This window comes from Daucus carota, chromosome 3, assembly GCF_001625215.2.
Source record: "Daucus carota subsp. sativus chromosome 3, DH1 v3.0, whole genome shotgun sequence".
NCBI lineage: Eukaryota > Viridiplantae > Streptophyta > Magnoliopsida > Apiales > Apiaceae > Daucus > Daucus carota.
Genome location: NC_030383.2, coordinates 42,101,574 through 42,173,662, shown reverse-complemented (window position 1 = coordinate 42,173,662; position 72,089 = coordinate 42,101,574). Strand labels below are relative to the sequence as shown.

General features: G+C 33.9%; 5 protein-coding genes and 1 long non-coding RNA gene across 6 annotated transcripts; 5 read left to right on the top strand and 1 right to left on the bottom strand.

The window, feature by feature from the left end:
- The first annotated feature begins 21,538 nt into the window (after nt 1–21,538).
- On the top strand, nt 21,539–23,409 carry LOC108213263 (cationic peroxidase 1). The gene is made up of 4 exons (XM_017385039.2): nt 21,539–21,817; nt 21,908–22,099; nt 22,456–22,621; nt 22,726–23,409. Exons 1-4 carry the CDS (start codon nt 21,608–21,610, stop codon nt 23,109–23,111), a joined length of 954 nt encoding a protein of 317 aa, XP_017240528.1. The 5' UTR covers nt 21,539–21,607; the 3' UTR covers nt 23,112–23,409.
- Nucleotides 23,410–25,662: 2,253 nt separating this feature from the next.
- LOC108211621 (glucan endo-1,3-beta-glucosidase 13) lies at nt 25,663–29,246 on the top strand. The gene is made up of 4 exons (XM_017383267.2): nt 25,663–25,978; nt 27,089–28,363; nt 28,740–28,770; nt 28,869–29,246. The coding sequence occupies exons 1-4, from the start codon at nt 25,924–25,926 to the stop codon at nt 28,978–28,980; spliced, it is 1,473 nt and encodes a 490-aa protein (XP_017238756.1). The 5' UTR covers nt 25,663–25,923; the 3' UTR covers nt 28,981–29,246.
- Nucleotides 29,247–32,989: 3,743 nt separating this feature from the next.
- On the top strand, nt 32,990–33,901 carry LOC135151183 (uncharacterized). The gene is made up of 2 exons (XR_010289749.1): nt 32,990–33,396; nt 33,667–33,901. It is a non-coding gene; the product is annotated as an uncharacterized LOC135151183 (long non-coding RNA).
- Nucleotides 33,902–37,803: 3,902 nt separating this feature from the next.
- Nucleotides 37,804–44,627, top strand: LOC108214810 (asparagine--tRNA ligase, cytoplasmic 1). Its single transcript, XM_017387013.2, has 6 exons — nt 37,804–38,345; nt 40,615–41,205; nt 43,442–43,695; nt 43,775–43,904; nt 44,120–44,178; nt 44,257–44,627. The coding sequence occupies exons 1-6, from the start codon at nt 37,893–37,895 to the stop codon at nt 44,438–44,440; spliced, it is 1,671 nt and encodes a 556-aa protein (XP_017242502.1). The 5' UTR covers nt 37,804–37,892; the 3' UTR covers nt 44,441–44,627.
- A 6,225-nt stretch (nt 44,628–50,852) lies between these two features.
- LOC108210487 (large ribosomal subunit protein eL31) lies at nt 50,853–51,795 on the bottom strand. Its single transcript, XM_017381802.2, has 3 exons — nt 51,643–51,795; nt 51,439–51,539; nt 50,853–51,266 (listed from the first exon to the last, which is right to left on the bottom strand). Exons 2-3 carry the CDS (start codon nt 51,519–51,521, stop codon nt 50,987–50,989), a joined length of 363 nt encoding a protein of 120 aa, XP_017237291.1. The 5' UTR covers nt 51,522–51,539; nt 51,643–51,795; the 3' UTR covers nt 50,853–50,986.
- An 8,969-nt stretch (nt 51,796–60,764) lies between these two features.
- LOC108210385 (probable protein arginine N-methyltransferase 1) lies at nt 60,765–65,409 on the top strand. The gene is made up of 9 exons (XM_017381642.2): nt 60,765–61,092; nt 61,178–61,188; nt 62,035–62,190; nt 62,714–62,777; nt 62,893–63,035; nt 63,920–64,007; nt 64,126–64,241; nt 64,380–64,530; nt 64,922–65,409. Exons 1-9 carry the CDS (start codon nt 60,909–60,911, stop codon nt 65,125–65,127), a joined length of 1,119 nt encoding a protein of 372 aa, XP_017237131.1. The 5' UTR covers nt 60,765–60,908; the 3' UTR covers nt 65,128–65,409.
- Nucleotides 65,410–72,089: the final 6,680 nt, after the last annotated feature.

The following is a 72,089-nucleotide window of genomic DNA, read 5'->3' as shown; positions in this document are numbered from 1 at the left end:
TCAAAGCCTTGCTATAACATTCCCGGGAGTCAGCCTGGCATCCCCGTACACATCCTACCCCATTGGGGGTTGGGAACTTCATTGATAAATGGTATATTGAGGTTACAATCCGCATGTCCCTTAAGATGGGTCTACCCAGGATCCGTTATAGGAGATGTCTTCGTTTACTATCATGAACTCTGCAACCTGAGTGGTAGCCCGGGGTTCTACTCCAAGGGTGATTGGGAGTCTTACCCTTCCAACAATCTGGACGGCATTCCCTGTGAAACCATATAATTTATTGTAGCAGGCCATCATATCTCTATCTGTCATTTTCATTCTCTGGTATGCACTATAGGCCAAGATATTGACAGAGCTTCCGTTGTCGACAAGAAGCCTGTGTACATTGACATTTCCGATCACGGTTGTTACCACCAGGGCATCGCTATGAGGATGGTGTACCATGCATGCATCCCCCTCAGTGAAGGTAATGTCCATGGTTTCCCCTTTGAACATTTTGGGAGGCCTTTCAGACAGATGGCACACATTGGTTAAGGGCGGCCCTCGGGCCTCCCGTACATATCTTTTCATAGCACTGCGTCCCTGGACTCCCACGAAGGGTCCTCCGATGATCATTCGTACACTGCCAGCCCGAGTGTTACGGTTGGCTTCCTGGTTATTCGTCCTTTCAGCTTTCTTTTCCTTGTACTTCTTAGCTTCTTGGGCTACAAATTCCGTCAGGTATCCTGTTCTGATAAGATCCTCTATGTGGTCTTTAAGATGAACACATTCCGTCATGTCGTGCCCGTTCAAGTCGTGGAAAGCACAATATTTTCCCTGGTCTTTCTTCCCTGGAGGTCCATTTCGGAAGGGCTTCCGGAAGAGTCTCGCCTTATCTCTGACCTCGAAAATATGATCTATGGAGGCCGTTAGAGGCGTGTATTCATGATACCTTGTTTCTCTTGCCTTCCTCATCGTTAGTCTTGTCTTGTCGAAGCCCTGCGTGCTGGTTGTGTTCACAGTAATAGGTGAAGTCTTGCCATCTCGGCTTGAAGGCTTCTCACCAGCAGGTCTTACGTAGGGATTCCTCTTATAGGTGTTCCTTCTTTCTGGGCTGTAAGACCTATCCCTCTTATTCTTCCAGCTGCTACGGCTTTCAGACTTCGACTCCTTCTTTAACTTAGCTAGCGATTCCTCAATCACCTTGTGGGATTCAGCCTTAGCGAAGAAATCAGCCAGGGTTTCAGGCTCCCGTCCTTGTAACTCCTTCCAGAAGTCTGTTCCAGGCCTTACCCCTGCTATCAAGAAGTTCTTCAGGGTTTCAGTGATGTTGGCCTAACACGGGGTACCTCCGAGTTGAAGCGTTTGAAATACTCCCTTAATGTCTCGTGTTCCTTTTGCTTAATATTAGCCAGAGTGTTGGCAGGTGGGGCATAAGTGACGGAAGCCCTGAATTGTCCCACAAACAGTTCACACATTTTCCTCCAAGAGCTGATAGAATCAGCGGGAAGCCTCTTGAACCAGTGGTGAGCGTCATCCCTGAGTGTTGCAGCCAACAAGCGACATTTTGTGAGGTCGGGAATCTGGTAGACCTCCATCTCAGTGTCAAACCGGCTAAGATACTCCACGGGATCCGTGGTTCCGTTAAATCGCAGGTCGTCAACCCACCTGTAGATACGCGGTAGGGGTGACTCCCTGACCCTCTTAGTAAAGTGTTAGGTCCTGAAACGATTGTAGAAGGGGGGGTTGAATACAATCGTCACTAAAAATCGCGGCGGAATAATCTGATTTGAATTAAACTTGTTAATCAGATTTTAATTAATTAATATAACAATGTTTTAAGTCGTTATATAATTAATAAGGTTCGTTTTAATGTCCACTAAAGTTCGTAGAATAAATTCGACAGGATGTATTCTAACTTAGTGATTAAAACAATCGAGTGATCAAAGCACAGAAAACTGTGGATATAACAATTGCAAGTTACAAACAACTTGAAAGCTTTTACAATGCAATGAACACTTGGAAATGAAGAAGTGAAGCCATATTTATAGGCAAGCACATTGAACTAGGTATGACATTGAAAGGAATGACTTTTAAGCTTAGGAATGACATTACAAAGGAAGATATGACATTGTTACACAAAGCCATGCCCTAAAACAAGAAAGGAATGACTTAACTAAGCAATGTCATACTGCATAGGCACGGTATGACATTTTAAACTTGGTCATTAAGTCATTCGGTATGACTTACACCTCCAAAGCCATGTAGAACACTTCGGTATGACTTATTTAAGTCATAATCATGCAAGTCATACACACAACTGCCAAAGCCTGAATGGATGACACGGTATGACTTAATTAAGTCATACCAGTGACTTGTCTGAACACAGCACACGGTATGACATTCCATGTCATGCCAGGTTATGTCTGTTGAGAGCAAACGGTATGACTTATCAAGATAAAGTCATACCGAATGATCTACTCACACAAACAGCCACGGTATGGCTTTTTCAGACAAATCAGAGGAAGCCTTGTAGCAGAGCACGGTATGACATTCTTTTATAATGTCATACCGAGCTATTTGATGTATTAAAACAGTTTTAATAATTAAACAAATATTAGATAATTACCCACTTAATTATATTAATTATATAAATTCATAAATTAAATTAATTCGAAGATGAATCAATTTAATAAATAAATTATACAACTAATTTAATTATTTTGATTAGTGAGATAATTAAATAAATACTTATAAAATGTATATCTTCATCAGCAGAGACTTCAGGCTTGATTAAACTTTGTAGATCTTTGTCTTGATTGAACTGCCACTTGTAGTTGATGCAGAATACTTAATTGAAGTAGCTGACACACAAATGTACTGTCTGGTTCATCTGTATCTAGCTGAATTAAATATTCTTTATCAAATAAACATTTGAGATGTGGCTTGTTCGTCGATTCTTTGTCTTCGTAGTTCTTCTTCATTGGTAACAATAGTATGGAATCTTCTGAATAAATAAAGTATTAAAACTTTATACCTTCTGGACTTCTGGACGTGCTACAAAAGATTATTTGTACACTGAGGCTTGAACATATTAATGAACTTCTTCCAGTGGTGTGCAGCATCATCCTGAAATTCTTCAGACATATAATTTCAATAAATCACTTGACGTTCTTCGTACGGATTCCTTCAACAGTACTTGCTATTTACCTTGCTTTCTTATCAGAGTTGAGTTGGTACCTCTTTAATTACAAATAGGCTGAACATATGCCTTTCAATCTCCCCCTATTTGTTTGTTAACATAACATGCAAATTATCGAGAGGATAACTCAACTAACTGATAAGACAAAGGATTGAACATGAATTGTAAATAGCAAAAAGTTTCTGGTATTTCATTAAACATTGACCAGAATTCAAAAGATTACATTAGATTACAAAAGGATGTTCTTACTGAACATATATTACAAATCCCTAATGAATCTAAAGATCAACTTCTCCTTCTTCGATATCAGAAGTGTGAAGGATAGGAGTTGATGGTTCTTCCCTGGTTGGCACTTCAGATGTAGTGGATTCACCACGCTTCATTCGTTCCTTTGCCAGAGCCAGTTGATGTAGCACTTCCAAATCCACAGGGTCTTCGCGGAAGTCTGATGGCTGAGATTTTGTAACATGTTTCATCCTTCGAAAATACTGAGCAACATTATTTCGAGTGCAGTGAGCAAAAATCACATCATCAGCATCAGACTTAGCTTTAGAAGCAAAGCCCTTGGTTCTTAACAGAGTGGAGACAAGAGCAAGTTGTTTAGCTGGATACTTTGGCAAGGCTTCTTCGTTGAGATAGACAGTGCTGAAGATCTCCTTGTGAACGAACTTAATACAGTAAGGATTCCTGACAACCTGAGGACTGTTGAGTACAGTTTGTTCCAGCAGTTTGTCACGAAGAAGTTCATTCAGGTTGGAGCTGCGCTTTACCTTATTCCGAAGCACCCAGAGCTCAGATACAGAGAATGATTTCAGAGATTCGACAGATAGTCTGAAAGAACCATTCCTCTGTGTATAGACAATTAGCTCCCATTGCTCAAGCAAATTGTTGACCCCCACTGTCACATAGTTCAATTCTAAAGCAAAGGCATGCATAAAGACATCCTCGTCAGGGTTTACCTCTCTAAGATCATAGATCAGAGATAAGAACTTGTTGTCGTCGAAAGGCTCCCTTTGAGGTCCATTAAAGATTCTTCTTGCAATGTCCCAGCTTTTTCCTTCTTTCCTCCTTATATCAAGATTCTTCTGCTTGATTGCAGCATCATAGATTTTCTGTTTCTCGATCTTGATTTGTTCTTCTGTGATCAACTTGTCTTCTAGAAGTTTTTGGAAATCACGAAGCTTACGCTTCCTAGCTTCATTTTCAGCTTTGAACTTCCGGACATTCTCCTCATGTTCTAGGTCAACAGGTTCTTCTTCCTGAAACAAATAACCCTCATCAAATTTACCTTCTTCTTCTTCTGCTTGACGATATGTAGCATCGAAGATGTCATCATCATCCATATCCGGTGGATAGTCATCATAACTATCAGAATTGAAAACATTATCGGACTGATGTAACGGTTCTTTGCCTTTAGACTTATGAGTTTCTTTGTCAGGGGCAGATCCAGAAGTGGTATTTCCCTTGTTGCTTTGATTTGAGCTATTGCCTCTATCATCCCTGTCACCTTTGTCTCTATTCTCCCCCTTAGTTGAGGGATCCTCTCCAGAGGGTTGATCATCAGACTTGTTGGAGTTTCTGAGGAGTTGATCTAACTTGCTGTCGATGGTCTCAAATTTGGACATGTAAAGTTCATGATTAGACCTCATTTCAACAGCCAAGTCATGGATTTCTTCTTTAAGCTCATCCCTATACGAACTGGATGGCCTCTCCTCAGTTTTCTGTTGTAGGGTCACCAACTGTGCACCCTTGAGCTTTTCATTCTCAGCAATCATTCTGGCTAATTCAGCTCTTAACTTAGCCATTTGTTCCTCAAACAGAGCCGGGTCAGTGTGTGCACTCACCTCACGTACACTCAAAGCTGTTTCACTAGCCTCACGTGCATGTGTATCGCTCGGTGTTTGCCTTACATCACTCTGTTCATTCACTCTTCCCGCTGTACCTGTATATACTACCAATGTCCCCTGAGATGGGTTCAAAGGTAGTGGAGGAACAAATTGTCCTCCGGAAGCCTGTGAGGGCAGATTAACTTGCACGCTGCCAAGTTCCGCCTGATCAGAAAAGAAAGGGAGATCAGCAAAGTTTTCATAAATAAGACATTGATTTTGAAAATCTGTGCACTCAGTAAACATAGTAACCTGTGTATCTGTTTGGGTTGGCACTAGCGTGAGTGCTAGCGCAGTGCTTGACTCTGTACAAGTTACCGCGGCCGGACGGTCAATTTCAATGGCCACATCCTGTAGAGAGAATGGGTCCAGAGACTGCTTATCTGCCATATCAAAATCTGAGCCTTGTTGGGAAGGTACAGATGAGGCTACAGGTGTCTCCAAGGTTTCCACCCTTTGCTTCTTTGAGGGAGACAGAGCTGTGGGTTTATTCATCAAACTACTCGAACTCCGTTTCCTCGCAACTTTACGAACAGGTTGCATTGAAGTGTTGGTTGATGTGTTTGGAGAAACGAATATTTGTTGAAGAGAATCTTCAGCTAGGTTATGAACCTGTGTGTTTTCAGGTTCATTGCTGGTAGGCTGGAAAACAAAATCCATGTCACAAACAAGATCACAACGATAATCTGACGTATCAACATTAAAATTAGATGATAAGTTAGAAAGTACCTGAGCTACCTGTAGGTCCTGACGGAAGGACTGCAGCTCTGGGTTGATAGGAGAGTCAGAGGGTAGGGGTTGTGAGGTAGATTGTGTTTGTGGGATGATTTGGGATTGTGTTTGGTGTGGGAGAGGTTCAGATGAAGATGGTTGATGCTCGAAGAGATCATAATCCAAAGTTTGATCTTCAAATGAAGGGTTAGATTGTTCTGTTTGAAGGATGGGGGAGTGATATGATGATTGGTTGGATGAGTGGTGTGAAGATTGTGCTTCTTGAGATTGTTGAGGTGAATGCTGCTGTTGTTGTTGTTGTAGAAGTTGTTGTTGATGGTGTTGTGTAGGTTGTTGAGTCTGCAGGGGTTGAGGTTCTTGAAGCTGTTGCTGCTGCTGCTGTTGTTGTTGAGGTTGAGGTGGATGAGCCACTTGCATTTGATATGGTTGAAGAGGAGCATTGAACATTTGGAGCAAGTGAGGAGTGGTGATTAGTGGAACATTAGCAAATTTATTCTTGTTATCCAACTGAGTCATAAGTTTGGTGCAGGCACGAGGAACTTGTGCCACAGGAGAGTTGGAGTAGTGTTCCTTCTCAGCGTCAGTCATCTTGTCATTCAGAAACAACATGATGAAGCGAGGATAAAAGCATGCAACCTTCGCGTTCTGTTCAACAGATCTGTTCCTTAGGGGCCCTAACTTGGAAAGAATGGCTTGAAGAATAAGCTTTCCAAAGTTAATCCGACGATTATAAACAATGCTGAACCCAATCTTCTGAAGCAGCGAGGTTATTACATTAAAGTTCTTGCGAGTGGTAGGAGCAAACACTTTAGCCAAAGTGTCGAAGAAAAGATCCCACTCAGGCTTCAGATTGCCTTTCAACATTCTAGGCAAATTGATTTCTCCCTGATATAAGATTGTCTCGAAGAAATTGGAGAGTTCAGCTTCGGTAGGGAGTTCAACAAAATTATCCCTGGGAAACCCCAAAATCCTATTAACATCATCAGTGCTGACAGTAATCGTACGTCCTCTGTGTACATCTCCAGAAATCCGATGATTATCCAACAAAGTAGTGTTCAGGGCTGTCGTGTAGAAGTCCTGAATAGGCTGTATCTGGAGATCTGCATGAGCTGTAATAGCAGTGCTGACGAGCGACTGGCTATTCAGAAATCGGACCCACGGTCTAAAACGAGCCAAACTGGCCTCGGGGTCGAAAAATCCATTTAAATTAGTCTCCTCGATAACAAAACGACCGGCCATTTTTAAAATTACAAATTGAATTAAGTGAGAATTTTTTCAAATAAAACAATAATTTTCAAATTTCTCACAAATTTCAATTAATAATTAAATATCAATTAATTAAATTAATTAATAATTCGAATTAAAGGGTTAAATTCGAATTAAAACTTAATTTAATTTAAAATGGCTAAGTAAGGTCCCCAAACAAAGTCTTAAGCTCCACTTAGTACAAAAATCCCCAAATTAAGCTATGGAAACCCTAAATTCGAATTCCAAGAAAAGGGGTTTCAAAATCAGTGCACCCAATCCACTACAACTTGATCAGTATTGATAATCCACGGCCAAATAGTTACAAACCCGGTCACAAATCGTTAAGAATCGGTCAGAAACGCCTTGACTCGGTCGAACTCGGTTCGAAACTCAGCGAAAAATGGGCAGCGATTCGACTTGTTTCCTTGATTAATCAGTAACCAGCAAGCTCTTTAGGCTTGAAATAAGTAACCAGCAAGTTATTTGAAGCAAAAACTTGAAAAACTCGAAGCTTGGAACAATGTCGTGTGTATATGCGTGTAACAGGTGTGAAGAAGATGAAGTTAGAGTAAGGTATGACTTACATGAGTTAAGTCATATGGGTTTTGTAAAGTCGGTATGACTTTCTAAGGTAATGTCATACCGAGTTTCCTAGAATGCCATTCTGGGATGTTCGGTATGGCATTTCCGAAAAGTCATACCGCATAACCACATAAGGCCGAATGTTAATTCGGTATGACATATTCAAAATGTCATACCGTTTGAGAGGTGTATGCAGTAAGCCAGCCGGTATGACATTATCTAAAAATGTCATACCGAGCTACAAAACAGATTATATATATATAAAAACGAAATACAAAATATGATTTTTGATTATTTTTGAAACAATAAAACCTTTTGCACATTAATCAAAAATCTAATACACATAATATATAAAATATTACACATATATTTTGTAAAATTCAACTTTAATTAAATATAAATACTTATGAATTTAACTTTAATTCAGTAAAATGAATTAACTTAAAAACAAATATTTATGCTTAATTAATTTTGAAAAATACAAAATAAATACATATAATTATCTAAATGCATGGAGAATATTACAGGGGAGAATGCAGCACTTAGAAAATTATAGAGACAGATATGAACATGCATAATTACACATAAAATTATCAGATAATTTACAAACAATTATATAAAATCTAATAAAATAGATATAATTACACAGAAAATTCACAAAAATATATAATAATATGTAAAATACATATAAAATATATACAAAGAGAATCATGGCATATTTAACATCCCTAGCTCACAAACCAACTTAGAGAAAGTGGATTCATCAAGTGGTTTCGTGAAGATGTCTGCAATCTGATCAGCTGTGGGTACGAAATGTAACACCACAGTACCATTCATGACATGTTCTCGAATGAAATGATACCTGATATCTATGTGCTTGGTCCTGGAGTGTTGCACTGGATTGTTTGAAATGGCTATGGCACTGGTGTTGTCACAAAATATTGGAATTTTGTCGACAGAAATACCATAATCATTTAATTGGTTTCTGATCCAGAGAATCTGAGCACAGCAACTGCCAGCAGCTATGTACTCAGCTTCAGCAGTAGAAGTAGACACTGAGTGTTGCTTCTTGCTGTACCAGGAAACCAATCGACGTCCTAGAAATTGACAACTTCCAGACGTACTCTTTCTGTCAATCCTGCAACCTGCATAATCAGAATCTGTATAGCCGGTTAAGTCAAAACCAGTATTCTTAGGGTACCAAATACCTAAACCAGGTGTACCCTTAAGATATCTAAAGATTCTTTTGACGGCTATAAGATGTGATTCCTTAGGATCAGCTTGAAACCTAGCACATAAACATGTTGCAAACATGATATCTGGTCTGCTTGCAGTAAGATAAAGTAAGGAGCCAATCATACCTCGATAGCTTGTGATATCAACTTTCTTACCAGATTTATCCTGGTCAAGCTTTGTGGCAGTGGCCATGGGTGTCTTTGCCGGAGAAGAGTCTTCTAGATTGTACTTTCTTAGAAGATCTCTGACATACTTTGATTGGCAAATGAATATTCCATCTTCCTTTTGGCTTACTTGAAGACCAAGGAAGTAAGACAGTTCACCCATCATACTCATCTCATAGTTACTCTGCATTAACTTAGCAAATCTCTTGCACAAGTTGTCGTTAGTAGAACCAAATATAATATCATCAACATATATTTGAACAAATATCATATCATTATCATGCAATTTGTAAAAGAGAGTTTTGTCTATGACACCTCTAGTAAATTTATTTTCAATCAAAAATTCAGAGAGGGTGTCATACCATGTCCTTGGTGATTGCTTAAGCCCATAGACAGCTTTGAATAGGAAGTACACAAAATCAGCAAATTCTGGATTTTCAAAGCCAGGGGGCTGTTCCAGATATACTTCTTCTTCCAGCTTTCCATTCAGAAATGCACTTTTCACATCCATTTGATAAACTCTGAAGTTGGAATGTGCAGCAAATGCAAGAAATATTCTGATGGCTTCAAGACGAGCAACTGGAGCATAGGTTTCATCGTAGTCAATTCCTTCTTCCTGAGAATAACCTTTTGCAACCAGTCTGGCTTTGTTTCTTACAACAATGCCATCACCATCTAACTTGTTACGGAAGACCCATCTAGCTCCAATGGTAGATTTTCCTTTTGGTCTTGGAACCAGGGCCCAGACTTCTTGTCTCTCAAATTGATTGAGTTCTTCTTGCATGGCAAGAACCCAATCAGGATCAGCAAGTGCTTCTTCTATTTTCTTTGGTTCTAGTTGAGATAGAAATCCAGAAAATAAACATTCATTTGTCGTAGCACTTCTAGTCCTTACACCAACATCAGGATCACCAATAATCAGATCAAAGGGATGATCTCTGCTCCAAATCCTTTCCCTTGGAAGTTGTGTCCTTGATGATTCAGCAGTATCATCATTAGGCTGATGTGTATGACTAGTTGATCCACCAGCTCCCCCTGAGCTGTTGCCAGGTTGACTTGATGATCCACCACTAGCATTAGTGGAATCTCCAGCATTATTGCCATTTCCTCCACCATTGCCTGGATCATTATCATTGTTGTCATCACCTGTTGCAACCTCAGGTGGCACATCATCATCTGAATCAGAATCTGGATAGTTGTCAAACCTCAGAGATTCAGATGGATCAGCAGATTGTAAACTTGGTAGTTTAGTGTCATCAAATGTTACATTGACACTAACTTTCACTGACAGAGTATCAATTACAAAAACTCTATAAGCATTATTTGTATAACCAACAAAAATTGCTTCAGATGCCTTTGGCTCAAACTTGTTCAAGTTCTCTTCACCATCCTTGAGAACAAAACACTTGGCTCCAAAGACATGAAGATGTTTGACGTATGGTTTCTTGTCTTTATACAAATGAAATGGAGTTTTCATATGATCCTTGTTGATCAAAGTTCTATTCTGGGTATAGCAGGCAGTAGACACAGCTTCAGCCCAAAAGTACAGTGGAAGCTTTGATTCAGCAATCATAGTCCTTGCAGCTTCAATCAGTGTACGATTCTTTCTCTCGACGACTCCATTCTGCTGTGGAGTCCTTGGTGCTGAATACTGCCTTCTAATTCCCTTTTCAGAGTAAAAGTTGATTAGAGTTTGATTCTTGAATTCAGTGCCATTATCTGACCTTACAGCTTTTACTGGCACACCCTTTTCTAATTCAACTGACTTTATATGATCAATCACTGTCAACGGGGTTTCATCCTTAGAAACCAGAAAGTAAACCCAAGTAAATTTTGAGAAGTCATCCACAATAACTAAGGCATATCTTCCTCCATCAATGGATGCAACATTCACAGGGCCAAACAGATCCATATGCAACAAATGAAGTGGATCTGTAATGGTATTGATGGTTTTGCCTTTGTGGGATGCTCTCTTCGCTTTTCCTTTCTGACAAGCTTCACAAAGATCATCAGATGAGAATTCCAGGGAAGGCAAACCTCTCACTAGATCTCTCTTGACTAGAGAGTTCATGGTTTTGAAGTTGAGGTGTGAGAGCTTCTTATGCCATAACCAACTATCTTCAGCAGACGCTTTGGCGTAGAAACAATGAACTTCGTTTCCTGGTCCTGAAGATAAATCAGCTACGAATATATTGCCTTTCCTTATGCCACATAGTGAAGGACGCTTATCCTTGATATGTTTAATGATACATATCTCCTTTTCAAAATGAACATAATATCCTTTGTCACAGAATTGACTGACACTCAGGAGATTATGTTGAAGTCCTTCAACTATTGCAATATCTTCTATGATGATCCTTCCAATTTTGTACTTGCCATATCCCACAGTACGACCTTTGCTATTATCAGCAAAACTGACTGTAGGGCCAGCTCCTTCTCTTATGTCCTCCAGCAGGGATTTATTGCCAGTCATGTGCATTGACGCTCCACTGTCAAGCACCCAGGTAACACGAACAATTCCACTGGCACCCTACAAAAGACATACTTGATTAAACATTCTTTGGGACCCACACTTGATTGGGTCCAGCAAACTTAAAGAACTGATTTCTATCAGGTGTAACAACAGAGCCTTTTGGACTGATACTTGGTTCAGATTTGACTGAACTTACTTCCTTAACAACAGCCTTATAAACCTTGGTTTTAGGCTTTGGAACATAAGTCTCCTTTCTCTTGTGAGAAGGACTAGCAGTCTTTGATCTAGCATGCTTGTTGTTTGTGTGTTGTCTAGGTGATGTGTTTTCATTTTTAGCATGCAAATTTTTAAAATATGCAGACATCAAATTGAAAGCACAAGTCATACAATTATCAACACCACAGTATTTATGACATGCATCAAAAGTAGGAGCAACAGGAATATCAGTCATCACAGTAGGAACGTCAACAGATTCTACTCTAACTTTGTTAACAGTTTTAAAGTTCTCAGTAGAATGACATCTGTTATCTCTGTTCTTACTGTTCACAAAACTATTAGGCTTGTTGAATTTGGTTCTTTCAGAGTTGACACCTAAACCAGCTTTAGGCAACCTAACATTGCCTTTCACTTTGATTGGTTTCAGTGATGTCGGGATCTCATCTTTCTTCTCATTACTCTCTTTCATTTTAAGGTCTTCCTGTTTGAGTTCATAGTTAATGACAACAGGAGTTTCTAACAGAGGTTCAGCTTCTGAGGCCTTAAACAAAGGTTGAGGGGAATCTTTCAAAACAAAAGGAATTCCTCTCTCCTTTGCACTCTTCTTAAAGGGAGTAATGTTACTAGCCTTACCTACAGATTTGTTATAGTCAAAGCCTATTCCAACAGTTCTCTTGATCTCTTGTTTATCATTAAGTTCTTTGACTATCATGGAGGCATCCTTAAAGGCTTTACATTTCACTTTCTCTTCGTCTAGCTGAAGTCTTAACGCAATCTCACCTTTCTCTAGAACTTTGACTTTAGCACATTGAAATCCTAAATCCATAGTCAATTGTTCTATTTTAGGTTTTAATACTTTCATCTCATTCATTTTATAAGCATGAATATCTAAGACTAAAGTATCAATTTTAAGATTGGCAGCTTTCAACCTTTTAATAGCATCATCTCTTTCAAGTCCTAATTGCATAAAAAGTTTAGGGCATTTAGGATCTACCTGAAAGCTTCCAGCAGGAGGAGGTGAAGATGATCCAGTAGTAGCCATGAAAGCAACATTCCCTAGCTGCTCCTCTTCATCACTATCTGTATCATCCCAGCTTTTGCCTTCTGCCAGATATGATTTGCTCTTGAAGCTTTGACTTCCAGAAGTACCATGATGCTTTCTAACCAGTGCATCATACTTCTGCTTCAGCTCATCATACGAATCCTTTCTCTTTCCTTGAACCTTGGGCTGCTTGCACTCAGTTGCAAAGTGTCCAGGTTCACCACAGTTGAAACATTTAAATTTACTTCTGTCCACCATCCCAGTCTTGTATCCTCCTTTGCTTGTTGAAGATGAATAGCCTCCCTTCTGAAACTTACTAACAGTAGGTTTGTATTTATAGGAAGGGTTCTTCCGGAATCTCATGTTTCCAAACTTCTTGGCAAACAGGGATAGAGATTGATCTTCTAACAGTTCCAGCTCTTCCATTGTATAGAACTCTTCGTCACCACTGGAAGAAGCAGTCTGACCCATCTCAGGTACAACAAACTCCTGAGTGGTTTTAGAAGGAACAACAACATCCTTCTTTTCTTCCGGTATAGGTGACTCAACAACTAGAGCTCTCGATTGGTTCTGTGTTTTACCCCAGCCATATCTCTGTTTACTTTGAACTTGCTCCAGTTCATAAGTTTTCAAAACTCCGTAGAGTCTTTCCAGAGAAATCTCATTCAGATCTCGGCTTTCCCTGATGGCAGTGATTCTGTGTTCCAGATGTTCAGGAAGGGTTAAGAGAAACTTCATGTTGACCTCTTTCTTGTCGTAGAATTTCCCATTTAGATTTAAATTATTTATCAAATTATTAAGTCTGATAAATACTTCTGAAATCCCTTCACCGGGATGAGAACCAAACTGTTCATACTGAGCCATCAGTATCTCTTTCTTGTTTTCCCTAACTTCCTCTGAGCCTTCATTGATAATCTCTAATGTATCCCAGATTTGTTTGGCGTTCGTACAATTTACAACAGCATTGTACATCACTGGATTTAGAGATTCAACCAAGATTAGTTGAAGAGCATCATCTAAGTTCATCTGATCACTCTCTTCATCTGTGTACTCAGAGAGTTCTTTTGGAATGACCTGATGAGGTATCAACACACCATCCTCTTCGTGTGCTAATATGACCTTCATCGGAGTAGTAACACCCTTGTCTAAAATCCCAATGTATTTTCTGTTCGCGGTGCGGAGGAATAGGAACATGTGCCTCTTCCATAGGCCAAAGTGTTCCTGGCTGAACGGTGGGATTTTGATGCTACTGATCTTTTGTGTACTCATATTTAAGGATTTGAAGTGAATAGTGTTTGGATGAGATTTGGATTTTTGAAAGAGAAATATTTTAAATCAGAATTAATTTTTGGAATAAAATTAATTCGAATAAAAAATATTTGGACGTTACAGAGTGTGTATAGGATCTGATACGGAAAAATGGTATCAACCGCTCTGATACCAATTGTTAGGTCCTGAAACGATTGTAGAAGGGGGGGTTGAATACAATCGTCACTAAAAATCGCGGCGGAATAATCTGATTTGAATTAAACTTGTTAATCAGATTTTAATTAATTAATATAACAATGTTTTAAGTCGTTATATAATTAATAAGGTTCGTTTTAATGTCCACTAAAGTTCGTAGAATAAATTCGACAGGATGTATTCTAACTTAGTGATTAAAACAATCGAGTGATCAAAGCACAGAAAACTGTGGATATAACAATTGCAAGTTACAAACAACTTGAAAGCTTTTACAATGCAATGAACACTTGGAAATGAAGAAGTGAAGCCATATTTATAGGCAAGCACATTGAACTAGGTATGACATTGAAAGGAATGACTTTTAAGCTTAGGAATGACATTACAAAGGAAGATATGACATTGTTACACAAAGCCATGCCCTAAAACAAGAAAGGAATGACTTAACTAAGCAATGTCATACTGCATAGGCACGGTATGACATTTTAAACTTGGTCATTAAGTCATTCGGTATGACTTACACCTCCAAAGCCATGTAGAACACTTCGGTATGACTTATTTAAGTCATAATCATGCAAGTCATACACACAACTGCCAAAGCCTGAATGGATGACACGGTATGACTTAATTAAGTCATACCAGTGACTTGTCTGAACACAGCACACGGTATGACATTCCATGTCATGCCAGGTTATGTCTGTTGAGAGCAAACGGTATGACTTATCAAGATAAAGTCATACCGAATGATCTACTCACACAAACAGCCACGGTATGGCTTTTTCAGACAAATCAGAGGAAGCCTTGTAGCAGAGCACGGTATGACATTCTTTTATAATGTCATACCGAGCTATTTGATGTATTAAAACAGTTTTAATAATTAAACAAATATTAGATAATTACCCACTTAATTATATTAATTATATAAATTCATAAATTAAATTAATTCGAAGATGAATCAATTTAATAAATAAATTATACAACTAATTTAATTATTTTGATTAGTGAGATAATTAAATAAATACTTATAAAATGTATATCTTCATCAGCAGAGACTTCAGGCTTGATTAAACTTTGTAGATCTTTGTCTTGATTGAACTGCCACTTGTAGTTGATGCAGAATACTTAATTGAAGTAGCTGACACACAAATGTACTGTCTGGTTCATCTGTATCTAGCTGAATTAAATATTCTTTATCAAATAAACATTTGAGATGTGGCTTGTTCGTCGATTCTTTGTCTTCGTAGTTCTTCTTCATTGGTAACAATAGTATGGAATCTTCTGAATAAATAAAGTATTAAAACTTTATACCTTCTGGACTTCTGGACGTGCTACAAAAGATTATTTGTACACTGAGGCTTGAACATATTAATGAACTTCTTCCAGTGGTGTGCAGCATCATCCTGAAATTCTTCAGACATATAATTTCAATAAATCACTTGACGTTCTTCGTACGGATTCCTTCAACAGTACTTGCTATTTACCTTGCTTTCTTATCAGAGTTGAGTTGGTACCTCTTTAATTACAAATAGGCTGAACATATGCCTTTCATAAAGGGTGACTTGACGGTAAGCTCGGCTTTCGACTTTTTATCGGCCTTCACCTTCTTTAGGGCTTCCAGCAGCTCTTCCATCTTGCATTTATCATCCCCGTTATCAAGTGCAACTTCATAGTCATCATCCAGGGGATGATCTTTCTTCTTGCTCACTTCCTCATCATTGTGCGACCCTGAGCTTTCCTCATCATCATGAATAGAGATAATTTTTGACGGCCTTTGGTTTTAATCCTTTGACCGAGCTTCTGATACGGGCTTCTCCAGTCTTTGGCTGGGAGGAGCCCTGCGTTGCGAGCCTTCAGGTTCATCCCCGTTAGGGGCCTTGTCACCAAGCCTGTGCCGCAAGTCCTGCTCGGTCAGTTTCCTTCCAAGGCGGTCGAACACACTAGCAGCCTGTGAGTGTTCTCCATCATTCGTCTCGAGGTTAGCTCCATCCTCAGGGTTGCCACGTTCCTTCCTACCGCCTTCTCCATCAAAATCTAGCTTGGTGGGAGTCACCTTGCTAGCCTTTTTCGACCTTGCTGATTTCCTTTTCAGAGAAGCAATCCTTCGACTCATTCTCTTTATTTTTGCCTTCATCTCCTCGCGTGTTAATTCCCCGCTCGGAACATCGCTTTCACCTTGCGTAGCGCCTTCCGGCGTCTTGGGATTTTCAGTGTTTTCGGGAATTTCTGACATCTCTCCTCTCTAAGATCAGTAATGCCCTCCTTCTAGCGCCAAAAAGTGTTGTGAGAGGAATCGATACAACACCCCCAGAACCGTATAGCACAATTATAGGGATATCTGTTACAACTACGAAAATCACGTCTAGCTCTTAGGGGCTACCGTAAACATAAACTAAAGAAAAACAAATGAAAAACAAGTGTGTTTAAGGGCTGAGCTTGCAAAGAACCAAACAACAAGGCCGGAATTATGGAATTCCGTCCTGCAATTGCCCGGAAATGTACGTCACAAAGGTTACACGTGCCTCTCTTTAGAGTGTAGAACTCGTGAGTTTATGAATCCGTAATTCGTCCCTTTGCAAGGTGCCTACATACCCTATATTTATAGGTATCAAGCCCATGTAGTTCTCGATTTAGGACTCTGAAGAGATAAGCTCTTATATCCTCTAGTTTAGGATAAAACAGCCTTCTTTCAGTAGTTATCTAGCGGTATCCCACTCCAAGTAGGTCACTTGAAGCCTTCATCTTTGATATATATCCGAATATTCTTGAGTTGTCTTCCCCGATTGTAATTATCTCCATAATGCACGTAAATATCTCTTAATTTGCAGATAAATAGCAGCTGATATAATCCCAATATACTTCCAATTCGTCCTCCTAGAAACAAGGAAGAAGAGTCCTGCTTGGAGTCTGCCTGCCGTTCTGCCCAGGCGGCGGAAGCCCTTCCAGCGGCATCCCTTAACTGCAGCCCTGTAGCTGCAAGCCAGGATGCACTTAGCGGTAACCCCTAGCAGCGGTAACCCCTAAAGCGCCTTCAGGTGCAACCCCATTCTGATGGCAGTCTTCATTGAGTTTCTAATGCAAGTCCATATGCCTCTTCATATGCCTCCAATGATTCGCCCAGCCATAGTGAAGCCCACTATCCTTAACCAAATGATTCCAATAAGCCCAAATAAAGCCCAAATAATATGATGGGCTATAAAATAAGCCCAAGGAGATTTTATGGCACAACATAGCACACAAGTTAATCCAGTTTAACTCGCAGGTATCTTCAATTTATAAGAGGTCTTCGTAAATTTTGTGGCCCTTTGATTCATCACAAAGGAACCTACCTAAATTAACATTTCATTTAGCCTACTCTAGATCCGTTCCAATAATTCTCGGGGTGAGCCAGAGTCGAACCCGGGTGACCCAGGACAACAGAAGATAAGCCTACATAGATAATTTCATGTTAGATATGTTAGATTTAAATATGTATAACCAAGGATCATCTTATACGACATTTAAAAGGTTATAATAAAACTGTATATTTGAAGCGTACCTGATTCCATAGGTGTAGATATGAATCCGGATTGTAGGACTTGTTATTCCACAAACTTGATTCGCTAGAGGAGTAGCGGTTGGAATAGCCTTGGGGAACAAAACCATATATTGTACTTTATAGTAGCTCTACCAGACCCTTGTTAACTCTAATAAGGCTTCTCTTGGGTATTACACATTACAAAACCCATACCAAATAAGATAATTTAAGGGCTCTTTATTTTAGGCCACTTAATTAGACAATAAATAGAATAAACATAATAAATATAATTATTTTTAATTTGTATGCTCACATATTATACAAATTATACCAAACAACAATTACATTGAATAACCAAAGGTGCGCAAAATTTTTTGCTCTTAAATACATCTTCCTGAGTTAATTTGGTCCATCTCATATAAAAAATATGAAACAAAAGCGGTTTTCGTCACATCATCGTAACTAGATCTTCAATGATACCACATTAATATATTCGATGATATAGATCAAGTATGGATGTGTAACCGGAAATTACATGCAATGTGATCACAATCATACCTATTTCCAATAGATCTGGAATACTTTTTAGTGAGGTTAAAACTTTATTCTTTCAACCTTTATGTCAAATCATAATTAAAAGATAACTCATAAGGTGTAAACAGAGATAATAAAATATATATGAACTTTATTCTACAGAAAACTCACAATATATAATGTGTTACAATAGCGAAAACATAAGAACTAAGTAACGAATAATAAAAACAAAATAAACTGAAAAAATTTCAAGTTGCCAAAGGTAATATTAAGTCCAAAAATTCTATATTTATAAATGTTAGAAAAAGAGTAGGTGTATGCTTTTGCATATTAGCTAATTTGTATTAGTATATATTCCCATTGTAATTTTCATTTCAATGTATCCAATACACTAAGAATGGAAAAGCAAGGTAGTAGAGATAGCAAGAAAAAAATTGTAAGATTCTTCTCTCCATTCTTTTGTAAGTAGCCAAGTAAATTTTTACTTGAGAGGTTTTTAATAGAAAAATCTCTCAGGTGGACAAAACAACCTACCTGAATATTTAAGATCCTTGTTCTTTTAAATTTTTGTTTAGATTTTGATATCTCTTGTGTTTTGAATATAACCTGTTGGCAAAAATAGTTTGAAATTTTATAGATTGTATTCAACCCCCTTTCTAAAATTTAACCTATTGTTTGCATTGTCAAATAACATTTCTCTTTCTGTGTCTATCTTAAAGTAAATAAATTTAATAAATTTAAATATATTATCGTAAATATTTGAAGTCATAACCTATATTTTTTTGATTTTGTTAACATTCAATAATAATGTGTAAAATTCTACAAATAAAATTTTCACTGCTTGAACTCATATTTTGATGTACTTCTTTGATATATATTATGACTTTAATGATTCAAATAATACCCTCTTTAGATCGGTGAACGAAATGATATGTGACCTTTAATTCATTAATCATATTGATATATAACTCTTTTAAGAAGGGATTGTAATGGAGTAGAACCTTTTATATATACAAATTTAGTAAAAGATAAAAATTGGTTATACACGGTGAACGTGTTCATTGATATTTTTCTACAAAATAGACAAGAAGACATATTATTAAAGCATATTATTAGTTAATTATAAATTTTTGAATATGATTTATGTTTATAATATATATCTAAAATTCATTTTATCTTCAAATATTTTTTTTTAAATTTTTATCAAAAAATTAATCTCCTAATTTGAAATTGTGCAGAGGCCTCCACTGTTTTGCTCTCCCACGGTAATAAATGTTAATTTTTGTTATAAGACTTCAATCACAAGATCATCTACATCCTAAACTAACTTCATCGAGGTCTCATTTGCATCACTACTCCCTCTGTTCTCCCACCGGATTCTTTACATTACTTTTTGACACATATTTTGAGGTTTTTATAAAATATACTTACTAATATATTTTTTAAAATAAATTTCTTGAAAAAAAGTTTGCTGTTTAAATTTTTATTCAAAAAAATAGGAAATTAAAAACATTTTAATTATATTTTATATGAGTCGTACGTGCAAACAGTGTACATAAGTAATCAGACGGAATGAAGGGAGTACAGTTTAGGAGGATGATATTGAGTTCAAACTCTCGTGGTACTTGTTTATTTTGTGCTGTTACTGCAACACATGCCAAGAAGTCATGCACGCTGTAGAAGAAATTGTTACTATATAAGAGCATTTGCGACTATGAAGTGCTCCTGACTAAAAATTTAGTTGACACATAAAATAAAAATTATAATTAATTTTTTCAAAAAAATCACACTCGAACCATATGTGCTCTTGTTTATAAAGATAAATGAGCCTTCTATGAATGATTATATTTGTCGATGCACTATAAATCTATAAGAAAAAACTGTAAGGAGATTACTCATCACTTATTAGTGATATATTTTATTATAACAATCTAAAATATTAAAAACATACTATTTTTAAAATATAGTCAATCAAACCAATACCATCTTAAGTAAAACGTCTCACAGGTTGAGTGAATTGTATATAATGTATTTAACCAATTTTTATAGTCGATGTCATTGAAAATGCTCTAAACAACAAAATTAACAAACGAGAAATGACTTGTATGCGTGTATATATAGAAGTATTTGAATATTTATGTTTACAAATGCAGGTTACTGACTCATTCAACGTTTCCAACTACTCTCAGTATGCTATAATTCTGTTCCTGTGTTTATTGAATAATATTTTCCTGAGAAAATTTTAGTTGAAGATTTTGTAATTAATGAGACCGTTTGGGTTAGCTTAAAACAAGTGACTTTTTGCTTAAACTAAAGAAGTGGAGTAGAAGTGAGAAGTAAATAAGTTAATAAAGTGTTTGGAAAAAAAGTAGAAGCTAGCATTCTCAGCTTCTTAAAAGTGCTTCTACTTATTTACACAAACGAGTCAAGAGAAGCAGAAGCCAAAAACAGTTTCTGCTTCTGTCAAACAAACAGGATATATTGATGATAAATTAATTTAAAATCAAAAATTATTTTAGAAGTCCACCAAGACACTTTTAGTAGGCTTTTACCCCGGCACCGCGGACTTAAATTAATCGACGAAGACACACAAGAACTAATTGAATAATAGTTAATTAGACATTCGATGAGTTGTGAAATATCGATTAATCAGGATTAATATCCGAATTTCATAACAAGACAAGCATTTCATGTACTTAACACTTACAATATTGAACACAATATACAAAGAAATGGTTCTGATGGAGTTTCTCTGAATCATTTTCCTGTACAAATTTTGATGGTATATTAAAAACATATCATCCTTGTTTTAATATTTAAAATTAAAGAATGTTCGGTATATCATAATGAGTCTGTTCAATAAGAATCGGAATCTTATAGATATTTGGATCAGTCATTTAATTATTTATGATCGATATTATCGATTCCCATTTTCAACCTTACTCCAAAAGTCTTTCTTCCTGCCTAAACAATTTCAACTGCATGCAAAAGTTTGGAGACCTTTCTACTAGAAGCAAGCGGGCCTTGCATGTATGCATATATCTCTGTTGAAGCAAATAAAGTATTTATCTTTGATATTTCGCCGTGACTCTTTCTTGTATGCCGTTATAATAGACTTGTGCATGCATAAAATACTTAAAAAAAACCGAATATTAAAATTCGACGTAGAAAAATAGGAACAAAATAATTGGCGTTGAAAATTATGACCGCGCATCTCTTACTCTTGTTCGCCTATAAATAAACCCCGAATCCTATCAAACTTTCCACATAAGTAAGAAGCCAGGTTTCTTCATAGCTCCAGCTTTTCTTTTAAAAGAAGAAACTTATAAGTAGCTTAAATGGCTTGTTCATCATCAGCCACAATGATTTGGTTGTGTTTGAGTATGTTACTTGGACTCGGCTCAGCGCAGCTGTCCTCTTCTTTCTACTCAACATCATGCCCCAGTGCTCTTTCAACTATCAACTCGGCTGTTACCTCGGCGGTGAATCAGGAGAATCGCATGGGAGCTTCTCTGCTCCGCCTTCACTTTCATGATTGTTTTGTCAATGCAAGTAGTTTCTAGCTAGCTAGCTCCATTTATATACCGCATTTGGTTTTTGCGCGTGCTTACGGTTTTATTATTTGATAACTGAAACAGGGTTGTGATGCATCGATTTTGCTGGCGGACAATGGGAGCTTTGTCGGGGAGCAGAACGCGTTTTCGAATTCGGGATCGTTGAGAGGATTTAATATAGTCGATAACATTAAAACTCAACTGGAGAGTTCATGCCCGGGTGTGGTATCGTGTGCTGATATCTTAGCTGTGGCCGCGAGGGACTCTGTTGTGGCGGTAAATAGCCATTACTAAATAAATTTCATAAGTTTGCTATATATATTATCACTACACAAGACCGGCTCCTGGGTAACGCGAACGTGTAGGACACCGCTGTCTGAGGAATACCAAAAAATCTATTTATATGTTACATATAATGATAAATTGATGCATTTATATATTTACATACATATCTGAATTGATTATGTCATTGTGTAATTTGAATGTATGTAAATTAATTTTTTACGATCTTCAGAAATAAGGACACCATTTCAAAATTCGTCTAGCACACCCAAATCCCTCGGGCTGGTCGTGTTACTACTTACTACTACATATGATAATAATGTTTTCATGCATGTGATCATTTTGCGCAGCTTGGTGGGGACAGCTGGACAGTTCAATTGGGAAGAAGAGACTCGACGAATGCAAGTCTTGCCGCTGCTGACAATAACCTTCCCCTTGGAAATGCCAGTCTTTCTCGTCTTCAATCCTTATTCTCAAATAAAGGTTTCACCACTGCTGAAATGGTCACTCTATCAGGTGTGTTAGAGCCCTCCTCCACTTTCAATTTACCTGAGCTGATTTGTCTAATATGTGTAATTTTAGCCTAAATTCAACATGAATAACATATTTTCTGAATGCAGGAGCTCACACAATAGGTCAAGCCAGGTGTGCAGCCTTCAGAAACCGAATCTACAATGACGCCAACATAAACGCGACTTATGCAACATCATTGCAGGCAAATTGCCCTACTAGTGGAGGATCCAGCAATCTGGCCCCTCTTGATCGCTCAACCCCCACGTCCTTCGACAATTCCTACTACACAAATTTGCTAACCCAAGAGGGTCTTCTCCACTCGGATCAGGAGCTGTTCAATGGCGGCTCCACCGATTCCCAAGTGACTTCCTACACCACAGATCAGGCTACATTCTTGTCAGACTTTGCAAGTGCCATGGTGAAGATGGGCAACCTTAGCCCTCTCACCGGCTCTAGTGGTCAGATCAGAACTGATTGCACCAGAACCAACTAAGCCAAAAATGACTAATTGCTTTTTACAATTTTGAATTGTTTGTATGTTGTCATAAAGGTCGTTACAACAGAGTGGCCTTGTTGCCTGTAACAAAGGTTGAGAGTTAATCCTCTGAATGTGTGTGAGTCTTGACTAGCAAAAAGAATAAGTGTCATTTTGCAACTTGCAGGATGACATATATATACGTATCTCCGGTTAAGTTTCATCAAGAGTTTAATGCTTATTTCTCAGTTTCTTGTTGTATTTAGAATAATTTTAAATAAGCTTCTACATAAAATTGTCATTTTTTTCGTTGTTTTATAGATTGTTTTTATTGTTCCCATGGGCGAGTACCATTTTGCCACTTCTGAGCCTTGATTAACCATCGTCAGGATTTCCCCTGTCAATCAACCCCAAATATTTGAAAACTAATTTTACATAAACCAAACCAAAAATATCAGCATTGTGAATTGCACAAGTCAATGCAATACTCTAAATCATCCATAATCACGAGTAAACTAGTTCGTGGTTTGATTCTTAGAAGTAATGCTACGTCCACAGAAAATCCTACCGAAAAGAGTTACAGAATGACCCGACGGCATGAGTTGGACGAAACATTCAATACCTTGTCTGCCATTTACCTAATTATCACTTGTATTTCTTTTCATTTTCGTACGCTTTATGTTATCTTTTATTTGTGCTATCTTCTAATATTTTATTTTTTGAATAATTGCTAATTTCATATATTAAATTTTCAAATTTATAAATTTAAATTACTCTTCTATGCAACTACCATGGGCCCCATAATCCTTAAACATGCGGCATTTCTTAATTAATTCCTTGCCATACTTAAACTATTTATACAAAGATCGTGCATGTTCACTTGAATAGAATGAAACGCGAAAAGAATGGAATTGTAAAAAAAGAGAGAAAGAAAATATGAAAAAACAATGATTTCATAATCAATATAGTGGAGAAATGATAAAAAAGTAGAACAAGACGTAAATATGTCTGTGTGAACTGCCGTTTAAGCGTAACTTGTGAGTTGAGGTTTTATCAAAAATTAATATTTTCTTATGACTTTTGTAGGTGAAGGATGAGTATATGGAGGTTGATATGTCTGACGACCCCGTTGATAGTTCACCATCCCTTTCATCAGACTATGACCCTAGCTCAGACATGACAATTATGTTAATGACTTTGACCTGATTACGATGATAATGAGAGACCAATTGAAGGAAATCCTATAGAGATCATTAATGACCCTGCTAAAAAGTTTGAACTTGAGATGAAAATTGAGAGTTTTTGGCCTGAGTTAGAGAAGGCAAACTTAAATTAAAGACAACTAAGCACCGTCTAGTAGTGTCTAGTAGTGTTGCGAGAGCATTAATTAGTTGAAGGCTGTGAAAGATTTCTTGATTCTTTATTAAGGGTAGATATTTTAGTAAGAGTGCATAAAAGCACGTTAAGATTGTCTTCTCATTCTATTCACTCCTCTCTCACACTCTATCCAACTTCTCTCAAAAAAAAATAATAAAATATGAATATTAAACAAGTATAAAGAACAGTTTTAGAGTTGTTACGATATGTAGTGTATTAATTTGTTAAGAGTCATATATTATATTAATTTTCAAAGAGAGATTTAAGAGGATCATTTACTCTAAGCAAGGTTGAAGAGATTAGAACATCTCTAATAATGCTTCTAAATCATTTTTTTAACAATAATATAAAATGTGGCTCTTAATGAGTATATCGAGAAACATGAGAACTTCAATACTACTATATATATTAGCTGTTTATTCATATTTTATATTTTATATAAATGAGATGGAAAAGTTATCTGAATGTGAGAGAAGATTGGAGGGAGATTAGTATTATTTTCATAAATAAAAAATTAAGAGTTATTAGATACTCTCTCTGTCCCAAAATAATAGTCGCTTTGACTTTTTACAAATAATTTGAGGTGTAAAAAAAATACTTCTACATATTATTTTTCAAATTTTCTTTTTCTGAATAAAAGTTTGACATCAATATTTTTATTCAAAAAAGAAAATTTTCAAAAATAATGTGTAGAGGTATGTTGTTTTTACACCTCAAATAACGTGTAAAAAGTCAAAGCGACTATTTCGAGGGAGTACTCTTTAAAAGATTGGTGTGAGGGTAGATTCTTAACTTATTAAAACATTAATTGTTAATTGCTTTTTAAAATTATAGTTAAGAACTTGTTTAAAGAGCATTTGTTTATATTGTGTTTGGTTGGGGTGAATCAATAGGGAAGGAATCGAATGAAATTTGATTCATTCCTCTATTGCATTCCTTAAATTATATGTTGAGATCACGAACCCTAATTAATAATAAGAAATATTTCATTTCTTCGTGTATTAAATTTTCTTCACAAATCTCATCATAATATTTTATTAATTTTAGACTTCTTTCATTTTACTCCATTCTCCTCAACCAAACGCAGCATAAGAGTTCAATTCAAAAATTCAAAATACTACAGTATCCAACAGAGAAAACAGTTGAGAACAGCTAGACTTGCAGAAGATGCGAACGATAACCTAAAAAGATGAAAAAATGTCGAGAGAATACCCCAGACATGCGATTCCCAAAGCAAAGCTCGGAATCCAGACAAAAACATCAAAACACACTTCACAAAATATTTTCAAGTCCGCAATATCTACCCTCTTTTCCTGCTGCAACACTTTTACTATGCTCTCTACTGTATTCCGTCCTCTCTTTACACTCTTACACACAACGTCTCTCTCTCTCTCTCTCACTCAACGTCTCTCTCTCTCTCTCGCGAAGCTGCTGAGGAGCTTTTGAAGAGCAAATGGAAAGAGTTTTCAGCCTCATTTTTGGAACTTGTTTGCTTCTCTTGTGTTTGGGTATGTTCCAACTCTCAAGATCCTCTATTTCCTTCATGGCTTTGGTATGCACGTATGTGTTTAATCTTTCTGGCATTTTGTGCTCTGTATCTGGAAAGAATCATACAGTGATGCGTATTTTACAGAATCTTTGATGATCTTTGCACTTTAAGCTTACTGCCTTTGGAATATTGATATCTGTTAAATGAATATGAAACTTTGTATCTCAAGTTTTTTTAGTTGTTAAAACAAGAATTTACTGAAGTTTGTTTTGCTTCAGAGAATCTGACTGTCATTTTGGTCGTGTGCTTTACTTGTGGGCTTGTGAGATAATATTCTCATTGTCTAGTTACTGAAAGTGAAAGCTTTAAGTTACTTGGCAAATTAACATGATCACACTTGTAAGAACTGGTCTTTTATCGTTTTATTTTCAGATACTTGGCGCAGGGTAACCCCCTAACTAATTGGTAGCAAGGTTTATATAATAGTCATGTTGAGTTTATTAATTATCCGAGTCCGATATTTTCATCTTCACAAGCTGCCAACTGAGGAATTTTTTGACCAATGAATTTTTCTGGATTATTACAACCGACTAAATGAGGTTCTGTAGGTATTGGCTTTTACATCATATAAACTTCAGGTGCATGAAGAGAATCAATTGCAGCCTATTAAGGAATGGATTGATATCTCTCTGAGGATCTCCTTCTTAGCTTTTTTCTGAAGGTTACATCAATTTCATTGAGAAAATTGGATCAAGTGTACAGAAGAAATCTTGACAGTACACTTTATATAAAATAATTCCTCTATTAAACTAAAATTATTGCTAGTCGACTTGTTTAACATTTAAAAAATGAATTTTGTTTATTCATTTAGCTTGTAAGTGTTGTCTTCTAATTTTACACAAAAAAAAAAAAAAAAAAAAAAATCATGTGCTAACAATGTTTTGGCCCAAGATACTTTGCTTCAGCAAATAACATTGCAGTAGCCCTACTTTGGTGCTTGCAGAACATATTGACATATCGTAATGTTTCTTTGGTCACTCCTATTGTGATATGCTGTTGTTTGCTTCCCGTCATTCTGGTTCTGATATTGAATTGCAAGGGATCATCCTCTTTTTGTCATCTGTGATAGGTTCCTGCAGTGGAAGCTCAATCGGGGTTTGCTATGGGAGAAATGCAGATGACCTCCCCACCCCTGATAAAGTAGTGGAACTGGTTAAACTGCAAAATATAAAGTATGTAAGGATATATGACTCAAACATCCAAGTCCTCAAAGCCTTTGCAAACACTGGGATTGAGCTCATGATAGGGATTCCAAATTCTGATCTTTTGCCATTTGCACAATTTCAGTCCAATGCGGATACCTGGTTGAAGAACAACATCCTACCATACTATCCAGCCACGAAGATAACATACATAACTGTTGGTGCTGAAGTTACTGAAGCTCCGAGTAACATCTCTGCTTTGGTAGTACCTGCAATGTGGAATGTCTTCACAGCTCTAAAAAAGGCTGGGCTCAAGAAGAAGATCAAGATTTCGACTACTAATTCTCTTGGTATCTTGTCCTGTTCATATCCTCCTTCGGCAGGGGCTTTTAATAGCAGTCATGCCTACTTTCTTAAACCTCTATTGGAGTTTCTTGCTAAAAGTCGGTCACCTTTCATGGTAAACACGTATCCTTACTATGCTTACAGAGACTCCCCAACCAATGTATCTCTAGACTACGCTCTGTTTGAGTCATCCTCAGAAGTGATCGACCAAAGTACTGGTCTGCTTTATACAAATATGTTCGATTCCCAAGTTGATGCTATTTATTTTGCACTAATGGCTCTGAATTTCAGCACAATAGAAGTTATGGTCACTGAGACAGGCTGGCCGTCAAAAGGGTCAGCGGAGGAGGTGGATGCAACTCCTGATAATGCACATACCTATAATACCAATTTGATTCGCCATGTCATCAATGATACTGGAACTCCGGCAAGGCCTGGTAACGAGTTGGATGTTTACATTTTCTCTTTGTTCAACGAAAACAGGAAGCCTGGGCTAGAGTCTGAGAGGAACTGGGGAATATTTGATCCTGACCAGACAAGTATATATAACTTAGATTTCAATGGTAGAGCTCCTGTGGACGTAACAACAGAGACAAATGCCACCAACTCTAACGGAACATGGTGGTGCATTGCTTCTTCTGAAGCTTCTGAAACTGACTTACAAAATTCCTTGGATTGGGTTTGTGGCTCTGGGAATGTGGATTGTTCTGCAGTTCAGCCTAGCCAGCCATGTTTTGAACCAGATAGTTTAATTTCACATGCATCTTATGCTTTTAACACTTATTACCAGCAAAATGGGGCTACTGACATTGCATGTGGATTTGGAGGTTCAGGAGTTAAAACAGATACAGACCCAAGTTAGTACATTATTACCTTCCATTTTACTAAAATAAATGTGCAAGTTATATATATTGTCGTCTTAAATGAGCTCATCACCTGTTTGATTAACAGAGTGGGCTTCTCTTTTTTTTTTGCACTAATTTGGAAACCAGCTACTCCTATTAAAAAACCTTAATGAAACTAAGAAAAGAAAACTGCAATTATGCTTGGAGCACATGTTTTAACTTTGGTTACACAGTTTGCCTTGATATGATGATGTTTAAACAATAAAGCTCTCATTCTTGTTTGTTGACCTCAATAGTTCTGTTTTTAGAGTAATAGTTTTCTTAGCATTCTGAACAACAGCAAGTCCTGCCGTCCAGGGTTCTCAAATGATTTATTGTTTCGTTGCAGGTTATGACAAGTGCTTGTATACGACAGCTAGGTATGTTCAACATCTACAGCATATTGCTATTTTATTTGTTTATATAAATAGAAGTAGCTTTTCTGATCTTTTTTGACATGGCTGCACAATTTGCTTAGGAACAACATAACTACCGCAAGTAACATAACATCTAAACCTCCAGCTTCTAATTCTGCATGGAAAAGTGCTCCAGTATGGCTTTGTAGTGTACTTATAGTGACATTCCTGTAATTCTTTTGAATATGGGTGAAGATCCTTTAGACAAGTCACGAGTGTCGTGCTATGCCTTGAGAATCAAATAGTAAGGCATGTATTGAGGAAATATGCATGAATATCTGATCTGTGGAACAATTTGTGCAAAAGTTTTATCCTCTTTTTGTATGTTGGCATGCAAGTTCTTAGCTAAGAGTTACAGATGTATCAAACCCCAATGGTCAAGGAGATTGGTCTATTCTATTAGATGAATATATGTAAGTTTATGTTTTTGGTTTGGCTTACACGTTTTTATCTGATAATTCTGATAATCTATATTCCTCTTGGTTATATTATGTATTTAGGACCATCCTAGCATGGTTTTATACCCACACAGAGATAAATTATCACATTTACAATGTTGTAGCCTATCAATTCCATTACCTTTTTGAAATGTCTCAAAGGTCTCTAAAGTCTGGATTATCTCGACCGCTGAATACGTTTCATGGCATTTAACAATCTCTTCCATGGTTTTCTCAAAAAAAAAAAAGAAAAAAACAATCTCTTCTATGGTAGAGCAAAATATATGACCCCTGTTCGACAGAACAGGACTCAAAATTTTGAGGGGCATATGTATTGTATATGTATGTATTGTCTAAAAAAATATTATCTTAACAAAATTAAAAAATGTTATATTAGTTTTAATGAAAAAGTAATTTATAAATTTTTTAAATAAAATTAATAAGAAAAATATGTAATAAGAATATTAATCTATTTGATTAGTAATTTAGACTACTAATTTTAATAATTAAATACAACATGTTTTCGTCCAGACAACTTGTACATTATATTATTTTTAATAATTCAATTTTTGGATATTTAATTTATTTAAAATTAGGTTACTATTGAATATTTATATATTCAATGAAAAAGTTAAATTAGAATTGATTAATCAGTTAGTTAAAGTTTTACATCAAAATTTAATAAATTTTACATTTATATTAGTTTTTGTATGATTATATTTATGATTATAATTTTTATAATTATTATATCTTACTATTTTTGTACTTGTTTTTCCAGTTTTTTAATTTTTTATAATTATATCAAAATAATAAAAAAAATAATTATTTATCATTATTTTACATAATTACTATTATTTTTTGTTATTGGGACACATATTTTTAATTTTGCACAGGGCACTTAAAATCTCAGGCACTCCATGTGTTAACAATATTTCCCTTGGCTTCCTGGTTTCCATGTTGGCCCAGTGGATCCTTTTCCAGGGCTTCTAGTCTTCTACACATTTTCGGCCGCCCTCACTATTCAGTTTGACAAAACTAACTATTCTTCTTGTGTTTTCAATTTTTTAGCGACCTTAATGTATACAAGCGTTTGTGTCTAATTATTTGAAGAGGTAGGAGGTAATTGCATACCGCAGCCCCTAACTATCGTTCAAAAATGAAATTGTACTCATACTTTGATAAACTCAACTCACACCCCTTATCTTTACATTTCAAGAACGATTCGCACCCCTTATGTTAAATTCTGTTAAAATACTCTCTTCGTCTCAATTTACATGTTACTTTTCGAGGAGTCAAATTGACTAATTTTTGACCAACTATTAGAAAATATTTATTTATTATTTTAGGAAATAGAAAGTTACATATTAAAATAGATTAGATTTACTTTTTTGATGATTTTTTTTTTTAAAAATTTTGTTTAATTAAGCTATTCCTAAGTCAAAATGATTTTACATATCAAATTTTTGTTTAATAAAAGTGTATATATTTATAATAAATATCACATAATATTTATTTTTTATATTTAAAATAGTGTATATTTTAAGTACTTAATACACATATCACTAAAAATTTAAAATCATTTGATATGTAAAATCATTTTGACTTGAGGATAGCTTAATTAAACAAAAATTTAATAAAAAAAATATCATTAAAAAGTAAATCTAGTCTATTTCAATATGTAACTTTATATTTCAATATGTAACTTTCTATTTCCAAAATTAATAAATAAATATTTTCTAATAGTTGGTCAAAAATTAGTCAATTTGACTCCTCGAAAAGCAAAAAGATATGTAAATTGAGACGAGGGGAGTATTTTAACGAAAGTTAACGGAGGGAGGTGCGTATCGTTTTTGAAATGTAAAGATAGGAGGTGCGAGTTGAGTTTCCTAAAGTATGGGTACAATATCGTTTTTGAACGATAGTTAGGGAGTGCGATATGCAATTACCTCTTATTTTAAATGGAAAGATAATCACAAATACAAATGGAAAGATAATATTTACATATATAAGAAAAATGCTAGATCTCAAATTTTTTTCTCAAAAGAAAATGGTAAGTATACCAAAATTTGTTCCCAATTTTTTCTCCCCGGCGATGTATGATTGGTTACACTTATGCAAATAAATAATAAGACTCTGTCTATGCACACATAAACCATCCAACTAAAATCTGAAATCTGCCATATGCATACCACTCATTTGGGGACAAATTTTGGAGTGTGCATTACCATTTCTCAGAAAGTACACATGGTAACTTTCCCAAAATTATTTATTTGACGATATTTTTGATTCATCAACTGTTGTTTTAAAAATGTCCATTTAGTTAGAATAAAATTTAGATATTCTGAATCAGTGTTATAGAAATCAAGAATCGAATCGATTGACTTAATCGGTTGAGTTACCGATTTGACATTGATCGAAAATCGGGATTGATCAGAAGGATTAATCGGACTAAAAATCAGATATTTTAACATTAAAATATTATTTTATATTCGATTATTATCATATTAGTTATTTTAACAAATATATATTTATTATATTATAATTTTTATAATTATTAATATTTAAAGTGATGTAGCGTTTTAATTTTAATAAATTGTTATATATACTTTTTGATTAAGAGAGATTTATACGTGCTCATCGGATTCCAAAATCGAATCGATCAGCAATATGGCAGGATTTAATCGATTAAAGAGAAGATGTTTTGAAAACTCTCCTGAACATATAGATACCAACTATTAAATTAAATTAAATAAATTATAAAAATCAATTAAATTGGAGACCCGCCTCGTGCGGAGTTTTATGATACTCCCTCCGTCCCTTTTTAGTTGTCACATTTCTATTTTTGTTGGTCAAATTGACTAATTTTTTACCAAAGATTATAAGTCACTCTTTCACTATTTTAAAAAATTGAAAATTACAGATTAAAAGTTATTTCCACTGACATATTTTTTTATTTTATCAATGGATAAAATATTAATAAATTCCAGTCAAATTTTGGTCAATTTGACCGGCACAAAACCAAATGCGACAACTAAAAAGGGACGGAGGGAGTAGTTCTTATGACAAAACGTACAATAACTTGGCGGCTAAGAGCATCTCCAACGGGGTTGACTATAACAGTTGGTTAAATTGGAACAGTAGGACATTATGTAAAATTTGTTGAACCTGCGAGACATTTTGCTTCGCTGGTATTGACTATATTGGTTGGTTATAATTTAAAAACAGTATGTTATTAATATTTTAGATTGTTATAAATTGAATATATCACTTTAATATAGTAATAAGTGATGTGTAATATTTTTACCGATTTCTTGCAGACGTGTAGTTGATCGATAAATATAGTCATCCGTAGTATGTTGGCTATAATTATAGATAAGAGATATGGTTGGAGTGTCATTTTTTAAAGACGTTGGCTCTAATTTTTATTTTCGACATGTCAACTAAAGTTTTAGTTAAGGGTTTCCCATGGTTCTAGAAGCTCATATAATTTATATCAACATGTTTTAAAAAAAACTTAAATTAACAATGAAAATAAGAAATACTCTCTTGGTCCCTTTGGCATGCATTTGAATACTTTTGGAAAATATTGTTTCGAAACTTATTTTTTAATCTTTTTTATTTTGAATAAAAATTTGATGTTTGAATTTTTTAAAAAAAATCTCAATAATAAATTACGAAATTATGTTATATAAAAGTGTTAAAATATGGAGTAACAAATAAAAAACCGTAAAGACCTGAGTAATTTGCCTGTGAATGATTTAATGCATGTGCAAAACCAAAGTTGGAGCGAGTAGTAAGCCCCACCCACGTCCACCCAACCACAGGTCGACATTGGCTGTTACACAGAACGTTCCATTATACCATCCCTACACGTGTCCACTATCAAGGGCCATGATGGTTTTGCATCTGACAGAGATTGTAAATCCAGGGCGACCGTTACATTCTATATTATGCTGAGTACATGTATATAATGACCGTTACATACACACAAGAAATAATTGTAGCAAGAGACATTTATTCCTGGGTTTGCAGAAAATGGAGGTGTTGAGAGTGTCATTTGTGATGGCTGTTTTTGCTCTTTTCTCGGCTCTTCTTCTACTTCCTGCCATCAATGCCCAAGCCCCTGCTCCAGCTCCTGCTCCTTCCAATAATGGTTACATCTCTCTCTCTCTCCTCTCTCTCTCTCTCTCTCTCTCCCCCTCTCTCTCGCGTTTTTATTTAGTTGAAATTAAGATTAACAATGTGGGTTGTGACTTGTGAGTTGCGATTTTGGGCTTCCAGATTTCGTTTTTAACAGATTGAAATCGGGTCCGGGTCGTATCCGATTTGAAATCGGGTCTAATCGTATGGGATATTATAATTCTGGTTAGAACTATTTTTTGACATGGTAAATTTTGACGAGTGAATATGATTGTGATTGCAGGAGCTGCATTGGACCAAGGAATTGCATATGTGCTCATGCTGCTCGCTTTGGCCGTTACCTATATCATCCATTGATTTTATTTTATTTTTATTTGGAAGATATTTAAGTTGTGGTTTTGATTCCTGCGGTTATTAATCATTCCATCACAAGAATCAGAGTCTTGCCTAACGCTTGTTTATTTGCTAGTAGGGATTCCAGAACAATTCTTTTCAATGTAAAGATTCTTTTTTATTTACTTTATGTCTCTCTCTTATTTTCCAGATTGTTACGACTATCTTCGATTTGTTTTCTGTTTTACATCTTAAAAAGAATATGAGTAATATGAGTGCTAAAAGGAATATGGAATCACAAAAACATTTATCATGGACAGGTAAAAACACAGAATCAGGTGCTCCCAGAACACGAAAACTTGAAGTTTAAACATCCAAGCTTAGCTCAAAGGTCATTAACAGACACAACTAAGAAAGTGTTGTTCCGAACATCTGAAATTATACTGTGATTAGACGCCAGGTTCTTTGTTAGCAGTGTTGTTCCGAACACCTCAAGTTGTGTAAGAGCACCTCCAACGACGTTGGTTATAATCGCCAGGTTCTTTGTTAGCAGTGTTGTTCCGAACACCTCAAGTTGTGTAAGAGCACCTCCAACGACGTTGGTTATAATCATTGGCTATATAGGACTTGCAAGACATTATGTAAAATTTCCTGAACCTGTAAGACATTTTGCTTCAATGGGATTAGCTATATTGGTTGGCTATAATTTAAAAAAAGTATGTTATTAATATTTTAGATTGTTAAAACAGAATATATCAGTTCACTATGGTAATAAATGATGTGCAATCTTCCTACAGATTTCTTAGAGACCTATAGAGGTTCGACAAATTTAGCCATCCACAGAAAGTTGGCTCAATTTATAGACAACAATTGAGCATGGTTGGAGTTGTGTTTTTCGAGCTGTTGGCTAAATTTTTTTATTTTAAATATGTCAACTCATATTTTAGCCAAAGGTTTTCAATGGTTGGAGATGCTCTAACTACGAGTTTTAGACCGTATTGCATAGCATTATCTTTATTTTATTACAAATAAATTGATTCTGATAAGACAAAATAAGTATCATAACTCAAGTCTAACAAACTCCTGAACATTTCACTACAACGTGAATGTGAAATAGAAAATAGTGAATAGATTTGTTTTTATGGCTAGGGGTGATTATGGTGTGGATTGCGTCTCAAAATGTTTGTTTTTAGATGGCATTTGCTATTTGGTTGAAAGTTCAAACTATAACCTCACAACGCTAGCATAAATCGCATAAACACCGCGTAAATCACATCATAAAAGTGCGGTGCGGTGCGGTTTGTATACTTGAGAACAAATATTTTTAATTAAAATTAAAAATAAAATTTAAATATACAATAATTCAAACAATTTTTTATAATGAATTTATATGATATTTATCATTTTAGAGCTACAACAATTTCTAAAATAATACAAACAAAAGAGTAAATATAATAAAAATAATGAGTTCTAAGAGACATATTATAGTAATATAATCGGTTCAAAATTTTTTTTATATAACACTAATGCGAGATTCATAAAATAATAATAACTGCTATTTGAAGAGATTAACAAATATATACATAACATAATTATAAATAATATACATAATATAATTATATTTGACAATTACTAATATATTTATATATGTTATAATATTTTGGCGCGATGCGGTTTAACCACAACTCGTATCGCATCGCGCAGTTTTAAAATGAATGAATTCATTTTAAAAGATTAATGTATAATATTTTATTATTATAAAGATAATTTTTATTTCTGGTGAGTTGTAATTTAATAAAAAAATCCAAACACATAAATTAAAAGTTAATTTTTGTTTGTAATCGACATCTCGCATATAACCCAAAGCACTTCTTTTGAGATAATCTAAATGATCCCGTTGTATCTAATTATGATATGTGAATATTATTAAATATTTTAATATAACATGTTAATAGTTTGTTTTTTGAAAATATATTATCTTGCAATAATATGATTTTCAGAAATAAAAAACTATTCAATATAATAATACACAAATATTAATGTTTTTCCTGAATAGAGTAAGTATAAGTGACAAACTGCTTATTCATGCAAATTGTGAAAAGAACTTATAAGTCAAGACGAAACATGAGAAATTGAAAATACTAACTTTTTCGACTTATTTCTTTTTGTTATAAATTTGATTTTACAAAATGCTTAGATACATTTTAAAAGATAATAAATACTCCCTCCGTCTCTTCCATTTCTTTACATTTTCCGTTTTGGGATGTCTCATCCATTTCTTTACATTTCAAAACTTACCCAAAATAGTCAATGGGTCCCACCACTTTCTCACTTTTCTTTCCTTTTCACACTACTTTTACTTCACTATCTTCTTTTTATACATTAAAATTCAATGGGTCCCACCACTTCACCCACTTTTCTTTCTTTTTTCCACTACTTTATACATATTTCTTAACCTCCGTGCCCAACCCAAACGATAAGAAATGGGAGGGATGTAGGGAGTAATATATTATTATTGTATTTTAATAATTCTAATATCAAATAAGTTTTAAATATAAAAAAATTATCCAAACATATAAACTAAAATTGATTCTGCAATATTTTCTTCATTAATCACCCCAGATTTTGCACTTATAAATAATTTCTCACCAATAAGCAATATATACTTTTTAAAATTAAATCAAACGACCCTTGATAGGAAACAATATTTTTTGAAATAATGGTTGTTAAGTTTTACTTCTTCCATCTTTTTTTATTTGTCGTTTGATTTTTGACAAACATTTTTAAATATTTTGATTGCGTAATTAAAGCTATTGTCTTTTCAATTTTCTCTTTATGAATAAAAGTATATAATCAAAAACAAAATCAATAAAAATAATATTTTTATAATCATGTCGATCCATCTATAAATGTGCGGTTAAAATCAAACATAAAACAAAAATAAAATAAAATAAAAAGGGAGTAAAAACATGGGTTTAGAAAATTAAAGGAGGCCTTGTAAGTTGTAACATAGGCATAAACCTGGCAATTCGGTACACGACACGAAAACACCACACGAAAAGTTTAGGTTTGGTTTTCAATATTCGGTATACGAACACGAAAGTACACCAACACGAAAAATACACGTTGCTATTAGCGTCGGGTTCGGTTTTTAATATAAGTACACGAACGACACGAAAGTACAGGAACTAAATAAATAAATATAAATTAAAAAAATATATTATACTTATTTATATATATTCTTTAATCAATTTCAGTTCTGTTATTTCATTTCCTGTTATCTTATGAATTTATTATATGTCTAATCTATTGTTTATCACAGAAAAATTGTAAAAATAATAGATTTCTTGTGAAATCCGTGTACTTTCGTGTACAAATGTGTATTTCGTGTACATTTCATCCGGACTGTTCGTGGTACACGAAAGGTGCACGAAATTTTCCGTGTACTTAACGTGTACGGCTCGTGTTGACACGAAATAATTCAGTTCGTGTACGTGTTCCAAAACTGGTACATGAAACCGAAACAGTTCGGGTTCGGATTTAGGATGAAATACACGAAAACATCAAAGTACACGACACGACGAAAACATTGAGCAGACACACAGTGACAGTATATTTTCAGAATCCAGCGGCAAGCCCTTGTAAATACGGAAAGTCAGTCAAGGACATGGGAGTAAAATAGGTAGCAGTGTTTTAGCCTTGAGGCAATAGAGGGGCCCAAGTAAGGTACTGTTTGGGGTTGCTGTTGCAGACAGCAACAGCAGCTTTTTGCTGAAAAGCACATGAAAAACCGTTTGGTAAATCGAAAAGCAGCTTTTACCTAAAAAGCTGCTGTTAGCAAAAGCAGGTCCTCCCATGCTTTTGGAAAAAGCTGCTTTTCAGCTTCTGCAGAATGCTGTTATAGATTTCATTATAAAACCTCACCAAAAACATTAATTTTTTTATATTATAACTCAAAATAAGTAAATATCAAAAAATTACTAAACAGTTATCTGATTTCTACAACAACACTTATTTTACCAGCACTTTTTTTGACAGCACAGCAATTTTTAACAGCACTCCCAAACAGAACCTAAATATAAAAGCAAAATTAGGGTTTCTATCCAGCTACACTAATTCCTGCACATACACTCCTCTGTATCTGCATCATCATCTTGAGCACAGCCGCCGCGTTCAATGGAAGGCCTGAGCCTCTCCGAGCCAGCACTCAAAGCCCAATTCTCCCAACGAGTCCTCATCAAAACCATCCTCAGCCGCCCCGACGGCGGCGCCGGACTCGCCGGCCAGACCGTGAAAATCGGGGGGTGGGTGAAGACGGGGCGCAAAGCCAACAAAGACGAGTTCGCTTTCCTCGAAGTCAACGATGGGTCTTGCCCAGCTAATTTGCAAGTGATCATATACGCGACAATATCGCCGCTTGATCAGCTTGTTTCGACCGGGGCGTGTGTTCATGTGGAGGGGAAGCTTGATGTGCCTCCTGAAGGGAAGAATAAGCAGAAGATTGAGTTGAAGGTTGAGAAGGTTCTTGATGTGGGCCCGGTTGATCCCTCCAAGTATCCCATTCCCAAGACTAAGCTCACTCTTGAGTTTCTCCGGGATCATGTTCATCTTCGGGCTAGAACCAATACGGTACGTATAATTACGATGACTGATTTGAATGGAATTTCGTAATGTTCAGCTTAGCAACATTTCGTAATATCCTTTCCGAATATAACTGTAACTGATTTATAACCTGGTGATTTGGACATTAAGGTTGAAATTTGAATATTGGGCTTAAAGATGAGAATGCTAGCAATTTACTTTTTGATTTTAGAGGGCTTCGAGTGACACGTTATTCATATTGATATTAATTCAATAATGGTTAGAGTGTGTGCAATGATGAGCCTCCTCTTATTCATTTAGAAGAATTTGAGAAAAGAGAGAAATATGAGTGGGTGTCAGCTGCTTTTGCTTGCACAAGCATCCAGCTTCCTCCTGTCTTAGCTCTGAATATACACTCCCTCGATAGTCAAATTTCAATATCAGTACTACACAGCTACTACAGTCGTATTCAGTACCTGTACTAATTAATTTCAGGGTTCTACTGAGATTAAAAGACGAGCGACTACTGGACTACTAGTACTGTGTTTCTTGTCATATATGTGTGGCGGAGTCATTAATGCGTGGCTGTAAAGGGCAGAGAAATTTGTCGTCAAACCACCACGAGTCTGACAAAAGAAAAACCCCTGTGAGCTTCGTCTCAATGGGACAACATTTGGAGCTTTGATTCCATCAATGAATACACCCCAAATATCACTGGGACCATATTCATAAACAAAGGAACAAATGAGTACGAGCTTAATAAGGGTAGGACTTCAGATAAGAGTGAGCTTAAGCCCTTAATAATAATATCCCTTATTAAAATTAAGCTACGGAGGTTAATCATAGATATGCTATGATTCAAGAGTGCTTCAGCACTGAATCTACTAGGTTGTCCCCTATTAACATTTGCGTTTGCATTGAACGAAAAAAGCTTTGGATCCCCGCGATGAACCACATTCTGAGGGTTCATCCAAGGATTAAAAACAGCCATGTTTTGTGGCATTGTATCAGATGTCCCAGTTGATGCGTCCATGTTGATTCAATAAGCAGGAAATGCTGTGTTCTAATATGTTACCTGTGTTTTATCAGTGAGTTATATCATTGTATGCTCCATCTTTATTGATTATATGCAAGTAACTATTAAATATTTCAAGTTGCTTCCTTGGATTATTTCATTTGCTTCTTCCTTCAATAAGTAATGCTGAATTATGAAACAGTCCCTGTTCCTCATCGACACAATTCACCAAAAATTATTATGTTTTGTATGCTACTACAATAGAGGAACAATCTGAATGCAGCAGCACAAATACCACCGCTCTGCCAATCATTCATACGTTACCAACACTGATACCTGCACCGCAGACTAACATCTCCCAGCGACATAGTAGTGTCAGGAATCATGTATACGTAAGACTAACATATCCAAGGACCAGGAGATACACCACCCAATCTTTGAAAGGGCGTTATACATTTAATTAGTTGAAATAGTGAGAAGCATTATATCACGCTAAGATGTCTCTGCCAAACAGATGACACTGTAGAGTCATACAGTCACAAAGCTCCTCATTACTTTCTGGTAACAAAGCAACACATTCACACAACAGGATGACCAGGAATTAATACACTCGGCACACAGTTGCAATTACTTATTCGATTACAAAGCTCAACAAGCACTGATTAGTTGTCGTCTGTAAAGCATTTACAAGACTTTGTATACAGTTATATCATATTTGTCAATTGTCATACATACTTGCAAAGCTCTGCTGAGAAAGCCCGTATACATTGCATTTTAGGCAGTTGACACGTTTGTAATTTCCTAAAAAGAATTAATAATGTGCCTCCATTTATAGTATCAGCTAATCATCACCCTTTATCCATCAACGGAGCTCGTGTGTGTGTGTGTGTGTTCGTGTGTGTGTATGTAGCAGATGAGTGTTGTGCTGTCCTAAAACCACAAGCAAAAGACAAATAAAACCCTGTCCTTTTTGCTATATTACTAACAGAACCAACGCCAGTACACTAACTGCAAAGCCTAGTATATTATAAGTACTCAATGTGTTTAATTAGTAGTTGAACACAATGTGCACCAAGTGCATACTTTGTGTACACATTCTGCATTTTGCTCCAATGTTTAATAAGAGATATGATCAGAATAAGTGAATCTTTGAAAATAATGACGGTAAGGGATAGTTCTTATCCTTCTGTTCACTGCTTACCTGTTATATATGCTAGTCTAGCAAATTTGAAACATCTGTGTGAGATATGTGTTAGTAGTTTTATTAATATAATGACTGAAGTTCTGTGGGGCTTACTGTAGATAGCATCAATTGCGCGGATCCGTGATGAGCTGGCTTATGCAACCCACACATTCTTCCGCAAGCATGGATTTCGTTATGTGCACACTCCTATTATCAGCACAAGTGATTGTGAGGGTGCTGGGGAGATGTTTCAAGTCACCACACTGTTTAGTGATACTGAGAAGCTGGACAAGGAACTGATTGCCAATCCTCCACCTTCACAGGCCGATCTTGAGGCGGCAAGTGTCCTTGTCAAGGAAAAAGGTGGTGTTGTTGCGCAGCTAAAATCTGCTAAAGCAAGTAAATCAGAAATTAGTGCTGCTGTTTCGGAGTTAACTAAAGCTAAAGAAATTTTCTCCAAGCTGGAAGAGCGCTCTAAGCTTAAACCTGGTATTCCTAAAAAAGATGGGAAGGTAGACTATTCCCAAGATTTCTTTGCACGTCAGGCATTTTTGACCGTTTCTGGTCAACTTCAAGTTGAGACTTATGCATGTGCTCTTAGTAGTGTATATACTTTTGGACCAACATTTCGAGCTGAACACTCTCACACCTCGAGGCATCTGGCAGAGTTCTGGATGGTGGAACCAGAAATAGCATTTGCTGATCTTGAGGTACCTTTATATTTGTACTAGTTGGGATTATCTAATATATTATGAAAAAATATCTGGGCATTCATGTTATTAAATAGAGTATAATCCATATCTTTTCATTCTATTAGCATTGAAAATGATGTGATATCTGAATATCACTTCCTTCTGTAGTAAAGTAAAACAAATCTAATGTTGGACTTCTAAGATCCCTCATGTTTTATGCCCTTGAGGAAATTAGCAACTTTAGTTGCTACATGTTAGTACAATACTTTATGTCTATGTAAAGACAGGAGAACTTCGACAAGGAACTTGAGTAAAATGAATTATGATTCCCACTACAATTTGCCCTTGAAATGATTAGATTTTAATATAGAATAGATTAAATAATTATTTTTTGTTACAGGATTAATTAACATGTTGAACTGTAAGCATTTCCACTACTTTAGAGGAGAAGTAATTATATAATATTATTAGACTTTCACTTTTAAATTTTTCTTTGTAATTTATATTTTAATAGAAAGAAAATTGATTATTCATGGTTGACCGCACACATACCACTAACTCTGCTCTTTCAAGTAATTATCTATCATATAACCTCGTTGTTTATACAACATGCAGCAGTGTGAAGGATAGCTAGGGAGAGAATGGTTCCCTATGCTTGATATCTTTTAACTATATGATTGACCTTTTAGTATGTATGAAAATTGACTAATGCCTGGTGGTCGACTAATGCTGTTGACTGGATGAATGTTAATAATTCAGGTGACTAGGGCCTAGGCAACTAAGTGGTCGACTGGGCAAGCCGGTGGATTTATAACCTGGTCAATGTTAACATTTAAAATCTAAATGCTTTGCTTTTATGTTTGTTGATCACTATGTAGTCTGTTAGTTTAGTAACTTTGTTCGGGACAAGATCGTGAATTTGTGATGTTCACTAGAATCGAACATTTTAATTATGTAATATGCCCCAGTTTTCTGCAGATTTAGGATTCTGCATTCTGGATTTAACATGTTCAGTCAATCTGCATTCTGCTATATCTTTTCTGTGTTCAGGATTTCAGATTTCTGTAGATTGCGCCTTGTTTGGCAATTAGGGGTTAGCAGATTGAAAGAGTTGTTTTTGATTGCGGTAGCTGTTTTGACTAGCGGATTGAATTAGCTGATTTTTATGAAACTGTTTGGTATATATCTATTTACCTAGCTTTTTGGATCTTAAATAGATACATATTAAACCTGTAACTGAAAAAGCTCCTCAAAGTAGCTTTTTGAAAATTAGCTTTTCAAGTCCAATCAGCTATTTCAATCCGCACCAAACACCAAAATTAGATGATTCTCTTGGTCAAACCTCTTATTTCTCCTCAAACCTCTAACTTCCAAACTGGGCTTTAGAATCTGCAGATTTAGCATTCTGCAGGTTTATAATATTGTAATCTGCAGTTTATTTATTTTCTGCTGTATATATATTTTTTGCTGTTAGAATATAATTCTTCATTCCAGTGGCAGTGCTGTTTTCTGCATTGTGCTCTGTTTTTATGCATAAAAACAGCTCTGGTTTCTTTTTAATCTGTATTCTACCCTGTTTTCTGCATTAAACTGCTCTGTTTATTCGTTTATTGTTGCTTTGTTTTTTCTGCATTCTGCATAAGTTTTAGACTAATTTCCCAGTTTGCACTATTATATTTGTACTGCACTGTCTGCAATGGTAATTATCTTCATTAAATATAATGCTTAATTGAAAATAGATATAAATGTTACATCAATTGTTACTAGTTAGATAATCTAACTTCACAGGTAATTTGCTTGGTTATTTACTCTGCTATCTATTTCATGTCTTCTACTTGATTCTTGGATTCTGAAATACAAGACATTGTAATAGGTGTTTGAAACCTAAATTACATAATATATTATAAAAAATTATAATGATAATATCAACTGTGAAATTGTATGTCTGAGAATTATGAATGTTGTATATACAAGATTATACACCTATTTTTAGTACTGTGAATCAAATTTAAGAAAAGAAAACTCATACTCAACTACATGACAAGCTAATTAGCCTAATCACCATTTAGGCCAGTGGTATCTGTGGTTAATTTCAGATTTGTTATTTGTACTCTATAGATTTAATGTGCAGAAGTATAAAGTAGAGGGTATAGTTGAGTTTATAGGGTAATAAGTATGACCACTTGCATTTTTTTATTGGTCAACTGAATTGCATGCATTAAAATACCTTGCTCCCAATTTTTATTGTTCGTAGGATGATATGAGGTGTGCGGAGGCTTATGTGAAGTTCATGTGTCAATGGTTACTTGACAATTGCCTTGATGATATGAAGTTTATGGTTGAAAAATATGACAAAGGTGCCATTGATCGTCTAAAAATGGTTGCGTCAACTGACTTTGTCAGACTTTCTTATACCGAAGCAGTTGCCATTCTCGAGGAAGTTGCTAAAGAGAAAGTGTTTGAGAATAAAGTGGAATGGGGTATAGATTTAGCTTCAGAGCATGAAAGGTTTGTGTTTCTGCCTGTCTTGGTTTAAGATTTACCATTATATTTTGTTTGTACTGATTAATTGTTTCTTTATTTGTAGATACTTGACTGAGGTGAAATTCAAGTCGCCTGTTATTGTGTATAATTATCCTAAAGGCATTAAAGCTTTTTATATGAAGGTCAACCCTGACAACAAGACAGTAGCTGCAATGGATGTACTTGTACCGAAGGTTGGTAGTTATATATATGGATGAAATGCTAAAGACCTTGATCTCGCACTGTAACTAGTCTCACATACAGAACCCTTTAATTGAAACACAACTAATTTGCAAAAACTAGAAAGCTCTCTTTGTTATACTCAGTTGCAACTTGCTAGTGGCAACTTCTAGAAAGGGAAGTCTTGCCTTAAAAATTGAGTTTCTAGTTTAATTTGTCTTCCTTACAGGTGGGAGAACTTATCGGGGGTAGTCAAAGAGAAGAGCGTTATGAGGTGATCAAAGAAAGGTATGTGCTTTATTAGGATCCCTATGCTTCTGAGCTTTAGTCTGGATAGTACAAGACTTTGATGAATTCATATTGCAGGATATCGGAGATGGGACTGCCACTAGATCCATATCAGTGGTACCTAGACTTGCGACGCTTTGGGACCGTAAAGCATAGCGGTTTTGGTCTTGGGTTTGAGCGGATGATTCTTTTCGCCACGGGCCTCGAGAATATCAGGGATGTAATACCATTCCCGAGATACCCTGGACGAGCAGATTTATGAGCTAAATATTGCTCTGGTTTTTAGACACATTTAATCAGAACTACATATGAACCATAGAGTTTTGCCTCTAGGATAGCAAATTAAATGTTATATCATGTTGCCAAAATTGAACATGACTGAAGATTTCATGCGTCTCTGCTTTGATGAATGGTTTGCCTATATTAAGAGATTGTGTCAAACTTTCTTACATTATTTTGTTAGCTTTTAAGTTTAATTTGATTGTGATTTTTGATTGTCAAAGACGGGCATAGCTTGCTGCAAGTTTTCATCAAAAGTTCTTACCAGATAGCAAATGATTCTGTTGCAGAGATTCTGTTATGCACATTCAGTATGTGCTTGTATGATATTCTTGATGTTATATATTTGTAAACTGGGTTGTCCGTGGGCTCCAACTCGTTCAAAATCTGTATATAAATTGAAAATTTAAATATTATAAATAATATAAACATTTTAAGGTGAATATATTAAACCAGTATCACTAAAAGTTTACATGAAAAATGAAATGGGATGTAAGATTTGAATAAATTATGCCCTTTTATGTCTCGGTCATAAATGTATGATTATTATGATAGTTACAATACTAATTTGGATATAAATTTTATTTTATGAATTTTGATTGGTTGAGTAAAAAAAATAAATGAGAATTGTTTATGAATTGACTTTAAATTTGAGTGTATGATTATTACAATCATCATGTGAATGTAACTTGTAAGAGTGTAAATGTACCAAATATTTGTATATCTCTGTTTGAACTTGACTTAAATTGTACGTGAGAAAACTCATGTTCAACTTGCTTATTAACAAGTGGATCTTAAACATCAATTTTTATTCGGTTTGAAAACTTAAATCGGCTTGTCTCACTTGAAAAAAAATAAAATTAAACTCGATTCGGACCAGACAAGACTTTTTTAATTTACGACCCTAGTTTTCTCCAAAAATATCTTTTAAACTAAAATCTATTGTTCCGAAGAATTGTTTAAAATTATTGACCAGAGTTTTTTACATGTTTTCTAGGTAATACTGCAGTTCAACAATACCAAACGGGCCTTACCGCGGGAAGATATGATTGAAGCATAACACACTTGTTTACCGAAATGCTGACTGAATTGAATTACATAAAAAGGTCGACTAGAATATATTCTTTCCTATATGCTCATTAGCCTTATCACATTGCGGTACCAGTTCTATATGAGAAACTCAATATCTCACACAATCAATGCTGGCTGAATTGAACTACATAAAAAGGTCGACTAGAATATATTCTTTCCTATATGCTCATTAGCTTTATCACATTGTGGTACCAGTTTTATATGAGAAACTCAATATCTCACACAATCAAAGATTGAAATTGAGCGACTTATTACGAAATTTATTTATGACATTGCTAAGAGTATCTCCAACCTTACTAAAAAACCCAGTCGGTATCGAAAGAGTACCAATATCACCCAATAACACCCATCTTCTCCTGTTAGCCATTATTTTACCATTAGTTGCCCAAGCACTGGCAAAACTACAGCAAAAAAGAGTTACATTGTGTTTGGTTGGGAGGAATGAAATTAAGACTTACATTGTGTTTGGTTGGGAGGCATGAAATTTGCCAGGAATGAAATGAAGTTGGGAATGAAATTGTAGGAGAATGAAAACAAGGTTGAATGGAATGACCAATTCAAAGTTCTTGTTTGGTTCATTTGTTTTATTGTTGGAATGGAATGAACCATTACTTTTTTTATTGTTGGAATGGAATGAACCATTCCATTCATTGGAGTCGTTTGGTTACTCAAAGGAATGGAATGGTAATTAAAAAAAAATTAGCAAATTTTTCCATGTAAAACTTTAACTTTCAGAATTTATATATTAAATACACAGATTAATTTTTTTGGCCCCTACCAATTCTCCTTCATAATTTACAACTACTACAAAATTTGGGATGTGAATATGAGAACACCGGAGAACCGCAACACCTGCAGGCTATGTATTCCGCATTCAACTGCTGGTTTCCGTACTTCAAGTGAAGATCCAACTGTATTCTCAGCCTGCTGAGAATAAGATGAATTGCGCCTATGTATGCTCTTCAACAGATGCCTTTGCCCCGGCAGAAAACTTTCATTTGCAAACTCCCACCTCTCGGTTCCAATCATGCGAAATCCCTGGACATAGCAACACCACTATGAATAATTCTAACAAGAAAAAGCCAGAATTCCAAATTTTATCATAATTACAAGATAAATACCAAAGTGTAGAGAGGGTCAAAACCAGTTTTAAGTAGCAGTGTCTATTTCTAATAAAATCAAGAGGACCAAAGCCAACCAACTGCACTGTGATAAAATTAAGGAAGGGATATTGGTTTCTGTAAAACCTAACAAGGTGTTAAGTGGTCCTTTATGAAGCCTAAACAATTGACAGATTTATATGCTAAATCTTGACCAGACGAACTCAAAACAATCACAACAAAAAATAGACAATCAAATTTAAAACTGCATTTCTTTCGAGAAGTATAACATATCAAGAACTATATGTCATAATCCTCATTAGATCTTCCTAACCAAGTTATAAATAGGTGATTAAAATAAAAAAATGTCACCTACTACATATGAGCTTAACCAAGGCCCCTCTGGTACAAGTCCGACAGCAACAGATTATAAATGTTTGTGTATCTTTCAACTCTATCCCCTGTGGTAGATTTAAAATTTATTTTCCTTTAGACAAAATGAAAATTGCAACAAATTAAAACCAGCATATTAAGTAATTTCTACTAGCAGGTGCTCAGGTCATGGCTTCATATTAAGAAAACATAGAAATGACTTCATATTTGCTTTTAATTATCTAATGAAATTCCATCAAGTAATTTATCATACTGTCTATCAGTAAAATATACTAATATACTTGGCAGAGATACTAATAGGCAAATAAAGCACAGGATATATACAATTCTACTGACAGAAGCACAAATATAGATCATTCGCAGGACAACTAATTCCCAAACCAGATTCGCAGGACAGCTAACTCTGGAACATAATAAGAAACTATGTCGGATTCAGTAAAGTATAGTTGTTTACCAAATTATAGAACACCAAAAGAATTAGAAAGACGAGATTTAAGAAGAGCAAGCTGTTTATTATATGTAATATTAACAGAAAACAAAATGTTACTCACCAGCAAAATCATCTCCAAGTTTGCTATAGTCACTAGATGTACTAGAGTCTGAACTCTGAATAGCAGACACCTACTGGAGATTCCAGGAATAACATGTTGGCCTCTGCTCCATCAGTGCATATGCGAGAAAATATCTTATGTTCAGTCAGAGTATTTAAAAGATAATAGACCAAATATATGATGGTCAATCAACAGAACAAATTCTATTTTAGTAGTGGGGAAGTGACCATATTGAGTGCCCGAAACATGAGACACAGACAAGACGCTTAAAAAGATTGTAAGAGGAACCATCAGTATAAAAGCCATTAGACTTGTAACTTAATTCAAAAGATTTCATAATTATTCAGATGAAAGAAAAAAGACTTATCAGTCTCTACTAAATTATATCTACTAGTTTAAGATTAAGAGGTATAATCAAACCACTTGTGACACGTCCACTAATTTTAGAGATCAACACAGGGGACAAGATACTAAATTAAAGCTAACAAAGAATATGCACCAATTTGTGACTACTTTTTATTTCTTGTTTTACAGAACATCATGAAAGCTAATTATCCCTATAAATTGAGACATTCAACTTATCTCAATACATAAGTTACTATAAATTGAACAGGGCAAATTGGCCATAACATTGAAATAGCAATTTAAGATATACCAATCAATACAAGTCATAAATTAATCCATATTAAGTGTATATAGGAAACTCACCTTCGATAAATGCATTTACTTTAGAAGCGGGGTACCAGCTTTATACAACTATTGTGGGAAGAATGCGCTACCAATTATTAGGACAATTCCCCTTTAAATATTTGCAGAGATTTCAACCGAATTGTGCAGGTTCTTAATTTCCGACTCTACTTCTGGGGTTTCCGCTGAGGGTTATTTAATCTTTTGCTCGAAGGGTCTAAAAATAGAGGATGAGCAATTAACGATTTGTACATGTCAGGAGTTCTAGAGGTGGACATCCCATCCCTGTCTGATGACTAAAAGTAGCCATAGGGACATGCAAATTTGTTAACTAACACAGGGACATGCAAATTTATTAACTAACATAGGCCTCAATAGGGACTAAGAAAAACGGATTTAACACTCTAGTACATAGCTTATCAACACTGGTATAATTTTAGTAATAACTAAATCCATATATGATGTCAACCTGTAGTAGTACCGGAATTATAACCTGACAGCAACAGATTTTGAATGTTTGTGTATCATTCAACTCAATGTTCACGGACAGGACTGCACCATCTTCCAGTGCATGTTTCTCGTCATTCAACTCAATGTTCACGGGCAGGACTGTGCCATCTTCCAGTGCATGTTTCTCGGCCTCCTTATAATCTTATTATACTCATCCCTACCAGTTTAATCAATTATACATAGCAGGGGAAGTAGACAAGTCCAAAACGCACATATCCATTTCCAACATGATTCCTGAATAGACCTGATATAATATCTAAAAGACAACTTTTGACAGTACACCGACACCTAAAAGATACAAGTTCTACCCAAAGAAACATCCAACACAAGTCGACTACAGAAATTATCTAATGAAAAAGATCAGTTACTAGAAATTGAACACGGCAAATTGGCCATAACATTGAAAAAGCAATTTAAGATGTACCAATCAATACAAATCGAATATCATGCACATCTGATTTGGGAAAAAATTACAAAATGTATATACATACAATAAAATAGGCTGCATATATATATGTGTGTGTGTGTGTGTGTGTGTGTGTGTTTACAAACAACAATCATCTCTAAACAACCAAAATTCAGCAATGAATACACAAGATGCGAAATCAAAACAAGATCGATTTTTTACCTGTTTAGAGGAATTGACTGTAGTTTCAAACAGTGCCTATGAAGAAGAAAAGCTTGTGATAGCAATAATGGAGAGTAAGATGAGAGCGTCCATGGAGAGAGCGATATGAGAGCAGCAGCAAGGAGAGCGCGATTGACGAGAACGACGACGAGAGCAATTGACAAGCGGCCAGAAGACAGAGAAATGAGCGTTACTGATTTAATTTGGGGAGAAAGGAATGGGCTTATCCTTCAGTTTAAATCAGGAATGTTTTTTAAATTTGACCGATGGAAAGAAATGAACTAAAGAATTGGCCATTCCATTCCTTGGTCCAACCAAACAACCAATTTTATTTTGGGACTGAATGAGTCATTTCATTCCATCCTGATGTCATTCCTTTCTTGCCAACCAAACAGAACATTAGTATTATAGAAAAAAGGAAACTAGGATACTACCAAAATATTTTTTCCTCAAGAACTAGGATAGACAATCATTGCACCAAGTCAATCATAAAATCAGGTTAACAACAAACATTTAGGGTAAGATTCCCAGTCAATGACCCTCAATTAGTTCATATTTTGGAGCATTAGTTCCAAAAGTCTTTTGTTCAAGGGTTTTTAAATTCTTTAAAGTGCCAATCGTTCTTTCTGTTACTAAGATAGTAGCAGTTAAATAATCAAAAAATGACCTTGTTCACATTGCTGCCTAGGAAATCACACAAAAACAGTCATTACAGTGGCTTAGCAAAAAAAATCAACTACAGTGAATGGCTTCTGTTTTGAACCAAAACTGAAGCCTCAAACATATTACCATAAACTAGTTGCATAAACATCAGGAACAATAAGCAATTGACCTCAGGTAGTTGCATTCTATGTAGCTCCAAGCAAAGCCATCTCCATAACAAGACAGCAACATTGTACAACTAAAAATAACTATGATGTTAGCACGATTGGATATCTCAAGTGGTGGGTTTATCCTCTGTCCTCCCGGGAGACCCGGGTTCGACTTTGGCTCATCCGAGTATTAGAACATATACTAATTTGTAAGGCATATAAGCCTGAATTGTCAAAAAAATAACTATGATGCATATTTACTTTTACATCAAGAACCTTAATAAACAGATCATCCCACTTTGTCAACCTAGATTTAATTCAGCTTAGATTTTAAAACCGATAAACTAACAGTTATATGTGCAATCGCCAGTCAATGTCCACAATTAGTTCCAGAACAGGTTATTTTAAGGATTTTATAAAGCGCTACTAAAATATTTTATCTCAGTATCGACAATACAGGGTTGCATCATCTGGTACTGTAAAACTACCCAATCATGCTTATCGTTACCAAGCCAATAGAAGTTATATGATTAAGATCACCATTGTTTGCATTTGCTTGTTGGGAAAGTACAAGAAAACAGTCAAATATTAAGTCAAAAAAGAAATCAACAATACTCGAAACTGCAAAAACTTTTCCAAATCTTAAATTGCATATCATCTTAACAAACAAAAGCTGATCCGGAACATGATGAAAAAAAATGAAAGCAGCAGCTAAGAAAGAAGCCCGATAACACTCAAAAAAGGAGATGAATTGAATCATTCATCATCTTCTTCAATGACTAGTGTACCTAGTCCCTTAAGACCGGTCGGAGCCTCTGCAACAGTCACAAGGGAGTAAAGCTCTTCCTTGGCATCTTCATCATCATTCCGCTTGCGAGCAATGCGAACTCTAACCCTCCTTGGTACACTTCTAATCCCCCTACTCCAAATTTGCTTGTTCAACTTGACATCCACACGGACATCCGTCGTGCCCATCGCCTTCTGCGCAAACTTCCTAATTTCCTTGATGGCATTCGGAGCCTTCTTCTTGAAGGTGCTGCAGACAAAACAAAAACGTAACTAGGCTACACATATCTATAACTAGAAGAACCCCGAAAATCAAATGGTTAAGTAAATCAATAACACATTCACTAAATGCACAATTTAGAATTAAAAAAACATTAACATATAATTAATAAATGAGAAGGAGGATAAAGATAGAGTAGTACCAGCCATGAAGACGCTTGTGAAGGTTGATGGTGTACTCTCTGGTGACCACCTCTTCCTTTCTTCCTTTGGTCTTTTCCACCATTTTTGCTTCTGGACTAACCTGTTATTTATTCAAAACAAAATTAGTTTAATCAGGAGAATCATCTAGATCCATAAATTTAAAAGGGAGATTATAATTTTTCATTTTTGCAGAGAGGAGAGACCTAGGGTTTTGATACAGACGAAGGAGATGGGAGGAGGACGATGGTGATAAACAAAACCCTATTGTACTGTGTATCGGGGGTTTTATGGGTAATACACCTTGTGACCCTTCCAAAATCCAATCCCCCCTTCGGCCTGGCCCAAAACCAACCCTTAAATTTGTAAATTAGGATCCATAAAAGTATTTCCCACCATGATATTAGCAAGGATCGATTTGAAGAACATCTTTAAATATTGACTCTTAAATGTAAATATTTAATATATATTATATATAGAATTTATAGAGATTACATGAGAGATTTATACATCCATTTTTGTTTATAATTTTATTCGACCTCCCGACATAGATTACATTGTGTATAAAAGTTCACATCAATTTTTAATATATTAGATGATATGTTTTATTTAATAAAAAAGATAATAATAACATATCAATTTTCAAATAAATATAGCTAGTCACACGAAGCACAATGACGCACAAGTTAAACAAATTTTATATATTATTAATTTACATTATGTTGTCATCCTAAACATAGTCATAATCACATTTAAGACTTGCATCGCTCCAGAACAGTGCATTATGAAATTTTGATAAGCAGTAGATAAATTCCTATTACATTTAAAAACATTCAGCTTGAACTAGTAGCCGACGAGTGATTATGTTTCTCTACAAACCCCATAAGCACAAGTCGCCTGAATCCAACACACTTTATTATCATCCTAAATTTACATTCACACCTTTATGTTGTCCTCTTAAGTGGTCCTTGAACGACATTATTAAAAGATTCAATAAATATTCTGGTATCAGGTTTCCCTCAGCGATTAAAGTGACAATACTTTGTGGATATTACAGCGCCTATCGAATCTCTTAGTGGATGAAATGACATCAAAATCACACTGCCTTCCATATTATCGGTAAAATATAAAAGCATCATCCAAGGTCACGAAATGTTGGTTTAGTTGTGGCTTCTTAGTATCATCACATTTAGGTGTCCAATAGTTGGTACCATTTGCGCCAACCTGACACGTACAATCCGAATCATTCTCTCTGTTTTTTTCTTCGACACTATCTCAAAATCTATAATTTCATTATCAAAGTCAATAATGAATTCATTCGAATCGGAATTTTGCACACAAGCTGGTGATCATCTGCACTTACAAAAATGACTTAAGAGTTACAGAAAACAAGATGCTAGCTCAACAGAACAAAAATAGATATAAAAAGTTATAGACATATTTACTTACAAAAGTTTTATTAATAATGCTACTTCAAAAATTAAAATAGACAACTAACATATATTAATAAAAATTGAACCATCAGTGCATGATGGAAGGAATTTTACATATAACATGAGACTAATGAAAAGAAAAACAAAAAAACTAAAACTAGATCGTACAATCAATCAAACAATAAGCGAACATAAAAACAAACTATCACTAAACAAAAACTTATACGAAAACACATAATTACCAGTGAGTAGGCAACACACATATACATAATCACGTCTAAAATAATTCTAGAAAATATATAATGTAAAATTGATTGCGACAAACCTCACGATTCATCGACATTGATCATGTTGAGTTTTTTGAAGCAATACAATTAATCAATAAGATGCAGTACGATGGAGGTTGAATGTAAAAGAACATTTTTTTTATAATGAGTTCATTCAATAATAAAAAAATCATATGACATCTACATAAATAGTTGCATCGAACAAACAAAACACATAAACAATCACTGATTAATCCATTCTTCTTGGAGATAAAAGCACGTGATTTGTTGAAGATGATATTTACTCATAATTCGCCACTTTCGCTTCCGCCATAATCATTTTGAGCCATCGATCGAGAATGCAATCCCCTAACAATTTTTATTACTAAATCAAGCATCATACTCACACAAACGGTGAGAAAATAACAAAACTCACACAAACGGTGAGACAACAAAAAAACCAAAATCAAACACGAGCTAAACGTGACAAAACTAGTTAAACCAAGACAATCCTTAGATCTATAAATGTGTAAATGAAATACTGGTTAAACCAAGACAATCCTTAGATCTGGGGAACAAACTCACAAAAACAAGATAATTCGGACCATTTTCGAGAACAAAATCACTGAGAAGAACTAGAAATTCGTAACTCCATGGAATTGAGATTTGAGAAAAAGAAGGCCAAATCGGAAAAAGATTTGAATCTCTAGATCTGAAAAGACAAACTAAAGCCAAAATTTTAAAAAAAAAAAAACTTAGACCAATCTTACCTAACAAGGAAGATTTTTTGGGAAATCAAAACTTTAAAATAAGATTTATTGAATAAAAGAAGAAAACACAAAAGAAATAAAAGGTTTTGGGGCTTTCCACTGGCAGAGATCCGATGAGGCCCCGACGACTGCTAAGCAAAAGAGAAAAAGAGGAGCGGCTAGAGAGAGTTTATCCCAAGACCTATTTCACTCTGCTCTGTAGTGGTTATTATAAAAGAAGAACGTTGATTGGTGATAAACGAAGAGATAAGAAACAGAGATGTACAAAGCATTTGTAGTGAACGGAGAGAGATGCAAGAAAGAAAAAGACGTAACTGATATCTTGAATTGTTGTTAGTGCTGCTCTAAAAAAGAAGTAATCATTGTACATTCTACGATGTACATAACATAGGGCCTGTAAATAGATTTAAGAAAATAATAAAATAAAAATATTGATAATCACTGGATTAAAAATTATGCCGACTAAAATGTTTGTATACAATATGATAGTTAAAATATGATATATGAGAAACTTTGTTCTCATGATATATAACATGTTAATATATATACTAAATTTTTAATTTAATATTTTTATAACATGTGATATTTTATATGTTATTAAAATCAAAATCTTAGCTAATTAAAAGATTAACACCAGGGAGTGTATTCGATTGTGGTTTTAAAGCATTTTTTTTCATTCATGAAATTCGAGGATATTCGATTGTGATTGTTTGAAACCCATTAAAATTTTGGGGTATTAAATTGAGATTTTAAATTTTACTACGAAATCTGGTGATATTCAATTAGGATTTTAAATTATACTTTAAAGTTCGATGATATTCAATTGAGATTGTTTAAAATCCATTAAAATCTGATGGTATTCAAATGTTGATGGATTTTTTTGGATTTCATAAAATGATGGATTTTGTGAGATTCTTCGGTGTATTTTAAGTTTTTCAAATCCCAACAAAATCCATGAGATTTTGAAGAATTGTGCTTAAATCCTAAGGAATCTATATCAACTATACAACATTTTATCAAGAGTCCTCACAAAATCAAAATCACATGCAGTCCATTAAAATCCATAGACTAAAAACAATCCATTAAAATCCCAATCGAATACACCCCCTAAATTCATTATGTTATAAATATATTTGGTTATGATTTTAGAAATTACTAAAATTATATAATATTTATAATTTGTGAGTGTTACTATAATACAAATCTCCTTATTTAAAAAACTAAAAATCATCACTAAATTCTCCAACAACCCCACCTTCTCCTTCTCCAAGCAGCCTCAGCCTCAGCCTCCACCCACTTCCAATAGCTTCACCTCTGCTCCTTCCACGTCCACCGCCACCATCTCTACCATCTCCACCTATGTCATACACACATATGCCAAACCTCAAATTTCATCTCCATTTCCACCCCACCGTCGCCCAAATCTGCTTCATTTGCTAATAAGTTTTGAAATTTTTAAGAGAGAAAAAAAAGTGCTGCATGATAACTTTTATTTTTTTTTAATTTTTTTAATGGAGATTATGATAAGTGGCCTAAATGAAAGTTTTTGAGTTTGATGACGCGATTGCAAGTTTGTAGTCAGTTGAGTTGACCAAAATGCCGCTTCAGCTGACTGTACGTGCCACGGTGGATTTATTTAAGCCAAGTCACGACGCTTAGTCAACTTTCTGTCAGAATTTTAACGTAGTGGGTGTTTGGGTATCTACTTATCTACTTATATATATAGTAGCCCAACAGGTTCGTGTCAAGCCTCCCTCCTGAGCAAATAAATTACCTAGCTCCGAACCTGAGCCTAACTCCGAACCTAACTTCTTCTCATATATATAAAAAAAGATGTTATCCATGAGACTCGAACTCAAGATCTCTCCAATACAAATACATCACTCAAACCACTTGAGCTACACAAACAATTAGTTTGTTATTCAAAAGCATTAATTACATACTTTAAAACTTTTGTATTTATATTCGTTTCAATATCTTATTTATTTGGGATGAGTTATTATTTCAGTTTAGTCTCATATATTGTTTACATGATAGATTAATATCTATAAATTAATTATTTACATAAATAAATTTAAGATTGAAAAAGAATATGAATAATCGGGTTCGTGGCATGATTCAGATTTCAAAAAATAGATATAATTCGTATTCGAATAAAAATGAACGAATTCAAATCTAACTTAATAGTTTAAACGAGCACCAATACAATATTATAGAAATTTTAAGTCATGAATGTGAGAAATAAGCACAAAAACTGAGGTTTAAGCGAGCATCTTTGAAAAGAAAAATTGATGGGTTTTCAACATGGGCTATGTCATATTAATTTCTTTTATTATAAAAGGATTTTGAACATTGATAATATGATAATGGTCTTTATATCCTAACGAATTTGAATATAGAAATATCAGTTCAAATGTAGTTTTTAATCTATAATTTTTTTTTAAAAATATACTCCCTTCGTCCTATTTTAAGTAACCTTATTTGACTTTCACGGAGATTAAGAAAAATGTAGTAAAAAAGAGTAAATTTAGTTGGAAAGTGGGTAAAGTGGTGGAATATATCAAAATTTAATAATAGATTTGAGATAGTGGTGGTAAGTAGTGAGTGTAATAGTGTTTATTTAATATAAAAGAGTATATAATAGAGAAGTAGTGGGTGTAATAGTGAAAAACAGTGTTTAAAAATAGTAAGTATAATAAGTTCATTATTTTAGAGATGTCTCAAAAAGGAATAAGGGTCATATAAAATGGGATGGAGGGAATAGTACTTATTATTACTATTAATGCTATTAGGTTGCATATATTACATTTTTCATGTTTACATATTTTGTCAAAAAGTAAAACATAATAGTTACGCTCGAAACAATATGATGACACACGGATATTATTTAAAACATAATACAAATTCAAGGTCCGTACGAGAATAATATAATGATATATGAATATTATTTAAAATACAGCAAAAACTAGAGCCCCGTGCCTCGCACGGGCTTTTATGCTAGTATATCTATAGTAGCCCAACAGGTTCGTGTCAAGCCTCCCTCCTGAGCAAATAAATTACCTAGCTCCGAACCTGAGCCTAACTCCGAACCTAACATCTTCTCATATATATAAAAAAAAGATGTTATTCATGAGGCTCGAACTCGGATCTCTCCAATACAAATACATCACTCAAACCACTTGAGCTACACAAACAATTAGTTTATTACTCAAAAGCATTAATCACATACTTTAAAACTTTTGTATTTATATTCGTCTCAATATCTTATTTATTTGAGATGAGTTATTATTTCAGTTAAGTCTCATATATTGTTTACATGATAGATTAATATCTATAAATTAATTATTTACATAAATAAATTTAAAATTAAAAAAAATATGAATAATCGGGTTCGTGCCATGATTCGGATTTCAAAAAATAGATATAATTCGTATTCGAATTCAAATCTAACTTAATAGTTTAAACGAGCACCGATACAATATTATAGAAATTTTAAGTCATGAATGTGAGAAATAAGTACAAAAACTGAGGTTTAAGCGAGCATCTTTGAAAGTAAAAATTGATGGGCTTTCAACATGGGCTATGTCATATTAATTTCTTTTATTATAAAAGACAATTTACAAAGAGATTACAATATTTTGGAGAACACGAAATAAGGTGACTGAAAGAATATTCCTATGTAGAATATTTTTTTATTTTAAACTTATGAATTCAGAATTTGATGTGTAACTAAATCTTTTTTTAAAAAAATTATAGATATAAGGATAGTGACAATACATCAAATTTGGTGTCGGAAAATATATCTAAATGATATAATTTTGATGATATATGTATTTGAAATACTATAACTTGTGATATGAAGGTCAATTTAAGGAAATTTTATATTGTTAATCAAAAGTCAACCACATAATAATAAAACGCGTTTACGAGAACTACTAAAAAGATTTGAGTTATAAATTTTACTTTGTTAAATAAAATAACACAGAGAAATAAGTTATATATATTAAAGTCTTAAAACTATAATTTTTAATACGCCATCATCCAATATATAACATACCAGTTAAATAAAATGATTCAAACTACAGTTAAATTAATCATTTACAAATTAAACTAATAAAATATAATTAATTCTGAACCGGATAATCTGATGCGATACGGTGAAACTAATATCTGGTTAAACGGGACTAGAACAAGAATAGTTTTTTCATGATTCAAAATATCGAATATATAACTTGATCTTTAACAATTGAACATGATATGCCACATTGATCACTCCTAATAAATACGAGTATCAAAATATTAAAAATGTGAGTTTGCACAAAGCTAAAAAAGTAACTACACGACTAATTGAACTAAATATTTTATGGTTTTATGAACTTCATGATGCCTAACTCATATATACTCTCTTTTTGCTATTTGAAATTCCATAAAATCATTTGTTTGAGATCTGTTTTATAACGATTACATGAAAAATCATTAAAAGTCTTAATAGACAAGCTCAAAAAACTAATTATAGAAAATTAAAATTTTATAACGAGATAATGTTATAACATACTGTATCAAAGTAATATTCATCAAATATTTTTAAATTAACAATAAAAATATAATACATTGAAGTACTATATACTCCCTCCGTCCCAAAAAGAGTGAGCTGGTTTGACTTTCACGGAGATTAAGAAAAATGTAGTAAGTTTAGTTGACAAGTGGGTAAAGTGGTGGGACCTACCAATATTTAATAATAGATTTGAGATAGTGGAGGAAGATAGTGGGTGTAATAGTGTTTATATTATTATAGAAAAGAGATAGTGGAAGAAAGTAGTGGGTGTAATAGTGAAAAGTAGTGTTCAAAAATAGTAAGTATTGTAGGTTCATTCTTTTTGGGACGTCCCAAAAAGGAATAAGGATCACATAAAATGGGACGGAGGGAGTACTTGATACGAAAAATAAAAGGATAAGACACATCAAAGGTGTCAGAAATTTTTGGGGTGCAATTATATGGTTAGTAGTTCAATTGATACTTTTATAATAAAATAAGGTACGTGTCTTTTTACGTACAACACATGTTTCAATTTTTATTTATACAAAATGTGTGCAACATATGCTAAAAAGAATGTATTGATGATCTGCTCCATCATGTATCACTTTAATAATTATGCAAACGTACGCTCAAAAAAGAAGAAATAAATGTAGGGCAACGCGGACCACACATCTTCATTTAATCATGATTTAGGATATCGTAATTCACATATCAAAAACAGGTTTTTATCAAAATCATGGTATATTAGTTGAAATAATTTAATAATTTCAACAATAAATTACAGATTCTTTTAATGAGGTATAATATATTTAAAATTTAAAATTTCAGTATTAATTTCGAATATAATTTTGAACATTGATAATATGATGATGGTCTCTATATCCTAACGAATTTGAATATAGAAATATCAGTTCAAATGTAGTTTTTGATCTATAATTTTTTTTTAAAATATACGCCCTTCGTCCTATTTTAGGTGACCTTATTTGACTTTCACGGAGATTAAGAAAAAAGTAGTAAAAAAGAGGAAATTTAGTTGGAAAGTGGGTAAAGTGGTGGAATATATCAAAATTTAATAATAGATTTGAGATAGTGATGGTAAGTAGTGAGTGTAATAGTGTTTATTTAATATAAAAGAGTATAAAATAGAGAAGTAGTGTGTGTAATAGTGATAAGTAGTGTTTAAAAATAGTAAGTATAGTAAGTTCATTATTTTAGAGATGTCTCAAAAAAGAATAAGGGTCATATAAAATGGAATGGAGGGAATAGTACTTATTATTACTATTAATGCTATTAGCTTGCATATATTACATTTTTCATGTTTACATATTTTGTCAAAAAGTAAAACGTAATAGTTACGCTCGAAACAATATGATGACACACCGATATTATTTAAAACATAATACAAACTCAAGGTCCGTACAAGAACAATATAATGACATATGAATATTATTTAAAATACAGCAAAAACTAGAGCCCCGTGCCTCGCACGGGCTTTTATGCTAGTTTAAACTTAAAATTGATCATAATGTACAGAAAGAATGAAGAAACAAAGTCGATATATAAAAGCTAAGAGTATCTCCAACCCTCACAAAACCCTTAGCTAAAAGCCCATGTGGCTTTCCAAAATTAAGTTTTATAACCAATATTCACAAAAAATAGAACTCTAACCACAACAACCCCTTGTGTATAATTATAGTCATCCCCCTCTGGATGGCTATATTTGTCGATCCGCCACAGATCTGTAGCGAATTCCACGTCATCTCACGAAATTTATTTTCCTCCTTCACACTAATTACATATTATTTATTACCATATTAAATTGATATATTCTATTTATAACAATCTAAATATTAATAACATATTATTTTTAAATTATAGTCAATCAATATAGCCAATATTTTGAAGCACAATGTCTTATAGGTTCGGCAAATTTTACAAAATGTTTTACAAATCCAATTTAGCTAACGATTATAGCCAACGCTATTGGAGATGCTCTAAAAAAAATAGTTATCAAGGGCTTATAGCTTTTAGGCCGTTTTAGACTTTACGTTGGGTTGCCAAACAGGTGTATAGCAACTTAAAATTCTCATAAGGTGGTTTTTGTTTTTGCCAAACATGCTCGTAGTGTAATGGCCATTGACCTAAATGAAAATTTTTAAGAGTATAATGATGTGACTTAAATTTTTTTGACTAACACGCCTTTTAACTCCTTTTTTTTTTCCTTACCAACGGGATTAAATTTGTTAAAACCAATTGAATATTTGAATCGAATCGAATCTAATCTTTAAAACGATTATAAACCGCCCGACGCGACTATCATTGCCACCAAAATGGTGAAGGGTCAGCAGTGGGGAGTACGACGCCGTATTTGTCATTTGCACATACATATATAGCATTTGATAAACAAGAGCGGCTCCCAATTGGAATCGAAAACCCTAAACCCTATACACAGATAAACCCTAGGATATGAATACTTCACAGAAGCCCTCAAAAATAAAATTCGAGTACGAGGAAGACAATGAATTGGAAGGAACAGCAACAGGTAGCTCCATTCTCGAAGAGGATTCTGCCATGTGTGACCTCGACGGCTCTCTCATCGGCGCCGACCAGACCAGCGCCGACTATTACTTCGATTCCTATTCTCACTTCGGTAATTCTATCTCTGTCTCTCCTCATTCTTATCTTTACTCACTTAAACTTTTACCTAATTGCATTTGCTTTTTCTTTCTCTGCAGGTATTCATGAAGTAAGTGCTCTTCTCTGCAACTTGTAGTCTTCTGTAAAAGTATCAATCCATCGGTTTTCGTCGGCTCCTTCCCGAAACAAACCTCACATTTATGTGATCTTTTTAAAATGATTGAGGGACAGAGTAGAATTAAATAGTTATAATTTATGTCTGGAGCTTGAATTCTAATTTTCTATGTCGTTCTGTGTTCTAGTTGACAATGTTCCTAGTGTCTCCACTTTAGTGGAAATTTGATTTCGGCTGACGGATATTGGTTGTGTTTGAAACTCTGTACTTGAGTTGGAGTGACATGGTTTGTGATCAGAATGACAGTGTGATATGCCTTTCTCAAGGTTATCTTATTCTAGGCTAGCAAAATATGTAAATTGTATCTTGTCTGCTTCCAGATACTTACGCTTTCATATGCTACAGCTGATATCTCCTTCTAACAATATTGGCATGTGTGCAAATTTTTCCAGAATAATATCATATGGTAGCAAATCTTGTCGTGCTACAAATTTTAAAAGATGGTTTTGTTATGTTTCGAAATCTATATTTAGGGTTCTATAATTAAATTTCTTTTTTTTCATCCCTATTGTTAATTGTGGTCTTCATTTGGCATTGCCAAAAAATATCTAGCTTCCTATGTGATTTCAGAAGTTTGGTGTGTTTATTTGTATTACCTTAGTGCGGAAAACTTACATGACTGAATAGAATACTTGGAAATATATATTGACAAGATGTTGGTAGTCTTGATGTTTTCAACGTAAGTTATACACTTATACCATCTTGCAACCTACAATCACTATTGCATTAGTCAGAATGATTCCAGTATGGGTTACAACTTTAAACTTCATATTATTGCAGGAGATGCTGAAGGATGAAGTGAGAACCAAGACTTACCAAAATGTGATTTATAAAAATAGCTTTTTATTTAAGGACAAGATAGTACTCGATGTAGGTGCTGGAACAGGGATATTATCTCTCTTCTGTGCCAAAGTGGGGGCAAAACACGTATATGCGGTAGGTTATCATTTTCTCATTTTGTTTATCATGTATGGTTGGCATTTTTAATCAAAATTTAAAAGAAGTCTCTATTATATATTTATATATAGTCACTGTTATTTCAGATGTAGTTTATTAATGTGATAATGATTAGTGTTATTTAGCTCCCCCCCCCCCCCCCCCCATCAAATTCAGTTTGGTAAATGCTGAAAGACGAGAGTGACTTTATACTCATTTCATGTCATGGTCTCGTAGTGTAATTTCTTTTATAGTCTTCTTTCTTGCTGGGATAATTGAGCTAGTGTTTCTTTCTGCATTCAAGATTGTATAGTTACTTCTTTGTCCAAAATTGTATGTCAGGCTTCAGATCTGTAGTATTATCGTGACTGGTTTTGTTGCTCATTAGATGCATAAAGAGAAATACTTGACCTAATATGTTCTTACTTCTGATCTTTAGACCAGTCTTTAATATGCAGTAATTTGATGTAGTTTATTAGTTTTTAGAATTAATGTTGTTGACCTATTTGCTCATTATTTTCAGGTTGAGTGCTCTCAGATGGCGGACATGGCACATGAAATTGTCAAGGCTAATGGTTTTTCTAATGGTATTGCATCGACAGCAAATAATATTGTATTAAATGATATAGTTATTTGTTTGTGTGTTTTACTTAGGTTGTCCCTTCCCCTCTTTCACTTTTTGTTTTCTTCATCTTGGAACAGTTATAACAGTTTTGAAAGGCAAAATTGAGGAAATTGAGCTTCCAGTTCCACAAGTGGATATTATAATTTCTGAATGGATGGGATATTTTTTGCTGTATGAAAACATGCTTAATACAGTTCTATATGCTCGGGATAAGTGGCTAGTAAGTTGCTCTTCTGTAGCAAACATTCTTATTATTTTAACTTTATGATTTCTTTTGCACTAGAACTATTTTCTGTTGTTGTATTTGTATAGTTTGAAGCCGTGCTGTTAGCTTGGGAGTGTTTTGGCAGACATGTGTGCACATAATAAAATTTTTGTTTTAATCATTAGTGAGAATGATAATTGATATGTTCAACTATGCAACTTAAATATACCTGGTCAGCTCCCAAGCTATTTTACTCTAGAGCTATTATATATCATTTAAGCAACTTGTTGCTCTTATACATTCTCTCTGTAGAGGACAGATAAACCAATCCAGGAAAATGTGTTACAAAATTGAAATTTATATATGTTGTCAGGGCAGCTAGGAATGTTTTTGGATACGATGCTGTTGATTTCCTCCTAAATGCACTACATATAATCTTCATGATTGTAGATTTATTTTAAGTGTTTTGGGTTTTGTTTAGCGAGACATACTAGGATCATGCCTTAGGTTCCGTTACAAGTGCAGTTATGTGTATGTGCCCGACGCAATTACTAAAGACACTTGTGGCATTGTTATTGTGTTCTAGTTAGTTTAATAATATTATTTTCTCTTAAATGGACTTAAAAATGATTTGTGACTGTTAAAATAATTGTTTTGGCACAAACCCTAAACATTACACATTAATAGGGCAGATAGTGCAATACATTGTCTAATTAAACATATTGACTGTCTTATATTAAAATACGCATTTTAGGTACCCCTGATGATATTTGATCAGACAATTGCTTACCAAAATGGGTTAAACATAAAGCTTGTAGTGGTGTTGTTTCTCTAGTATGTTTTCGAGGTTTAGGTTATATATGTAATAATTATATACAACTCAATTTATTTTTTTACAGGTTAACAATGGACTTGTGCTACCTGATAAAGCTGCTCTCTATTTGACAGCAATTGAGGATGCTGAGTACAAAGAAGACAAAATTGATTGTAAGCTTACTGCTTTTTTTTCCCCCTTTCTATTGTTTCATGTGCAGATCTGTCAGTGATTGTCATGATGTCTTATCATCATGCTGGTGCTTAATTTGTTCTTGTTATGCAACTGCAGTTTGGAACAATGTATATGGGTTTGACATGAGCTGCATTAGGAAGCAATCCATGATGGAACCGCTTGTTGACTCTGTTGACCAGAAGCAGATTGTTACAAATTGCCAGATGCTCAAAGTCAGATTACCTACTATCTGTTATGCTGACCTTTGTTGCTGCTGCTTTATTAATTGCCTATTTCTGTTGTTGGTTTTGAGAGGATATGTGAGTATAAATTACTTGTGCTGATTTGTGACGCACCATTTATTTGTACAGACCATGGACATATCGAAGATGACAATGGGCGATGCTTCATTTACCGCCCCTTTTAAGCTCACAGCAGAACGTGATGATTACATTCACGCTCTTGTAGCATACTTTGACGTGTCATTTACGCAGTGTCATAAATTGACAGGCTTCTCAACAGGTATGTCTTTTTCCTTTTTCTTTTTTTTTTTTGCTAAATGGTATGTCTTTTTCTCTGATCATTTAGAAGTTTCTCGGCGTTGCTATATTAACGGAAACCATACTGTGTTTGTGGTAGTCGAGCTTTAATTTTAATTGTTTTACTCTGAGATGTCCTTTATGCTCGTATATTATTGCAAATGGAAGGTGGATGCTAGGACATTTAGCAGCTGAACATGAAAGTAGTGTCAGTTTTATCTAATTCTATTTTCTTCAGGTTCATATTATACTATTTATGTTGGACATGTTTAAAAATATGTTAATAATATTAAATAAAAGTTGACAAATAGTTGGCCTTGTAATAATTTGTATTTATAGTTCTGAATTATTGTGTCGATGTGTATTTTGAACAGGGCCAAAGTCGCGGGTGACACACTGGAAGCAGACAGTACTATACCTAGAAGACGTGCTCACAATATGTGAAGGGGAGACAATAACTGGGAGCATGACCGTGTCACAAAACAAGAAAAATCCTCGTGATATTGACATCACTGTCAAGTATGCATTAAGTGGTCGACGGTGTGCAATCTCGAGAACCCAAAGTTACAAAATGCGGTAGTTTCTACAGTTCTGGTGGCTTACAGAAAGTTGGATTTTGTACAATGAGGGAATGCCCACATATTCTTATTGAAGTTGGAAGATCCCCATCTGTTTGAATTATATGTCACGTACTTTTGTGATTGATTTTTAGATGCTCAGTAGTTTGTTTAAGCCTTCTATTCCCCTTTGCCCCTTTCATATATAATCCATGGATTGATTTTTTGAAACCTTGATGTAAGGAGCTGAATGTAACATTATATATTTTAGGAATATAATTTATGGATTTTTTCTTGGATTACTACTTGCTAACTTTTGTTCCAGTCAGTTGCCTTTTTTCCTTTATTTTATTGCTAAATTATTTTCTTTCCTTATATAGTTGCTCTACTAATCAATGTGTATGGTTTTTGGTGATGTGAAGGTGATAGAGATGGGTTTGACAAGAGATGAGGTGTAGAAATGTGTGTACTGTTGCTAGATGATTTTTAGTTACATTAATACCGACCGAAATTTAGCTTTTTAATCTGAACTGATGATGTTATTGATCTGGTTGGTTACTGCTTGATAGGGGATGCAGTGACATTATTGTTTAACGAAGACGCGAAGCGTAGTGTAGAAGTTGAGCTCAGTGTTGGTGTAATGATTTTGAGCTGGGTGGTGTGCTCGGAGCATCTGCATGATCAGGTACAGGAGTGGGAGATTGCCTATACGAATTGCGATGTCTTATAATAATATGCTAGAAAACATCACTCTATAAAGTTGTAGCCAATTTGTAAGAGCATCTTGAACATTCTCTTAATTATCTCTTAAATTTTTTAGAGTCTCTCCAAACATTCTTTTAGTTCTCTCTTAAATATACTTCTTATGTCCCTCTCAGTAGTTTACCGGGACACTGAGATCAGGATCAGTGCAGATCAGGAGAGGGACACCGAGACCAATGCACTGCATTTAATAATCTATTTAACGACAATACAACATATTCAACGAATATTTAAATATACTCCCTCTGTCTTTTGAAAGGGACACTGAGACCAATACACATGCATTTAATAATCTGTTTAACAGCAACACAACATATTCGAGTAATATTTAAATATAGAAGTATAGAAAACAGGAGTGAATAACATGTGATGACATAATTTGTGGGGACACAAAGATAAGCACATGACTTTTAAAATATTAAAAGGTTGTTATTTTAAGTAATGTAAAAAAATGAGAGGGACAACCCAAAATAGAAACTGTAAGTGGGATAGAAGGAGTATAAAATATATGGTTCCTAGAAAGTTAATACACATTTAAGAGTTTTAATTCTAAAAGTACTCCATATATTTTTTTTGTTTTATATTTTATTCATATGAACTCAAAAAGACGGAAAGTGATGGATGAGTATGGAATGTAATTTTTATTATTTAACCTAAGTTAATAGTCACGTGGAGACTCTTAAAAGAGAAGAGGGGATAAGATTTTAAGTTTGTAAAAAAACTTTATGGGTACGTCGGGGGTAATTAACAAAGAGATGGAAAATAATTAGTCTCATGTTCTATAATAATTGCCTTTCCCTTTCCTTCTTTTTGGTATTAACTTTACCCAATATCCCTCACAATTCATTCTCCATCCCTATTAGATATTTGTTTTCCCCTTCCTGGTTCCAATTTTATTTTCATTTATAATTTATTTCATAAATTATTAAAATTAAAAATAATATGTAAAATATTTTGAAAATCAAAAATAAGTTTTAATTTAGTTTTTATATATTAAAAATAATTTTGATATAATTAATAAGTCAGGGTATTTAAAAATTAATGACATTTTAAATTAATAAAATGTATTAAATTATAAATAAACTATATTATTATAAATATATTTAATTTTTTGACATTATTTAATATTAAAAAAATCAGATATAAAGATAATCATATAATTTTTCATTCCGTTTCCGGATCAAAATTAAACAAGTAATATATTTCAGCATCATTCCTTTTTTTTTTTCTTGTTCTTTTTTCTTTATGAATTACATTCCGTTTTCCACCAAACGCCCCCAAGTGTCGGTTGGAAGTCTATTAGAATTAAAGTTTTTTACATTTCCAGTTAAGAGTTTATAAGATCTATTGGAATTAAAGTCATATATATTTTGTTTTAAAAGTTTATATAGAGAATTTTTTGGAGATGGTTTAACAAACTCAGATCCGCTTTTCATTTTCATTTATATTATTTATTTATAAGTAATGACTAGCAATTTCTCATTTCAATTATAACAATAAAATATTGACTTCTTATCATTTACACCCTTCCTCACCTTTTCAATATCATTTTAGAATAACCCTGACCTCTAAGCATAATTTAGAGGAGTAAGCAAAAGAATGGTATTATCATACCAAACCAACAATTGAGGACAATGTGGCATTCATTGTTTCAATTCAACCCACATTCATTGTTTCAATTCACTCCGTTGGTGACTCAACGTGACTTATGTGAAAAGCAGTGATAAGTTGAGAGTTTAAAATATATGTTTGAGTTATTTTAACTTATTAATGACTTATGAATTACTAAAATTATAATAATAAAAATAAAAGTGATTTATGAGTAATTTATGACTTACGGATAATTTTTATCAAAAAAGAAATTCATAAAAATTAAGTCACTAGAAAAAGTACCTCATACTAACTTCTGGCTTTAAGTCAGTTTCTGGCTTATTTCCGACTTTAAGCTCATTTTTGACTTATTACACAAACTGACATTTTTTAGCTTAAAGTCAAATTTGACTTTAAACCAACAAACATTCTTCGGTTTAAAGTAAAAAATGACTTGAACGTTTTAAACCCAAGCAAACATACTCCTAACATGACATGACTTAACTTATTCATGTGATAAGCTGAGTTAAAAATATCTGTCTAGGTGATTAAAAATTTATTAATAACTTATGAGTTATTAAAAATATAATAATAAAAATAAAAATGATTTATGGGTAACTTATGATTTATGGATAATTTTTATCGAAATAAATGTTCAAAAAAATTAAGTCATTAGAAAAAGTATCTTAACTAACTTAAATTTTATTTAAGTTTCTTTCTTATTTCTGATTTTTTATCCAACTTCTAACTTCTTAAATAAACAGATATTTTTCAGATTTGGGTTTCGAATCTAAGGCCTGCTTGTAAACTTTTGTTTAATGGGTAAGCCGTTGTGCACTTGTTCAATAGTTGATTTTGTTCAATAATCTGTTTAACAACAACACAACATATTCGAGGAATATTTAAATATCCTTCTCAGTAATTTACACATGAAAGGGACACTGAGACCAATACATTGCATTTAATAATCTTTTTAACAACACAACATATTTGAGGAATATTTAAATATAGAAATATATAGAAAACACGAGTGATTAACATGTAATGACAGAATTTGTGGGGACACAAAGATAAGCACATGATTTTTTTTTTTTTGAAGATGAGAATAAATCTCACAAATAAGAACCGGCAATTCACCGTGATAATTATTTCATTGAAGAAAGCTTATTATCTAACCGTCAGACATGCAAGATGATCGGAGAAATTTATACGATAAAACTTTAATGTCCGAAAAGAAAAACCGGTCTTCTTCCAAGAATCTTGAAAATAAAACAAAAGAAATAAGAAAAATATAAGACGATATATATTAGATTACATAAATTATAAAAATATATCCAATAATTAATTATTAATAATATCACGTGTAAATGCAAGTGCTCATCAAAAAATTTACACAATTATGATAACTCATAATTGAGACAATTAAACTCTTAATTAAGGCACAATTAATAAAATATTAACCCTCTTAATTAAAACACATTAACGCCCTTTAAAAAGGCACAAATAACATCCTCAATTATGAGGTACGGTTTACGTCCTCAATTATGAGGCCCATAACGCCCTCAATTATGAGGCACAAATAATACCTTCAATTAAGGCACAATTAACGCTTTCCAGCACATGATTTTATAATATTAAAAAGTTGTGATTTTAATTAATGTAAAGAAATAAGAGAGACGACCCAAAATAGAAACTGCAAATAATAAAAAGTTGTGATTTTAATTAATGTAAAGAAACAAGAGAGACGACCCAAAATAGAAACTGCAAATAAATGAAGGGATAGAAAGAGTATAAAATATATGATTCCTAGAAAGTTAGTACAAAATTTAAGAGTTTTAATTCTAAAAATACTCTTTATATTCTTTTGTTTTATATTTTATTAATATGAACTCAAAAAGACGGAAAGTGATGAATGAGTATGAAATGAATATTTTTTACTTAATATAAGTTAATAGTCAAGTGGAGACTCTTAGAAGAGAGGAGGAATAAGATTTTAAGTTTGTAAAGAGACTATATGGGTACGTTTGGTCTAATTAACAAAGAAAAAAGAAAATAAATTTTTTTTTCCGAAAGGCAGAAAGGAAAATAATTAGTCTTATGTTTTATAATAACTGCCTTTCCCTTTCCTGTTTTTGGTATTAGCTTTACCCAATATCCCTAATAATCCATTCTCCACCCCTCATTAAATATTTCTTTTCCCTTTTCCTGTTCGTATTTTATTTTCAGTTATAATATATTTCATAAATCATTAAAATTATAAATAATATGTAAAATATTTTGAAAATCATAAATATATTCTAATTTAGTTTTTTATATATTAAAAATAATTTTGATATAATTTATAAGTCAAGGTATCTAAAAAATTAATGACATTTTTAATTATAAAATGTATTAAATTATAACTAAACTATATTATTATAAATATAAATATTTAATTTTTTGACATTATTTAATATTAAAAATCAGATATAGGGATAATCATATAATTTTTCATTCCGTTTCCGGATCAAAATCAAAGAGCTAATATAATTTAGCATCATTCCTTCCTTTTTCTTCTTTTTTCCTTTATATATTATAGGGGTCGTTTGGGCAAACTTAAAAAATGTGACTTCTTACTTAAAGTGCAAAAGTGGATCAGAAGTGAGAAGTAAATAAGTTATTAAAATGCTTGGAAAAGAAGCTAGCATTCTCAGTTTCTTAAAAATAATTCTTAATTTACACAAACGGGTTAAGAAAATCACAAGCCGGAAGCAGCTGCTTTTGAAAAACAAACAGCCCTACATTTCCTTTTCCACCAAACGACCTAAGTGTCTGTTGGAAGTCTATTAGAATTAAAGTTATTTATTTTTTCAGTTAAGAGTTTATAAGATCTATTGCAATTAAAGTTATATATTTTTCTTTTTTAAAAGTTTATATAAAAAGCTTTTTGGAGATAATTTAAGAAACTAAGATCCTCTTTTCATTCTTCATTTATATTCTTTATTTATAAGCAATGACTAACAATTACTCATTTCAAATATAACAATAAAATATTTACTTCACATTATTTTACACCATTCCTCACCTTTTTTTATATCATTTTAGAATAACCCGGACCTCTAAACATAGCTTGGAGGAGTAAGCAAAAGAATGGTATTATCATACCAAATCAACATTTGAGATCAATGCTGCATTCATTGTTTCAATTCATTCCGTTTCACTAAACTTATGACTGTTAACTGATAGACTGTGATATATAAGCCGGGAGTTTAAAATATTTGTTTTGATTATTTTAACTTATTAATGATTTAAATATAATAATAAAAATAAAAGTGATTTATGAGTAATTTATGATTTGCGGATAAATTTTTCAAAAAAGAAATTAATAAAAATTAAGTCACTGAAAAAAATACCCCATAATAACTTCTGGCTTTAAGTCAGTTTCTGACTTATTTCTAACTTTAAGCTGACTTCTGACTTATTACACAGACTGACATTTTTCAGCTTAAAGTCAAATTTAACTTTACACCAACAAACATTTTTCAGCTTAAAGTAAAAAATGACTTGAACATTCTTAACCCAAGCAAGCATGCTCTTAACATGACTTATGACTTAACTTGATTCATGTGATAAGTTGAGAGTTTAAAATGTCTATCTAGGTAATTTTGATTTATTAATGACTTACTAGTTATCAAAAATATAACAATAAAAATAAAAATAATTTATGGGTAACTTATGATTTATGGATAATTTTTATAAAAAAAGTTCAAAAAATTTGAGTCATTGAAAAAAAAACCTTAAACTAACTTTGATTTTATTTAAATTTCTTTCTTATTTCCGATTTTTTATCCAACTTCTAACTTATTATATAAACAGACATTTTCTAGATTAAAGTTAAAATTGACTTAAATCCCAAGTTTTGAACCTAAGGCATACTCTTAATCTCTTGAGGGGGATAGTTGAAATTGTAAACTTTTATCTTATGGGTAAGCAGTTGTAAACTTGTTCAATAGTTGATTATATTATAAAATTTATATATTTTTATTGGGCCTGTTTGGATACAAGAGAGAAGTGCTTCTTCTCCAAAGAGTTAGATTTATGCTTTTCTTGATCTGTTTGTATAAAAAAACATATCATTTTTTAAAAGTTACAAATGCTAGTTTTTCTCTTATAATTTCTACTTATTTTCCAAACACTTCAATCATTTATAAGTCTTAACTTCTATTTCACTTTTTTACTTTAATCAAGAATTACTTATTTTAAATTCACCCAAACGGCCCCAATTATTTCATATTATTAAAAATAAAATATACTCATTCTATCCCAACTAATAGTATATATTGGGGATTGGACGTGACACGGATTATAATGTTTAAATAAATTATAGTTGTGCAATTTATGTTCTAAATTTTTTCCCGGTACAAAAAAATAACATTTCTATAAAAAAATTCTAAAAATAAGTTAAAGAACTATATTCTTAGGAATTTGAAATGCGTGTCGAGCAGTGAAAAATAACGTTATAATTGAACGGGACGTAGGGTATATATATAATATTAATATGATTACAGATGATGTGAAATATTATTAAATTTAGCACCCACTCCCACATCTATAAATTAGCTCAATTTTTTTTTTTTCGCTCACAAGCTCAAAT

Bases quoted from the DNA above. Each gene is read 5' to 3' on its own strand.
- LOC108213263 (XM_017385039.2), top strand. From the start codon at position 21,608: ATGGCTTGTTCATCATCAGCCACAATGATTTGGTTGTGTTTGAGTATG. The intron at 21,818-21,907 runs GCAAGTAGTTTC...TAACTGAAACAG, and splicing joins TTCATGATTGTTTTGTCAAT to GGTTGTGATGCATCGATTTT. The intron at 22,100-22,455 runs GTAAATAGCCAT...CATTTTGCGCAG, and splicing joins CGAGGGACTCTGTTGTGGCG to CTTGGTGGGGACAGCTGGAC.
- LOC108211621 (XM_017383267.2), top strand. From the start codon at position 25,924: ATGGAAAGAGTTTTCAGCCTCATTTTTGGAACTTGTTTGCTTCTCTTG. The intron at 25,979-27,088 runs GTATGTTCCAAC...CATCTGTGATAG, and splicing joins TTTGCTTCTCTTGTGTTTGG to GTTCCTGCAGTGGAAGCTCA. The intron at 28,771-28,868 runs GTATGTTCAACA...CAATTTGCTTAG, and splicing joins TGCTTGTATACGACAGCTAG to GAACAACATAACTACCGCAA.
- LOC108214810 (XM_017387013.2), top strand. From the start codon at position 37,893: ATGGAAGGCCTGAGCCTCTCCGAGCCAGCACTCAAAGCCCAATTCTCC. The intron at 41,206-43,441 runs GTACCTTTATAT...TATTGTTCGTAG, and splicing joins TAGCATTTGCTGATCTTGAG to GATGATATGAGGTGTGCGGA. The intron at 44,179-44,256 runs GTATGTGCTTTA...TTCATATTGCAG, and splicing joins TATGAGGTGATCAAAGAAAG to GATATCGGAGATGGGACTGC.
- LOC108210487 (XM_017381802.2), bottom strand. From the start codon at position 51,521: ATGGTGGAAAAGACCAAAGGAAGAAAGGAAGAGGTGGTCACCAGAGAG. The intron at 51,267-51,438 runs GTACTACTCTAT...TTTTGTCTGCAG, and splicing joins CACAAGCGTCTTCATGGCTG to CACCTTCAAGAAGAAGGCTC.
- LOC108210385 (XM_017381642.2), top strand. From the start codon at position 60,909: ATGAATACTTCACAGAAGCCCTCAAAAATAAAATTCGAGTACGAGGAA. The intron at 62,778-62,892 runs GTATTGCATCGA...ATCTTGGAACAG, and splicing joins GGCTAATGGTTTTTCTAATG to TTATAACAGTTTTGAAAGGC. The intron at 63,036-63,919 runs GTAAGTTGCTCT...ATTTTTTTACAG, and splicing joins ATGCTCGGGATAAGTGGCTA to GTTAACAATGGACTTGTGCT.